At 43.3% G+C, this 72,089-nt stretch overlaps 2 protein-coding genes across 4 annotated transcripts; both read right to left on the bottom strand.

Annotated features, from left to right (window-relative positions):
• Positions 1–13,339: 13,339 nt before the first annotated feature.
• Positions 13,340–25,259, bottom strand: PTP1 (protein tyrosine phosphatase 1). 3 transcript variants are annotated; one of them, XM_087384758.1, is made up of 9 exons: positions 25,140–25,259; positions 24,654–24,975; positions 24,340–24,436; positions 24,160–24,242; positions 23,849–23,992; positions 23,465–23,602; positions 14,206–14,354; positions 13,789–13,930; positions 13,341–13,679 (listed from the first exon to the last, which is right to left on the bottom strand). In XM_087384758.1, the coding sequence occupies exons 1-9, from the start codon at positions 25,172–25,174 to the stop codon at positions 13,608–13,610; spliced, it is 1,182 nt and encodes a 393-aa protein (XP_087240884.1). In that variant the 5' UTR covers positions 25,175–25,259; the 3' UTR covers positions 13,341–13,607. The 3 variants fall into 3 exon arrangements, with proteins under 3 accessions (XP_087240883.1, XP_087240884.1, XP_087240882.1); XM_087384757.1 differs by lacking the exon at positions 25,140–25,259 and having other exon boundaries at positions 13,340–13,679; positions 14,206–14,359; positions 23,470–23,602; positions 24,654–25,121; XM_087384756.1 differs by lacking the exon at positions 25,140–25,259 and having other exon boundaries at positions 13,343–13,679; positions 24,654–25,121.
• Positions 25,260–36,501: 11,242 nt separating this feature from the next.
• On the bottom strand, positions 36,502–69,610 carry LOC147894410 (uncharacterized). The gene is made up of 3 exons (XM_087385145.1): positions 69,043–69,610; positions 68,724–68,841; positions 36,502–37,227 (listed from the first exon to the last, which is right to left on the bottom strand). The coding sequence occupies exons 1-3, from the start codon at positions 69,535–69,537 to the stop codon at positions 37,046–37,048; spliced, it is 795 nt and encodes a 264-aa protein (XP_087241271.1). The 5' UTR covers positions 69,538–69,610; the 3' UTR covers positions 36,502–37,045.
• Between the last annotated feature and the right edge of the window lie 2,479 nt (positions 69,611–72,089).

The raw sequence follows: 72,089 nt of genomic DNA, 5'->3' as shown, positions 1-72,089 counted from the left end.
AAGAATTTGAGGGCGCTCCAACAAGAAAAAACGCTCAAATTTTTATGCTCGTTACATCATGCACACATTTTTGGCACTAGTATCACACACTTTTGAGCCTCGATGACAAATCCACTTCTTGCATGCACATCAACCTCTACATCGATGCATCTGACCCAGCACCTAAAACAAACAAAGAAAATAAATTATTTTCTACTTTTTCATTGCTCGACAATTGGGTCTAGATCTAGTTCATAGTATATTAGATCATCCATAGCGGAGAGAACTCTAAAGTAGCCAATGAAAGCCATGCTCGAAAATTCCCAAGTAGTACCTACTCGAAGTCCGTCCCTTCACTCACATGTGGTTTCACATAATCACATTTCCTGAAACCCGACGTTCCACAATTCAGTGAGAAGACTTCCAAGTTTTCATAGGCATTGGCTGATTGATCAGAGGGCAGATTGCACATGATTAGATTTTACACATGCATGCCATCATTGTTAAGCCTATTCTAGCATTGTGCACATCATTTAAGCCTTGTAAAACCTCTCAGATATTCTCGGAATCATTTGCCACAAGCCTTGTAACAGATTGGATTATATATTATAGTTCTATCTTCACCGGCAGTTCATATTTCACTTGATACAGATAGTGTGTTGTAGTTGATTCAAACAGTGATTTCACAAGCACTTTGAGTACATTTTCTTGCACCATATCTACCACTAGCAACCTCAATTTGGAGGGATATACTAAGCTAGACAACTCCAATTATGGCACATTGAAATATTGAATGGAGACCATTCTTGTACTTTAAGAAAAATGGGAGTATCTTGATGAGTCTACATCTAGACCATTGGATGATCCAGCTAGCAGTAAGTCCACTTCCACTGTTGTCGCACTACCAGTAGCAGGATCTACAACAGCACCACCAGTGTCTGCACCTATTGTCTGCACCTATAGTAGATACTGCCATTGCCCGAGCACAGGCAGAATGGGACAAGAACAAAATGTGCATATCATTTGATCAAGTAGAATGTGCAAGATGTCATGCTAGGACAGCTCAACATAGTCAAGACATCAAAAGAAGCATGGGATAATGTTTGTAGAAAGAAGGACAAAGCAAACAAATGGGTTTACAAAGTAAAGTACAATCCAGATGGAATACAAAGCCAGACTAGTTGCAAAAGTCTTTGCACAATAGTACGGTCAGACTTATGCTCCAGTAGCAAAGATGGATTCCATACGATGCTTGATATCACTAACGATACTGAGAAGATGGAATGTGTACCAACTAGATGTCAAGAATGCTTTTCTCAATGGTTACCTAGACGAGGAAGTCTACATGCAACAACCAGCAGGTTATGTTGAAACATGGAAAGAGAATCAGGTTCGCCATCTTAAGAAAAGTCTCTACGGCTTAAAGCAAACACCCAGAAGTTGGTATTGCAAAATCGATAAATATTTTGCTAATCTAGGATACATGAAGTCCAATGCCGATCATACTCTCTAGTACAGAGTTCAAGGGGAAGACATTACTATTGCACTACATAGATGATCTGATTGTGATGACTAGAAGCAATGATAGCTTCATCAAAAAGTTGAAACAAGACTTATCTATAAAGTTTGACATGAAAGATCTTGGATTTATGCACTATTGTCTTGGAATTGAGTTCTGGAGAGACTGAGACACCACCTTCATGAGTCAGCTAAAATATGTTGATAGTTTCCTGAAGAAGTTTCATATCGCAGATTGCAAGATTACAGCCAATCCCATGGAATAGAGTTTGAAACTTACAAAAGATTTAGAAAAAGCCTACAATCAATGGCAGGTACTATCGACGGCTCATCAGATCTCTTATATATCTGACTATCACACGGCCAGATATTTGTTATGTTTGCAATTGTCGCATCCCCGTTACTTCACGGCCCTCCTCGTGCAGCATCAATTGTATGTTCTCTTTGAGTCTCTTTTCTTTTATACGCTTAAAGAAGAATTTTGTTGGCCTATCCCCAAGTTCATTAACTTTATCCCAGATTGAATTCGTGCAGCAGCAAGTTTCTTATGCTCTCCCTGTCGTAGGAAGAGGTTAAGAGCGCACAACAATGGTGGTAGATATTGGTCATAAGGAGAGCTTCCAGAATGTCTAAACGGGCCTGAGACGCCAAGCTTTTGGTAGTCCGCTTGAGTCGGGCCTTGATCTTGCCGTACACTTTTCCAATATTTGTGCCGTATACTTACCTGCGAACCGGGCAAGAGATGCTCTCTAGCACGCCTGTGTGATGGCCCCATCGAACTCAAGGTTGCCAAACGTTGCGGTGTTCATTATGTAAGGACGAGGCCATTTACTGGTCGCAGCCTGCTGTGCCAACCTAACGCGTGCCCTAATGGGTACTGATCTGCTCCCAGCTGATCTGAAGCCGATGAGCCCTGAAGCATCTCCCCAGACAATCTGGGATGAATCCACCATGCCTAGTCTGAAAATTCAAAAGTATATACGATCAAGTCTCGCAGCCCGCTATGAAGAGTCAGCATGTCGGTTATGCCACGTACACTTGCGTATCTCTTTTAGCTGATTAAATGTGCTCCAGTCTACCAACCTATTATAATCGCTCCCATGCTTGTCGTTCATTGATCGATAAATCTACGAAGTCGTGAGAGCGATCAGAAGCACTTACGGCCATGTTCCAGTCACCCATAAAAAATGTTTCTTCCCTGCAAAGTGTTGAGCAAGTCTGGCCCAAAAAACACCAGAACGATCTTGAGAGGAATCAGGAGCATAAACCGAAACAATGTGAATCACATAGTTGAGGAATTTGACCTCAATAGCTATGTAGTATCCTTTGTCGTCCAGCTCATACTGAGTCGGATTCAACTCTGTGCGCACTAGGATGGCTTTTCTGCGGGCCGGGCAATTATTCATAACTATATATCTAGGCATCTGCAATCCCTCTACACTATGAGGACCTGTTTTGAGTTCCTGTAATACACAAATATCTGGTTTATATTCTCGTATCATGAGCTTCTGAATGTTGCGGTGTTTCCAGTGGGAGCAGGAACGTCCTCGCACATTCCAGCTCATGCAATGGAATGTAAGCATAGCAGAATTAGATGCCTTTCGGCCGTACTTAGATACCGTCAGCGTTCAAACAGAGTTGTCCACTTGGTCCACGTAGCTTAGGTTGCGTAGTTTCTTATCTCAGCTTTTATCTAAGACTTCTTAGTGATGAGCTTATTGCAACTTTGCTGCTACAGACTTGAGCTAACCCTGTCAAGTTCTCGTCTACACCTTTCTGTGTCATTTTACTGTAATCTTGTTATTGAATGGAAGCTTGCAAGGCTTTCACAAGGGAGTTCTTGCAGTATGCTTGATGTTTTTCGAATCGTCCCTGCTGGATGAGTCTTTGAATATGGCAATACAGAAGGCTTGTGAACATGCCGTTTTTTATAAGCTTCATGCCATTTTCATCCAAGCACAACAAACTCAAGCAAAAATCAGACTCGCAATAGCACTGCAAGTGCACATCAGCTAGCTGCAGAAGCAGAAAATGTCGCTATTGATGGCAAGCGTAAGCCAACGCATTACAAGGAAACACAAGGTTCCCATTCGACTGTGAACGCTGTTGCTGAATGTATCTTTCTGCAAAGATTAGAATTTTCTGTTGCGAACTATCAGTGCTCGATTGTTGGCCGCTAATAATCTACTACGTGGCCACTGCTTGGTGAAACCACCACATGCGATAGAACCGGGTCTTCAGTTGGGATTACACATGGATATGAAGATACTCGAGTAGCCACAGTATAAACAAGATGAATGCTCATAAAGCATTCATAAGGCCGCAGAAAGGGGAGAGAGAGAGAGAGGGGAAAAAAATAGGAGAATTTTTAGGGAAGAGAGAGAGAGAGGGGGGGGGGGCAGGGACGGAGGAATTAGACAGAGGGGGGGGCGGGGACGGAGAGAGAGAGAGAGAGGAGAAAAAAAATAGGAGAATTTTTAGGGGGAGAGAGAGAGCGAGAGAGAGAGAGAGAGAGAGAGAGAGAGAGGAGAAAAAATAGGAGAATTTTTACGGAAAAGAGAGAAAGAGCGGGGGGGGGGGGCGGGGATGAAGGAATTATGTGGAAGTTAGACCCTAGTTGCACGTAGTTGCATTGCAATATATCCAAATATGGACTTTAGTAGTGAAGAAATAATTTTTGGAAATCAAAATTTGTCATTTCACTTCTGAAACTAGTTTCATCACTAAGGCTACCTTTCAAGTAGGTCAACAAAGCAACGAAGGAGATCGCCAAAGAGCTACAATGGCTCGAACCGGTTTGATCTCAAAGGAGAAGGCAGTTGTATAGAGATGATGGAGTGTCGTAGAAACAAAATGTCCTTTAGTGTATTTTGCTCTGGCTGAAATTGAGAACAAGTTGAATTTGCATTCAAATGGCCTACCCTAGAAAAGAACTCTGAGAATTCATGACATGACACAACCAAGCAAAAATTTCCGTTTTGACATGCAAAAAACAAGCCCCTCCAAACCAATAGCAAAAGAAATGAACGAATAGAGTGCAAATAATGTGCGCCTTACACCAAATTTTGGGTTTTGATATTTTGAGAGGAAACCTTTACTATAGCCTTCCCCACACAAGTCATTCCAAAAACTAACTAATATCAGCTGAGATTTTGAGATGGAAAAACCGGCATGACGTGCAGTTCTTAATTTGATTGGTTGGGAAAAAAAATTAGCTAGCACTGGAGACTTAGCCTCAACCTCAATAGAAGACGGCACGCAGAATCATCTGCACTAAAAACTATTCATTTGTAACCACATCTTTTGTCATTTACTTGCATCTTTTGAATGGTTTTTTTTTTTACAAACAAGAAATATTATATTAAAAAGAAAATATACAAAGCTGCGCTCAATGAGCATTATGCAATGCCTTTTAAATTCTGGAGCATTCTACAAACCTAGGATCAAAATAAGCTAATACATCTAAAACACCCTCTTGTATTTGATCATCAAGCTCACCCAGATGTGCCCATTCTTAGATACGGGCCAGATTTCTAACCTCCATAGCTGCTAGGTAACCACAGCTTGCACCAAAGTCCATACTTTGAGCTGAAGATTGTTAAGGGATGTTTATCCCAAGAAGGGCCACTTTCCAAGAAGGCACTATATGAACATGATCTCTAGTCATCCACCACCATATCATTTGTCAAATAGCTCGGGAGGCATTACAATTCCAAAAACTATAGTAATGTGTTTCTAAATCAGCGTTAGACAAAGAACATGCTGGAGAAATGTCCCTCCACTTGCAAATCCAACAATCCTTGGTTAAATACTTACCCACTATCATCCACCATAATCAAAAATCGATGCGATTGGAAGGAGTAGACAATGATATGCTTTGAAGTGGCCAATCCCAAATGCTAATTCGGGTAAAATTCCTTTGAAGCAGTTCTTGATTTGCTACTAGTAGCATTTAACCACATTTCAATGTCACATTTGTATGCAAACACACAAAGGAGAGAGTAGTACTCCAATATGACCTGTGCAAAACAATATGACATTAAACACCTCATCTAGTAAAATGTTGATGAAGGAAGAGATGAAAACAAGAACGACAACATGAAAATGGTAAATCACATAAAATGTACAAAGCATTATCATATGCCAACCTAAAGCTCAAGTGCATGAGATGACCATATTACACAACATGGCATCCATACTAAATGATCAAAGGTACATAATGGAATTAAAGAAACATACAAAGGACAGATGAAAAGAGTGCATCCAATGAGTAAAGAGGCCAAGAGCCAAGACAAGGACATAAACAAGGGAGAAAGAAAGCAAAATAAAAAGCATAAAGCTAGCACCAAGGAGTCTCCATCGACCAAAGAGAAAACTCTAGCAACTCACTTTTCTTGAGCAAAGCAGTAATTGACAAACCTTACCACCTTAGCATATTTTTTTGAAACACATGAGTAACCACCCATCTTATCTAAAATCTAAAATGAAATAGCTCATATGATGTAGCTAGGAGCATCAATAGGGGATGCTAAAATAGTTGATGCATAGGCATATCTTGAGTGCTTAATAGATGAGTGGAAGGGTGGTAATATGAGAGAATTAGTTTATTGGATGAGAGTGATATAATTGGATGAGCAAGATGGAGATTGGAACATAATTTTTTGATACAATGGACAATGTACTTATGTCTATATATTCTAATCAAAAAATCATCTCTTGCTTACATTGCTTTCCTCCTCACCCGAAATTAACACTTTGTGAGGGTTCAAGGATATTTCATAACTCATGCAAAAAATCAAGTACTTTCCTAAGGCAAGCTAGCTATTCTAGTTTGTAGGGCCTTTCCTAAAGCATGCCATTTATTATTTCCATGAGGAATGGACACATAAATCCTTCATGATGCCCTTGAAAACTTGCATAGATAGTCCTTGAAAGTTGTGCACATCAACCTTTACAATGTCTCAAGAGTATTGCATAGTCTAAAAGGCACAAATTGATAAGTTGGTCACAAATGCAACCTTATGTTGGTCGAAAAGTCCTATGATTACTTGGTTGTAGACACTGAATCCATCGAAGACTTTGTAGGATTCCTTTCCTACAAATCTCTTGAGCAAACACTAAGACTCTCCTAAGTAGACACTCGATAAAGGGCAAGGAGTAATCTCGGAGTAATGGTCTTTAATAGTGGTATCATTGACCTTTTGAGTTGAATACACCTTGTTGGTCTTCTTGTTAGGAATTATTATGATAGGGGATACTCATTATGTATGCCCTATTTCATAAATGAAGTAAAATGGCTTGAGTCATTGTATTTCTTCCTTCACCATCTCAACATTTTGGGCTTCATTGTCCTAGGTCTTTGTCTCACAACTCTTACTTCATCCCTAATGGGAAAGGTATGTTTGACTACTAAGGTGACGATTTTAATTTTCATTTCCATGTAGTTCTATATAAATCAATCCTTGAAGTTATTGGGAAATGTTATGAGCTCCTCCATTATTGCACTTATTGTTTCTACCGCTTCTTGCACTTCTTGACAATTTGATTAGTCATATGACTCTCGGAATAGACTCTTCTAGCATGGATTAAACCATGTTGATGGGTTTGCAACTTGTCTTAGCTCTCATTTCCAAACTCTTGAGAAGTCTACGTGAGTCTCTAAGGCCTTGACATGTCAAAGTTGCCCATTCTCATTTGATCCAAGGTAGAATGCATTAGGAAAAAATGGAGCTCATTTTGGGGCCCTATAAGAAATTCATGATTTTCTTAATTTCTTGGCTCAAAATTAAAAATTCATGGAGTGATAAGCACAACTTGATATGGTTGAGCATTCAATCGGAGGTATAAATCACGAAACAAATAAACTGACATTTTGAAGTTCCCGCTTGAGCATTTTAAAGAGTGTCCTAAATGCTACATCCAAACACACAAAGATTTCTACTATTTTGATGTGGAAATTTGGTGGTTTTGGCATCACCATTATGTCCATAGTAGGTGAAAACTACCAAAACAACTTTTGAATCACTAAATTTGACCTCTCGCAGGGGTCAAAATGACCAAAACAAGTGCTTGACAAGCAAGTGCTTAAGTAAGTGATTTTGTTTTCACCTAGGCTAAGAGCCCCAATCACTTTCTTAAGCACTTTCCTATCAAGCACCTGTTTTGGTCATTTTGACCCCGCCGAGAGGCCAAATTTCGTGATTTAAAAGTCGCTTCGGGGATTTTTGCTTGCTTCGGACACAACGATGATGCCAAAACCACCAAATTCCACATCACAATAATAGAAATCCATTTGGGTCCTTGGAAGTAACGTTTGTGACACTATTACCACAAAGGATATGCAATTCATTGTATGGCTTAGGAGAAGCAAGAATAGTTATGTTTATTTTTTGTACTATACCTTGGGCGATGGTTAAACACTAAAAAATGCTCAAATGAGAACTTCAAAATGTTAGTTTATTTATTTTTCCATTTGGCGTAGATTTATAACACACTAAAAGGCAAGAGCGAAAACTTCAAAATGTCAGTGTGTCTAGCATCTCTAGAGAGAGAAAATCTATTTTCTTGGGGGGGGGAAGGCATTTTCAAAGTAACGTTGCCCTCTCTCTCATTGGAGGATCCCTATTTTTGTCTAACCTAAAAGGACCCCAAAATGAGGTCCGTCTTTTCCTAATGTGAATTCTTCATCATCGTAGGGATTGATAGAGTATGTCATAAGTTTTTTACATTTTGCATTTTTTAAACGGTAAAGGCTTTCACGAAAGGTCAATTTTGACATATACAAAGTGAAATATTTGGAAGGAAACATCTTTTTTCCTAGGACTCTAATTGTGGACCTACTTTAATTTAATTAAAAGTAGACCGTGAGTTCCCTCTATAATGTACATTATTCATATTATGGAATTGATGCAATACCTAAGTACATTTATCATATACAAGATGACATAATGGTAAAATTTAAAGCAAGAACATTTTCATCTTTGACAAAAATAGGTTCACATACACATTGCAAAATACATCTCTCATCCATAAGATGATGCAATGGAATAATTCAAAGCACTAACATTTTGGTCTTTGACAGAAACAATTCCATTATCTATGAAAAGATTGGCCTTTTGTTAATGGACATATTCTTACATTAACTAGAAATATAACCTTATCATTATATGCTAAAGAAGGTATTTGTTTTCGTGTGATGAGATGTGGATGATGCTAAATTCCATTCATGAGAAAAAGGACACTAATCATGCACCTAAATCTCAAGACACAATTGGCAAACTTGAAGAAGTGGCATGGAGATGCCATGATGGAACATCTAAATAAAGGATGAAGTTCTTAAAGGATAGACTAGTGGAGTATATATTTTACGTGGAAGACTTGAAGTTTGAAGAATCTCTAGAGTTTACCTGCAATCCTTAAAGGCTTTCACATCGTAATGATTACCAGAGGCTTAGCTATCAAATTTGATGAGTTGATTAACATATTGATCTAATAAGAGAATTAATTGAAAAGGTGCATGGGATGATTCTATTGAAGTTGCATTACTTGCCAATATGCATAATAAGTAATTTAAAGGCAGGAAGCCTCAAAGAAATACACGACATGATAATTTTATGTCTAACCTAGGATAAAACAAAGAGAATCAAAGCTAGGCACATCAACGCAACATCCAAGATCAAACTAATGGAATCAAAGCAGAAACACCAATGGTCTAATGCCAAGTAGAAGGAACTTGCCAAAGAAGGTAAAATGGTACAATTGTGGCAAGCTAGGCCACATTGTCAAGCAACAAGCACCTACCAAAAGTAAAGCAAAATAGTATAATTGTGGCAATTTGATCCACATTGCGAAGTATTCCCAAAAAAAGCTTGAGGGTGGGCAAGTTAGAGAAACAAAATAATTACAAGCAGATGTAGCACCAGAAAGATATGCTTCATGTCCATAAGGACCCTATGAGAGCCTTCTCGCCCATTTATTGTTTTACTATCCTTGCACATAGATTTAATGCCAGGAGCATAGGTTTGATGCAAGGAACATCTCTACATAGATTTTAAGAAATTTGCTTCTTACAACATGCCCCCCAAGCTGGCCCCCCAGCCTGATGAAGAAGTTGTAAGAGGTTTATCCACCTATCAAAATTGAGAATATTTCACTTGTAATGATTGGCTCACATTCGCTACCAACAGTAGTGGCCAAGTGTTAATAATTGGGATCATCATACATGTAATTGCCAGAAGCAATGATCATTTCCCAATTTTTAGACAAAATCCTCCATAAGTCACCACCTACTAGATCATTGTTGTTGTACCACATGATACCACGTGGTACGAGAGACACTGTTAGGTCATATGATCTCTAATCATGTTGTGCACATATCCGTCATTGAATTCACCGAAGCCCCTACCAAGCCAATTATGGATGTGATATCCACTTGTTGAAGGCAAAGGCTACATGCCAACAAAGATCTCTCTCTCTCTCTCTCTCTCTCTCTCTCTCTCTCTCTCTCTCTCTCTCTCTCTCTCTTTTTATTTTTAAAAAAAAGCTTTGAGGATGCTAAGAGAGAGGGCTTGCTATTCTGTATATCCCAATCAATCAATTTATATTATGCATGTGAAATTGACCCATTGGGTTTTCACAACTTGTGACCCTATGAAGAAGATCTTAGCCCTCCCCTTAGTATGTTATTATGTGTGCACATAGTATTTGACTCGATGCACATGCCTATACAAGTTTAAGGCATATGTTCAACAACAAAAAATACATTTTTATTAAATTAACCTTGAGAACCTGTCCCTCTTTGTTAGATTGAAGGAGGATTCAATCTTCTTGCTTGAGTCACCAATGCATGCATGCTTTTCCTCAGGTTCTCATTTTCCTTTTTTCTTCACTTTAGTAAAGACCGCCTTGTAGTGTCAATAATGCATGACTTTTTTATTTGTATTCATGATTGGAGTAGGCAATCAATGCCTTGAAAGGAGCTTTAGTTGTTGAGTGACAAGCATTATTGCATGCAAACCCTAACATAAAGAATCTTTGGCTTTGAGATGTTGAGACAACTGGAAGGCTCCATTGTCTAGCATTATTTCTTTGTACAGTATTTTTATAGGTGACACATGGTTTCCATGGGGAAATGAGCATATGATAGAGAACACACAAAAATGCATTAGGCCTCCATTTCAAGAAGGAAATTCAATAAGAAATTAATTAAAGTGTGTTGTGTGTAGCATTACTTTTTCTGCATTACATTGAGAACTTTTATTTCTTGCAAGCTTGAAAAAGACAATATAACAATAAACAATCCTCCATTTCACCATTTCTTTCTTGAGCTTCAAGGTAAGTGAGGGGTTGAAATTTTGAATAATGAGCAATAAGGTTCAATATACAAGCATTCTTATTTACATAGTTGAGGGTCCTAACATTTGAGTGCAGTGATGGACTGCTTAGGTGAATTTTACTTCGTGTAAAAGGTGTCATTACATGTGCATTTGGAATTTGTGCTATTTAAATCATTTCACACAATCAATTGACTTCAAAGGACCCATTTTGAACTCTTAATATTGAAGATCCAAGGAGGCAACATTATCCTTTTCGTACTTCCATTCAAATGTTTGTTCTATTATACATTCCTTGCATTTTGGTCACCTCCACTTCTAATGCAAGAATTCTACCCAAATTACATCAATTTCTTGACTTCAACTTTCAAACCTTCCACACTTACGGTTTGAAGCCTACTCCCACGTTCTCATCCAATCATGAACATAGCTTTTCACTCCATTCTTACTTCATTTACAATGACAACAAGCCTTTTGCAAGCTTTCAACTTCTTGTCTACTTATGTGCTCAATCTGGGTTTATCAATCAAGGATAATTGTGGGAGTTGTGTTTTATGTTTTTTTTTTGTGTGAAAAAGACAATTGTATTACCAAAGGACAGAAAGTACAAAAGAAAAAATGGCCTTTAACTCAAAAAGGCAAGTACCTACATTCACTTTTCCAAAATTTGAACATCAAACTAAATAGTTGATGTTTCTCTCCTTAAAACTTAGACTCAACTTCAAATCCGTTAACACTTCATTGTTGGAAAATTCGATTGCGCTCTCATGGGGAGGTGGTGTTAGGGACTCAGTTTCATGGTGTTGTGGTTGCTAGTTCGTCGAGTGATGACTTGTCTACGTGGAGGTTCATGGTGACACTTGGCTAGGTATTGTCACGAGATTGGCCCATGCAAACAAAAGGCATGTGATTAATTGAAGTGCACGTCTTCAACATGGTGAAGAGGTGGTGACGTGTGGCTTCTACAAAGCTCTGGAGTATGTTGTAATCGGTGTCCTTTTGTCCATTCCAACCTATGCAAACTCATATTAGTCAAATGAGCCGGCGAGAGTCGATCTCTATAGCTATTGGTGCTCATGTAGGAGTTGTAATGTCTGTATGAAGTGGAAAAAAGCCCCGTAGGGATTAGCCAAAGTTCAAGGTTTGATGTGTCTTTGGTTTGAAAGTAGAAAGTTGCTTTTCTCTTATCATAGTGTCGCTCTAGCTCAATTTATTGAACAATGTTAAAAGGTGAAATTACATGTTCTAGAATTTGTCATTTTATGTGAGAAATCATCATTTTATGTTGCAAGTTCATTGCCCTGCTTACACCTCTAAGAAAACACCTTGACACCATGATGAGAGGAATGACCAAGGGCAAATTGGTATCAAAGCATATTTTCAATCCTGCTTATGGATTTGTTACTGAAATTCTTCGTGCTCATGAGGTATCTTCGAGCAAAATATCCGTAGACATCCGCAATTCTTATCTGATTGTCAAGTCCGAGTGATAGCATGGACACTCAAGAAACATAAGGACGAGGCCATTGTCCTCAACTTTAATGGTCATGAATTTGCTACTTGGCGACTATATAGCTCATGCAAATGATTCTACTGAGCATGAAAGCCTACATGAACAGTCCCAATCCTTCTGGCTTGCCCATATGCAAAGTTGTACAACTCTTGAGCTTCATTCTGACTTCAAATATGGCTTCCAAAATTACATCGAGGTGATGGAAGTTATCCTCTCCAAGAGCACGCCCTAGCATGCCAATATCTCTCTCCTTGTCCCAAGCTAGCTTTTTTGCATCTCCATTCGATGGCCTCTCATTCATCTTGGTTTGAAGATTGAAGAGGAGGACCAAAACGCAATTCTATTGAAGAGTCCACCTCCCAGGTATGATGAGATTGTCATGATTCTTTGACTCGATGATGATGCAGGTTTTTTGGACTGCGTAGCCTCGTTGCTGAGTGAAGAAGAGTCTTTAAAACCACCAGGTGAACTAGCACATGCTGCTAAGAGAAACGGAAAGCTATGAAGGAACCAAGGGAAGATATACATATGTCGATGCATGATCACAATACATAATCTCTCCTTTTCAACACTCAAGCCGTCTCTAATCATAAGCCATGGGCAAATTTCTTATGAGCTAGAGAGGAGGAGGTCTCTCTCTTCTAGTACTTTCCATCTACCAATCAACTCCTATTCATTGAAGTGGCCATTCCCAAGTCATGTTTAATCTACCAAGTTTGTATTCTAGATTAGATTATGCATACCTTAAAGTTGACCAAAAATTTTATCTTTTCCCATAAGGAATCTACCATAAATCTAAGTTCCCCATAAAGCATACAAGGCCAAATAAAGATAGATTACTAAAAGATGTGATTTTTTAACAATGCTTGAAAACCAGACCTAAAATATCATTTTCGTTGTCTTTCAGTGGATACACGTGCGAACTTGGACGACCAACATTTCAAAAGCCAAACAAAACAACTGATGTTAAAAGTAAGCGTCTTGAACCTTCTATATTTCAAATCTGGGAAATTTTCCCTTTCAAGGCAATATTCGAATACGATCCCCATAGCCATATTAATTTATTTAGAGGACATGCTTTACTGACACCAAATACAATGGAAGAGATAAGCGGATAGTGTATTGTCTTTAAAAAATGTACAGACGACAATATAGGAAGAAAACAGGAATTGACCAATTGTGTTGCAACTTAAGAGAACATTCCTGCAAGAAATCTGAAAATTGGAACTTTGTTCACTAAGCTCAACAGTTGATTACAACACAGGCTACACTGCTTGTTTGGCAATAAGATATTGAAGCTCCTCAAAAACGGCTGTATAGCAAAACATGTATTGTTCCTGTTCAGATCAATTCATTATAAACAGGTTCAGAGAAAAAACTTGTGCATGAATAAGAAGCACAGGTCACTATGAAAAAACACTGCCCAAAGAATCTCAGTCTACTTACTCTGGTTTGAACCATCCCAAAACGTTGCTGCCTAAAATTGCGGACTGTGTTTTCTATGTTGACTGCTGACAAATCACCAAGAAGAATCCGGCGTAATGTATGATCTATGGTACAGTACGTCCCTGTCCTTCCAATTCCAGCGCTATATCATAAACCCAGCTTATCAGAAGAAATGGGCTCATACTTCACGTGCCAGGTCAACACACACAACTTGATAGCATCTAGAACATGAACATCATGTACAGAAGGCATTGCATCCCTATTCATCAAGTAAAATTATTTGATGGCTACAATTCAACATTAGCAGGAAACTTTCATATTGCTAGACCGACATAAATTACATGTTAATGTGTATCTACCAATCCAGATATATAGTACTTCATTAAGTGCATTGAGGGAAAGGATGTAAAGAGAGACCTGCAATGTACAACAAAAGGGCCGAAGTTCGAGGGTATGCTGTACAATGTTTTGAACATTTCACGAACAGGGAGAGTCGATGCTGGAATCCCATAGTCAGGCCAGTCTAATTGCAAATGCAATACAGGTACTGGGGTAGGGTCCTCTACCTGCAGTAATAAAAGACTCGGGAAAGGGCGGAACCAAAAAAGCTTAACATATTAGATTTTTCAACACAACTTTTTCCTACAACTCAAGCCATGTGACCACACAGAATAGTCATGCTCCAGTGCTGAACATGCAAAAATACACTAGTAAGTTCTAGGTTGAGATGGAAATTTCTGTCTTGAGCAAAATGCAACTCACAAAACATCTTACAGACCAGACAGATGAAATCAAAGTAGAACATAAAATGAAGCTACAGTATAAACTCAGTCAGATAGGATGCACTATCCAGGGTCTAGACCAATTCTAGTACAACCTAGACGGGAAACATTCATGATGCCTTGCCAGAGCTACGCCGCTGTTGAGAGCTGATTGTTTTTCTCGAAATTGGTTAAATCGTAGCCGCTGTTGAGAGCTGATTGTTTTTCTCGAAATTGGTTAAATGCACCATGTCATGGCAGGGGCAGTGAAGGACAGGTAAGTGCCAGGTAGTGACCTGAGGTCCTTAGCCGGGCATGTGAACAGGAAATATGCTAATCACATGTACAGTGCTACATCGAGTTTGCAATGTTAAAGCAGTCCTTTTTTTTCTCTGGATGAGGGGCAATTGTGGAAAAGTGCTTGTAGAAAAGAGCAGTCCTCAGATTCTATAGAAGCAAATTTCCATCTGCAGATTACCCACATCACATAAGCCTCACGCATGGGATGCTTTCAAAGGCCCCATGAATCTCACGAAGAGAGGAAAATCAAAGCCATACATCCACGAGTTGAGGCCCTATATTGCTTCACATGTGAGATGTGACGACGACATGATTTTATTTGTGAATAACGTAATTGGATTTACACGTGAATACCTTGGACCTTGGTGGTACGGGAATTGCGGGAGTCTTGGTATGTGTCAGGCTCGGGGAATTAATTCCTAGAGACCCCATGCACTTGGTGGTGTATTAATTGTGCCTACAGAAGAGTGGTAGAAATCCATTTACTATTTTGGGATTAAAATCTGCCAATTGTGTCCACAAACCGCTAGTTCAGGTGCTTGGAGGCCAAGACAGGTCTGTTGGAAGCAAGCCAGGCGTCCAATAGAGAGAATCGCCCAATTTCGTGAGTACAAGAGGCTGCCAAGAGGAGAGGCAAGCTGATTTTCGCTCCCTTCAGGCTGAGTCTGGGCTGCTGGAGCTAGGCAACTGGGTTTCTAGCTGCAGGCAAGCTGATTCTTGATAGTTCTAGGCTCTAGCCAAAGCGATTTTGTTTCTGAAGATCTGCTGGCTGTTCTGGAGTGATATATGCTGGCCGATTTGTCCTGGAGCTGATTCCTGTTGATTCCGGGACCAGAGGAGCAGGGTGATTTGTCCTAGAACTGATTCCTGCTAATTTCCGGGCCATAGGAGTAGGGTGATTTGATCCTGGGGCTGCGCAGGCTGTTCCAAGGTGTACCAGGGTAGAGGCGATCTCATTCGTGGCTGTTTTGTGCTGTTCTAGGACTCCTACAAGACAGACAAACTGGTTATGGCTTCTGGGCTATGGTTTTGCTGGCTAACATTTCTATTGCTGATTTCTAACAAAGACCAGGCTGTGGATGCTGTGGTTGGTCTGTTGCTGTCGTGATTTTGGGCTGATTCCAGGCAAGAAAAATCTGGACAACCTCGTTTGTGGGGTTTTCCAGGCTCGGGCTGCTAGCGAGATAATTATGCGGTTAGATCTCTTGCAATCGGACAGCTATTGTGCTGTGCCTTGTTGTGCATTGCAATTTACAAGTTGTCAGTCGAGGGGCACCGTAACAGCCAGGGGCTGAGTGTTGCCCTTGCGTGCCATAGGATCGATGCCGTAATTGCTTGGTGAGGCTGAGATTGTTGGATGATTTCTATTGTGGGAGCTAGAGGCAGTTTGCCAAATAGGTTATGCCTTGGAATTGGATGTTTGCGAAGCCATGATTGGCTTGGATTGCTGAGATGCCTATAGGAAGGGTTCAGTCTTTGTTGTAATTTGTTTTCAATTGAATAAATAATAAAGAAATACCGCAAGGGGCGCCAACTGATTTGGGGCCAATTAGTTGCTGTGGATATTATGCCAGTGGAGTAGTACTTGCTAAATTGTGAATTTACGGCCCTTATATTAGAGGCCGGTTGTATGGTTCCGTTGCCGGGACATCACCAACTTTCCTAAGAGGTGAGCTGGTGGTCGTGTTGGAGAGTAATTATTGCTGGCTGAACCACAAATTACAGCAAGGTAATTTTCAAAAATCATGTCACAGTGATACTCAAGTAGGAGGATGATGACCCAGAACATGGTGATGAGGTCTCTGGTGAAGAGCACTCTATGCATGGTGAAACTGCTGCAGGTGAGCAATATGCGGATGAGCAGCCGGAAGTGGAATCAACCTGGCTCTCGTATGTCGCTATCAAAGGTGTCCAAGCAAGAAGGTGATGAGGGAGATTCGGATGTTTTGCTTCGGGAGTAGATGGTTACGGTGATGGGAACCCTGACTCAACTCAAGCAGAATCCACGATTTGCTGAATTGATGCAAGGCCTGTCAAAGGTAAAGGGGCGGAAGGCTTCTTCAAAGAAAAGGGATCCAAGGGTAATCCACAAGTATTTTCTGGGCCCATGCCACAATAGGGGCAGCAGGCTGGTGAGCAGATGGCACACTTGGTCTCCGCACAGCAGGCTATGACAGGTTTTGGAGTTGTATGCAAGGCCCAAATCAGATTTTTCAGTTGGGGCAGCAAGCTTTTCCTTATGCGGGTGCTCACACAGAATATTTTACGGGAGGATCTGTGTTTCAGGCTATGGCTGGTCAAGCAAGGGGAGGCGCTGGTTTGTATGGCAATTTATGCAACGGGTTTCCAGCCAGCTATGCAAGGCATGTTAGGGGGTGTGCAGCCCAATATGATGTACAGCAATGTTGGCATGCAGCCAGGGATGCAGGCAGGTATGCAAGAGATGATGGGAAATCCTACCGATGTGCCCAATATGCTAAGATCTGGGGCTGACATGCCCAACGCAGCAGTGGGCAGTGATAAAGCCAGCCAGAATGTCAGTAATCCTCCTCTAAGCCTTTGTTGAAACCCCCTATGTATGATAATCTAACTCCGAAGGGAAAAGCTAAAGATTTCAAAGAGGGAGACTCTGCTATCAAATTCGAAACCTTTAATGGTCTGCAGGACAGACTGAAAGCTTTATCTTTCTTGCAACAATTTGATGCAGCCTCTCCAAGGGGAAATTTTACTGAGTCATCCCAGATCAGAAAGGCTGCTACTTTCTTAAAAGGGAATGCATTGCAGTGGTGGATGAATCTTCTGTTGCAGAACAATGCACCTACTACTTGGGTGGAGTTCAAACAGGGGTTTTCAGCTTCATGGTTGACTACCACCTTCGAGGTTGATGTTATGACAGCCTGGCATAATTTAAACACAGCCAACCACCATAATCTTGAAGAGTATAATAAGAAGTTTTGGCAAGCACTGTTACCCTGTTAGTTCATAACGACATGTGCCACTGACTGAACTGATTGAGAAGTATTGTTGTCGACGACCTAAATAGATTCGTGATTATTACAAGGAGACACGGATCACAAATATGTCACAATTGATTGAAAATGCCACAACAGCTTATGCCTTATTGCAGGGGAAGTCTAGTGTTTGGAAGGGTTCTAAGAAAGAGGAATGCAGAAAGTTTGGAAAGATTGGAAAGCATGTTAAGGCTAATTTTGTTGCAAGTAAACAGACAAGCACGGGCAGTGGTCCGAAGATTAAGTGGATGAGTCTGGAAGAGAGACACGCTCTCAGAGATGCTAACAAGTGCTTTCAAGACATGTGGCTCGTGATTGCCCTAACCGTAAACAAAAAGAACCTATTGATAACAAAGCTGACAAGGGTGATAAGAATGATAGGGGCAAAAATCGAAGCCCTTTGTGGGTCTATTGCCAGATGTAATAAGTGAGAAACCACAGGGAGAGGATACAGAATTATGCCGTATCTGGGCAAGTGAAAGATCAAACAGTGTTGACCTTCTTTGACCCAGGGGACAAAGCTAATTTCATCTCCCCTGAACTTGCAAGTAAGCTTGGTATTCGTGCGGAGGAAATGGGACCCATGTGTGTGTCATGAGACAAGAGAAATCACTAATCCGTGATTAGTAGACATTAAAACATTATAATATATTATACGCCAATGGTATAACATGTATTTGTATTTATGATGGACATCTGAGTAGATATGACTAGTCGAGCTGGAGCCACTGCTTCAAATGGCATTGAATTTGGACATGTGATACTTATTCTATTAATAAAAATGTGCACACACGTGTCTAGGTCCTAGGGGCAATAGGAAGGGAAGGGTGCATTTAGGTGCATTGAATGGTAGATGCATGGGTCATAGGCTAAGGGTAGGTGTAAATGGGAAGATGGAACTTGAGTGATCTCAAGGGACATTAATGAAAGGGTATCACCCTTTCATTGTAAATCTTACGTAGCATTCTTCATTCACCTTGCATTCGTCCGCCATCTCTCCCACCGTGATTAGTAGACATTAAAACATTATAATATATTATACGCCAATGGTATAACCTGTATTTGTATTTATGATGGACATCTGAGTAGATATGACTAGTCGAGCTGGAGCCACTGCTTCAAATGGCATTGAATTTGGACATGTGATACTTATTCTATTAATAAAAATGTGCACACACGTGTCTAGGTCCTAGGGGCAATAGGAAGGGAAGGGTGCATTTAGGTGCATTGAATGGTAGATGCATGGGTCATAGGCTAAGGGTAGGTGTAAATGGGAAGATGGAGCTTGAGTGATCTCAAGGGACATTAATGAAAGGGTATCACCCTTTCATTGTAAATCTTACGTAGCATTCTTCATTCACCTTGCATTCGTCCGCCATCTCTCCCACCTTGCATGTAGGTCAAAACAGAAACAAGTACTCTCACGAGGGCGCTCTTCCCCATTGAAGGGCCAATCAGCATCCGAATTCTGCATGCATTGCACACATTTGCATTCTTGAGAAGGCTGGTTCTTCACAGTGTGAAGCCGGAATGACTAATCTCAAACTCACTGCAACGGTAACTCCAATTATTAGGAAGCTGTGTTTGCACATATAGAGCCTTATGTTGCACATATAGAGCCTTATGAACAGCGAAGAGTTTTATATCATGCCATTACCTGACTGTGATGTTTTGTTGGGCATACATAAAATGGATGTTGTGATAGAAGCCTGTAAGAGAAAAATTACAATTACACACAAGGAGAAGAGTCATGTTATTGATGCCAAACTAAAGGGATTTAGCTCCCATTGTACAACTTCTGCCATTTCTACAGTAATGAAAAATCATCTGTCTGCGTACATGGTTTTGCTCAAGAGCCTAATCCTATTGATGAAAAGTCTACTCTCTCTAAGTTGGATAAAGAGCGGGCACGGTTTCTAAATCAATTTGCTGATTGCTTTTTGGATGCTTTGCCTGGTGAACTTATGCCCGAGAGGCAAAAGAATCTTGGTAAAGATATAGTGACAAGCCGTAGCCCGCCTAGTTAGCCACCATACACCGGTACCGCTTGTTTAGAAGAAAGATGGTTCTTGGCATATGTGTATTGATTACCGCACCTTGAACAAGATCACTATTAAGAATCGCTTTCCAATTCCCAAGATAGGATAGGTTTGAGGGATCGCGGTATTCAATCGCATAGATTTGAAAAGTGGATATCATGAAATTCGGATACGTCCTAAAGCTGTATACAAGACAACATTCAGGACTACTTTTGGATTATATGAGAATCTCGTGATGCCCTTTGGGCTTACAAATGCTCCGGCCACGTTTAATCGTATGATGCATAGGATTTTTCGGAATCAAAGATCTTTAGTTGGTACGTTCTTTGATGATATGATTGTATTCTCGAAAATTGAGGCAGAGCATAAGAAGCACTTGGCTATTGTATTCGCCGAGATCAGGAATAGAAGTTGTTGTCAATCCGAAGAAAAGTGAATTCTTCATGCAAGAGATACACTTTTTGAGACATTGTGTTTCCAAGGATGGGGTACGTATGGACCCGAGGCAATTAGGAGTTGGCCCCAACCCAAGAATTTGCATGAACTACGGAGCTTTCTCGGACTACGTTCATATTACCATCGCTTTAACCGTTACTTTGCCGAGATTGCCAATCCACTACATGCTTTGCAGACTTACGGAAAGGCTTTTCATGTTCAAGCTGCGCATTTTACAGCCTGCTGAAAAACATTTACAGATTTATGAGAAGGAAATGCTAGCTGTAATTCATGCCCTTTCTACTTTGAAGCATTATTTATTGGGCGCTGATTTTACAGTACAGACTGTCATCAATCTTTAGGATATTTCCTCACGCAGTCTAAGCTATCGGAAAAGCACGTGATGGGAAAATTTCTTGTCCATGTTCCATTTTCAGATTATTCATGTGGAGAGCAAGAAGAATGTGGTTGCATCCAGGAAGCCACATGTGTCTGCAGTCTCTATTGCTTATAACGATGCATTGGAATCCACGAAGGGCCAGTATGTTGAGGATGCAGATTTTTCTCAGATTTTTTATCAATTGTGATCACAGAAAGCCATGCATCACCATATGCAGGACACAAGGGCATTGATGCCACAGTCAGAGCGGTGGAGCATTACTTTTATTGGCCTAGTTTGTGGCGAGATGTGGAAGAGTATATCAGGACATGCTTGAAGTGCCAAAAGGTTACGTATGGATTTGTAAATTGGTGGTCATGGCTTTTAGATGTGCTTCTAGGCTCATGGGATTTCAGTGAGCTAGGTTTTGTTTGTCTTCAAGGAAAGCAGAAAAAGATGCTCTTGAGGGGCCTTCACATGATATTTAGAAATGTTATGAATTTGATAGCATGTGACGTCAATTGAATCTGGCCTCCAAGGAGCCAACTCTATTACCCACCAGTTTGTCCGGCCTGTACGAGTCCAGGAACAGCACAAAACAGCCATGAATCAGATCGCCTCTGCCTTGGCACACCCCAGAACAGCCTGTGCAGCTTGAGGATCAAATCGCCTTGCTCCTCTGGCCTGGAAATCAGCAGGGATCAGCTCTAGGACAAATCGCCCTGCTCCTCTGGTCCCGGAATCAGTTCCAAGACAAATCGCCCAATAGATACCACTCTGGAACAGCCAGCAGATCTCCAAAAACAAAATCGCCCTCGCCAGAACTGCCCAGAATCAGCTTGCCTGCAGCCAGAAATGTAGTCATCTGGCTCCAACAGCCCAGACTCGGCCTGAAGGCAGTGACAATCAGCTCGCCTCTCCTCCTAGCAGCCTCTCGTACTCACGAAATCGGGCGATTCTCTCCTGGACGCCTGGCTTGTTTGCAACCGACCTGCACTTGAACTACGTTTGTGGACACAATGGGCAGATTTTAATCCCAAAATAGTAAATGGATTTCTACAAGTCTTTTGTGGCCACTAGAAAACTACCCCAAGGCACAATTATACACCACCAAGTGCACAATTTTCTTGGGGTCTCTAGGAATTAACTCCTTGAGCCTGACACATATACCAAGATTCCTAGAATTCCCATGCCACCAAGGTCTAAGGTGTCCATGTGTAAATTTAATTACGTTAGAATTCACAAATAGAATCACGTCCTCGTGACATACCCACTCTCTTGACACAAGGCAAACGTCCTCGATTGTCATCCACTGATGAAGTGAATGAACAAAAGAATTCATATGTTCACATGCACCTCAAAACCAACATTGCATATATGATCCGTAGAGCCATGGATAACAAATCTTACATCAATGCAAACACATTCAAGTGACTAGCACAATGGTCATAGAAGTTCGACAGTAGATATACTATCAACTCAATACCTCGGGTGAAACATTTAGTGTCACCAAGCGACTTCTAGATATCTGGGCCTGTCCGCGACGAGGCAGATGTACTCCCCTCCTCTTGAGAGTATCAAGCAATAGGCCCTACTGAGCCTAAACGAGCCTCGGCCAAGGTCGGCTCGTTTAGGTTCAGTAGTGCACAGGTCCAGAGTATTTCCTGACACTCTAGACCAAATTGTCAAATAGCCCGAATCAATCCATCAGTAGGAAAAAAGAGCATCGTATCATACTAGTTCGGGGGTTCCTCAATTCTTACCATGAAAATGCCTGCATCAGGTAGTTCATCAAGTATACCTATTGGAGCTTCCCCTGATGTCAGCCTGCTCAAATAATCAGCAATGGCTTTTCAAGTCTATGTACAATGCTGTAGTCAAATTCTTGCAACAAGAGCATCCATCTGGCCAATCTACCTGTCAATTGCTGTTTGTTGACCAAGTAAATAAGTACCTAATGATCCACGTGGAAGTTGACCTTATTACCCAACAAATAATGTCTAAACTTGTGCAATGCATAGATCATAGCTAGGGCTTCTCTCTTTGTGACTGCATAGTTTTTCTCATGTTTTGTCAGAATTTTGCGGGCATAGTACACAGGTATGAACCATTTAGCTGTTTTTTGCTGCATAAGGACTGCACCCACAACTGTATCTGAAGCATCAACAAAAACTTCAAATGGGAGAGTCCAACTTGGAGAATGGAGGATAGGAGTAAGCATTAGGATCTTCTTCAATATGTTGAAGGCATACTCTTGTGGTTCACCCCAAATGTAGGGTTCCGTTTCTCTTGTCAGTTTTGTAAGTGGATAACATATATCAGGTAAATATTTGAGAAATTTGTAGTGCCACTTGATTTGACCAATAAATCTCTGAAGTTGCTTTATATTTTTGTGGCTTGGCTTTTTGGATAGCAGATCCCTTCTTTCACTGACAATAGATTGTGGCATCTCGTGGTACTTAAAAATTTGCTGCATAAACTTCTTCCTGATGGGAGTAAAATAAGCTTGCGTACTGAATCGGTCAATAATTGTCCAGATTCCATAATGTTCCATTTGCGTACGAGGAAGATTGAAAATAAAATCCATGGCGATACTTTCCCACAGTCTATCAGGGATCGACAGCAGCGGCTGTAATAAGACCGGTGCCTTCTATTGGTGGAGCTTGAAGTTGAAAATGAAGGAAATTTATTCACAGGACCGAGCATAACTGGTGGCCCCATTAACTGTGCTGTGCATCATCACAATCTTACCTGAGAAGGCTCGATCTCCAACAAGCGCTGTACGACTGCACTTTTGGAGACTTTGGTATCCTTGTTTGTGATTTTAAATTGCCCATGTACTTGAGACTCTTTCGTTTGAGTAGGAAAATAGCTGTTACACTTTACCATCTGAGAACACACATGGTACAGGAGATCAATGACAAAAAGTGCTTGAAAGACCAAAAGTATCCAGCACACTTAACCATCGGAGAACACGCATGTACAGGAGATCAACGAAAAAGAGTTCTCGAGAGACCAAAGGTATCCCAGTCGAATTGCTAGAAAATACCTGCACCTGTATAAAACCTGAAACAATATAATGAAGCTAGAAATGGCCAGCAAACAATTACCCTGAGAGAGAGAATTCAAAAGTACCTTGTTATGTTGATCTATCAAACCAGTGAGCATAACTACAACAGGGCACCTTTGTTGCACTACCATCTCCCAGAAGTCAACAATTGTATTCTGCAAAGGCCCTTGTGTTGCTATGAACCTTGGCAGATTATTATGGACAGTATCCTGCATGACACGATAGAGTGTCATTCCTCCTCAAACTTTGCAACCAATTTTTAATAGGAGCTCAAGCCTCAATATAAGCAATATAAGCAAGCATCAATGATATAAGCAAGCTAGAAAAGATATAACACGATCAAGCCTGCTATCATACCCAATCAAAGGCACCTTACCACAACATAGCTTGCATTGATGTAGGAAGACGCCGATCCAGCACCATTCAAAGGTGTCTCCAATAAAACCCTAGTGTGATCGTCTTTATAAATTGATCAAGGCCAACAAGAAAAGCGTCCTCAAGCTTGAAAAAGAGCCCACTCATTTGTTTCCAAAAGTGATATTAATGGCAAGGATACATGGCAAGACATCCAGATAACGATTTTTTGGCTGATTGATCTCCAACCTTCCAACTGTTGTCCTAGCCAGGAACTGGTTTGTTTGCATTCTGTCTGACTGCGATACCAATGTTAAACGGGATGTCAAGTAACTCGGAGAACTACTACTAGAAAACACAAAGGCTGGAACGATAAGCTAAGTTCTGAACCACGAGTACTGCTTTTCAACCTTCCAACTGTTATCCTAGCGCATCAAGAAGTCAAGAACTTCAGCCCTAATGTCTAATGCTGTGTACTGGTTTTAAAAGAGGTCACATGGTTCTTGAGAAACCCACAAGCAAAGAATCAAATTCCCTGTCGATCTGTCCTCGGCGTCCAGAGACGGCTAACTTCTTTCTGATCAATGCCAAAGCTTCACGGCAAAACCCAACTTGCGCCTCAGACAAAGGGATGGATTGCGCCAGGTGCTGCAAGAGCTCATTCCTATCATGTCTGCGGGGGAGCGGAACACCAGAGAACTTCTGATTTGCGGACGAGGAAGGGGGAGTGACGGGGGAATCCACACTGAGATTGCTAGAAGCCATGTGGGGTGGATTGGAAAGGGGAATGTGGTGCTGCCGGTTCTTGGGATTGTGGAGAGATGAGCCTGAACCCGAGCTACAACAGGAGGCAAACGTCAATCGAGAGACTTTCATAAGGAAGCTGAATTTTGCGAAAAGCACAGACAAATATATGTGAGCATTTAAATCCAGACAGACAAAGATACGTGAGCATTTAAATCCAGACAAGCTTTCGAAAATCGATTCGAGCTTTGTACGTACCACCCATCTTCACCTAAATTAGTTGCCCTTAGCATTCAAAAAATCATTATTTGGCTTGCTTTTAGATAGCCTTAGTGAAGGTTCAACTTTCACAAACCAAAAATAATTTCTAGCATTTTCCACGTGTTTTTTTTTGCAAATTCTTTGATTGGTTGGTGTGTTGACTTTAGAGGCATGTCTTTCAAATTTGGGTGTGCTTTTCTGAAAGTGCATTCATTCCCTCTTTCTTCTCCTTCTCTCTCTCTCTTCTCCTTCTTCTTCTCTCTCTTGGCAGGCCACACGAATGAAATTCATCTTGTTATTAATTAATTAGTTGGTTGAGCAAGAGAAGGAAGTGCAAGATATTTAAGCATCATAGGGGCCCACAAATAAAATTATTGATTAGTTCGACAAGGTGGCAGGATTAATGTGAGGTACGAGGGCTCAAATGAATCGAATCAACCCGATTTTGCTGGAAACTTCGCAAGGCCTTCATCTCTTCTTTATATAATATGCCTCCCTAGTTTGACTCTAATGTGCACGCGAGCGGAGGACAACGAAGTGCAGAGCCAGGGGTGAGGGAGGGATGAACGGACGGAAGAGTAGAGTGGAGAAGCCGAGGAGGGAGGAAGGGAAGAGAAGAGTGCAATGCAGAGTGAGGGGTGAGCAAGGAGTGAGCGAGGGGTGAGCGAGTAGAGGCAGAAGCCTGCAAATTGGGGAATTTAGGAAGGCTACGGATGGGGAGAGACGAGTGGCTAGCGGAGGTGGAGAGTAAGGTGTTCGAAGGTAAGTGGCCAACAGAAGTGGAGAGGAGGCTTAGGAGAGAGGAGGCAGAGTGAGCTCGCTGGGATGCAGCAGAAGGGGAAGGCCGGGGCGAATTAATTAGACAATCAAACATTAGGTTAATCGAGATCGATGAGGAGGAGATGGATTAATTAATTGAATTTTGGAGAGGAGGTGGCAATAATTAGTCTCACTTTGGGAAAGGAGAGAGCTTGAATTACATTAAAAAGACGGGGGAGGGGCATTAAAGAGGGAGGGACATGTGAGATTTACCACGTATCAAAGGCATTAAAGACGAAAGACATCCCAATGGGGGAAGGGATAGGGAGAATTTATTAGCACTGGCTCCAGTGCTTTAGGATTGAGTTGAGTGGGAGTTTTGTGATTATTCTTACTTTTTTAGGAATTTTTATTAGGAATTTCTAAATTCAGTGCTTTAGGATTGAGTTGAGTGGGAGTTTTGTGATAATTCTTAGTTTTTTAGGAATTTTTATTAGGAATTTCTAAAATTCTTAACCTCTACTTTTAGATGGTTGTTGGCTTTTCAACTTTTAGCTCGTGTGTGGCTGTTGTGTGTGCTTTTTACCCCCCTCCAACATGGCTATAAATCAATTCAGGGGCTCCACTCTCCTTCCATGCTTGAGCTTTCCCTAGAACAATTGCCTTGGCTTCCTCTAGCTACAAGTCTTCAAATCGCTTCAAGCTTTCTAGTCACTTATCCACATCTCACGTGTTCATTTGTGAGCAAGGCGCTAAAGCCAATTCACCTGTTAATTATTGAAGCCGTTGCTTGGAAAAAAAAATTGCTATCCAAAAGGCCATTTGCCAGAAAAACAAGTTCGCCTATTTTTTAAAATCATTTTTTATGTTGAAAGGGCTTTATGCCTATTGATGAAAAGATTGTCGTCTACTGGATCTGTTTAAAAAAATAAAGCCAAAAAAACCCCCAAAAGTTGGCATCAAAACTTTACAGGTATCATTTGTGAAACCTTCGAGGAAAAATAATGTCCATTTACCTTTCAGTTTCAAATCATAGTTTTTTAATAAAGAAGGCAATGGCTTTGCAGTTAGTGTAAGGGCATGCAAATAACTATAGAACCTTGGCAAAGCCTAATGGATCTTGCGAGTCCTCAAAGCATTTCTTTTTATTATTTCTTACTAAACAATCGACAATGTCTAAAGACCTGTAAAACCCACAAGTTGGAGCCAAGTGCTTTCGTGCATACATGCACCCTTGTTATACTATTATAAAGACAAAGGCCAAGCTATCCTTGATGTAGCTAGGAACCTGTGGGTAGTTTAGGCGAGTTGTCCATAGCATGGGCCTCGGGTTTTACCCTCGCTTGCTGAGGACCAATTTTTATAGGGCTGACCGACCCCCTTTTTTTAATTAATATATGACATCCTTTTTTTTTTAAAGACAGAGGCATAATACTATTACTTAATAGCCTAGTGGTAGGGTCACACTTGGGAAAAAGGAGGTTCTGGTTTGAATCTTGGTTTTGGGTTCTTGAATGTTTGGGGAAGCCCAAGCCATACAAAAACATAGGTTTTTTAAAGTAAAAATAAACGAAGCCATGGATAAACATAGCTTAATTAAGCCTCCATGCACCAAAACTAATTAATTAATTAAATTTGGTAGGAGAGGAATGCTATGCAAGTAGCATCATCAAGACAATGCTATGCAAGCAATAAAATAGCATGAATCAATACCATTTTGGGCTTTGGAGGGGGCTTTTTGGCCTACCCCAAGGGAGATAGGGTATAGTGACCCGTTTGTTTTGAGAAAGCTAAAAATTGAAAAAAAAAATCGTTGAGGTTTTTTTTGATTGGTTGTGGGGATGTGATCTCCACCTTTTCCTCCTTTTTTTCTTGTTTCTATTTCAAGGCACGCCACTTGAACATGGATTACTACAATCTTAGGCTTTGGAAGGAGCCTTTTTTTTCCCTAGAGAAAAGAGTCAAAGTTGTATTGATAGAAAAGAAAATTAAAAATGTGAAAATTACTGCCTCTTTAGTCAATATCTACTCAACTAGTAAGGCTAATGCTCGATACTCTCATGCTTCCTGCCATAATATAGTTGGACATCTAAACCATCAAGTGGAGCTTTTTGAAATACAACTTTGTTTCTATAAGTTCATATATACCACATAACCGAGCCTCTAATTAGTTTTTTTTTTTGGTAGAAAAGATGAAAGTATATTAACAGGAAAAAAACAAGGGGAAAACTCTGTAAAATTTACAAAAAGACAAGGTCTACCCCCAAACACAACTGGTAATAAAAGACTCATTTTCCTTCCCCCAAAAATGAAGAGTTCTCTTTATCTCCTCGAAGATAACCACTTCCAATACTGTCCTACTATGGGGTCTTTGAAAAATCACATTGTACAGAAATTCCAACTTTGCATTATCATGATCCCTCTCACCATAAACCATATCCGACAGTGAGCCTCTATCTCCCAAAAGAGCCATTTTCCATTCAACTTTTATCTGAATTTGGGATTTGTTTAGTCTTCTGATTAGATTGCTCCATATTTGGCGCGTGAATGAATAGTCCCATGGCAAATGTAGATGTGTCTCGCGACAAAAATTAAACAAGGGACAAGTTACAAGAACTCTTGAGTTCCATTTGGCTATCCTTGCCCTCACTAGGAGTTTTCCAATAAGTACCCTCCATAGCATTGGGTGGCTTTCCACACCTTCTTAATCCTATAAGCCCATATCACTATCTTGTCCCACGGAGCATGAAATTTCCGTTGCTCATAGTAGTTACCACTCCGTTATTTTGCTTGATGTCCCCCAACCGACCCTTGAGAGTGACTTGACATTCCTCCATACAAATCCTCTGTAGCCCTTCTCCTCATAAAATAGACAGCTTGTAGACCAATCGCTCTTTACCATTCAAATCCATGGACATAAAAGCTACCTTTGCATTACTATTACGAGAAAGTATTTCTCAAAGCTCTTGTTTGAAATTACTTAAAAGTATTTATAGGATCGTACCAGACGTGACAAGGGTTCTATTTAATACTTGGGTTTAGTCAGGGGCACCTAACTAAACGTGTGCCATTAATAAGTATCATGGGTGATGCCATTTAGAAATACTCACATTAATGGTGGATAGTCGTTTGTAGAGACCATTACTTAGCATGATTGGCTAATCATTGTATGTATATCATTGTGCTGGTTGATTGGTTTATTGAGTACAGGAAATGACATGGACGGATGGGAGTAAACATGCTTAAGGGAATAAAGGCTAAATGCCATGGTTTTGTGCTAGTGCTATGTATTGAAAATGGCCAAGGGTGATTACATTATTGGATAAGGAAGAGTGCTTAAAAGCCTTCCACTTTTGGCATGTAATTTTGGATGAGTACGTGAGAAAAGGAGTGACAAAGAGAAAAGTAAGGTAAAAGGATGCTCTAGAGAAAAGTATGGAAAAGGGAATATTCAAGGGATGAATATGTGACTTTGTACCAATGGCTCAAGTTCTTATTGAAATATTATAAATACTCTTGGTGTGCGATCACGAGCCACACACCTTGAGGGAGGAGATTGTACCCAATGATTGCCTCTTGTCTTTTCATGAGTTTCTATGCATATTCGATTTTTTATGCTATTATTATCAGAGGTCTTGCTACGCTCCACGAGGACCTAAGATTGAGAGGTACTTCTCCAAAGAATTGTTGGGAAGAGAGCTGAAGGATTTGTCGACTCAGATTTTGAAAAGGGAGCTCCAAATGTACTTGGGAGAGTGGTAAATGTAAGTCAAATTTTTTGAAACTTAAGTCTTTGATTAAAGTCTCTCTTTCCTCTCAAGAAAAAACAGAGAATTTCATCTCTGTTCGTGATGCCGTGCCGACGAGCCGCCCTTCTTCTCTTGCTTCGCCATTCCTCTCTATCTTTTGCTCTAGTGCATAGGCCCTACAAAGCTTCTTTCCAAGCCTCTCCAATCAACAAAGAAGGATTCAGATTTAAAAAATTATGTTGGTTACTCTTCCTGCAACTCATGGCCACACGAAGAAGAGAGAGATCATGGCTTAAAATTTTGGCGATGAATTGGCTTCCAGAGTCGGCTATAGGGTTTTCAGACCCTCTGAATGCATTCCGTTGGTCCGTTTGAGCTATGATGGAGCAGATGAGCAAGTTCAAAAATGCTTATCAAGGGAGAAAAGCTCACAAATTGTTGAAGAAGATAATAAGTGCAATTTCTTTGTGATAAGAGGATGAGAGCTTGTCTGATAAGCTATCAAAGCCCTTAAACAACTTATCAAGCCTCTAGCCCTCTTTTACCTCTCTTATTTCTGCACTATTTCCCTCATATCTTGAGCATATGGATAGCTTTCCCAAGCTGATTTTTGGAGGCTCTTCTACTCCAGCAACGTCATATTTGACAACATTCAGAAGCCGTGAAGCTCTATTGTTATTCTACATGATGATGGAAGTACACACGATTTCATTTCTAGACGTTTAGTAAAAGCAATGAATCTTAAAGTTTCACCAACACAATATAAGGTTAAAGCTGCTCTTACTAATTGTTTGAATGAAGTGAAAGATTTGGAACTCCCGATTGATCCATACAAAGAAAAGAGAAATTTCTTAGTGGCCCCTCTAAGTGGAAAAGATATAATTTTGCCGTGGCGATATCAATTTAATCCTGATGTTGACTATAACACTCACCAAATGTGGATCACACACAAGGATAAAAGAATTTGTTTAAAGAGACAAATAAAGAATGAAATGAATCCTTTGTTGAATCTCACACAAGCAAAAAGGGCTTTTATGAAAGGTGAAAAATCATTTTTAGTTTTGGTTAATTCGATTACCGCCATGCAAATTAAAACGAATGACGATTTTAAAGATTTATCTCACAATTTTTGGATTGTTTCTTGGATGAATTACCCCACGTTTACCCAAGTCTAGACCTAAAGATCATCGCATAGAGATTTTGCCTGGAAATTCACCTCCTTGTAGAGCTCCATATCGAGTAAACATCTTAGAACAAAAAGAGATTCAAAGACAAATAAAAGAATTGATGGAAAGAAAGTTGATTAGACCAAGTAGCTCCCCGTATGGTGCTCCAATCCTTTTGATGAAAAAGAAAAATGGCACATTTAGGATGTGTGTGGATTATAGAGCACTTAATAAACTCACTGTCAAGAATCGGTATCCAATTCCAAGAGTAGATGATTTACTTGAAAAGTTGAGAGGAGCTAGTCTTTAGCAAGATTGATCTTAAATCTGGTTATCATCAAGTAAAAATGAGACGGAAGAAGATGTTTACAAAACTGCTTTTAGAATGCAAACGGGTCATTATGAGATTTTGGTTATGCCATTTGGTTTGACCAACACTCCAGCTACTTTTAGTAGAATGATGAACCGAATCTTTCTAAAGCATCAAGATTGTGTAGGGGTATTCTTTAATGACATATTGATTTTTAGCAAGAATACTGAAGATCACAAGGAACATTTGAGATTGACTTTTTCTCTTTTAAAAGAAAATCAATTGTACATCAATTTTGAGAAGAGTCTATTCTTTCAAGATCGCATTGAATACTTGGGTCATATCGTTTCAAGTCAAGGTATTCAAGTAGACCCAAAGAAAGTGGAATGTATTGAAACATGGCCAAAGCCTAAAGATATACATGAGCTAAGATCATTTTTAGGCTTATGTAGCTACTAAAGGAAATTCGTTAGGAACTTCGCTTTCTTAGCAAATCCACTAACCTATCTCCTAAAGAAAACTACAAAGTTCATTTGGACTTCCACCGACCTTTCTTTGTTGTCGTATAACTGATGCAAGTGAAACTGGGATTAGAGCTATGCTTATGCAAGACAATCATCCAATAGCATTTGAAAGTAGAAATGTTAAGCTAGCAGAGTTCAATTATAGTACCTATGACAAAGAATTGATAGCAGTTGTACATGCCCTAAGGATTTGGAAGCATTATTTAATGGGCTCAGAATTCTTGATCATGACTGATCAACAAAGCATTAAGCATCTTTGACGCAACCATTGATTTTTTATAGACATATCAAATGGGCTTCTTTTAATCAAAGTTTTCAGCCAATGATTCAAATCATCCCGGTAAAGAAAATACGGTTGCAAATGCATAAAGTTGAAGACCAAAAATCAACATCTCAGTAATTGAAATGCACCATTCGAGGCAATGAAAATTTCTCATCACGATGACTCGGACTTCTCTGATATATGGACTAAGCTTGAACAAAACAATTGGAGAACTATATCTAGCTATTCAGGTAATGATGGATATCTCTTTTATGAGAAAAGGCTTTGCGTCACCAATCCATTTAGATTACAAGTAATGGAGGAAATGCATCAACCTCCTTATGTGGGACATCGAGGGGTGACTGCAACTTATCAAAGTATTGTAAAAGAATTTCATTGGCATTTGATGAAGAAAGATATTTCTAAGTATGTTGCTGAGTGTTTGATTTGTCAGAAGATCAAAAGCTTCAAGGGAAAAACACTAGGACTATTAATGCCTTTGCCTATTCCTTCACAGTCCTGGGAACAAATATCCATGGATTTTATTACTGGATTTCCCTTGACTTTTAATCATAATAACATGATCTGGACAATTATGGATCGCTTTAGCAAGCAAGCATATTTCTTGTCTTGCAAAAAGACATTTTCTACACCATAAGTGGCACACATGTATTTGAAGTATGTTTTCGCACATCATGGATCACCAAAGTTTATAGTATCAGATCGAGATTCCAAGTTTTGTAGTGCCTTTTGGAGTACTTTTTTTTGAAAATCTTGGCACTAAAGTGGATTTTACTTCAGCTTTCCATCCTGAGGCAAATGGACAAACGGAGGTAACCAATAATACTATCTTGGATATGCAGCAGATATATGTTGATTCTCAAGGTAGGAATTGGGATAAGTATTTGCATTTATTGCAATTTGCTTATAACAACATAATCTATTCTACTACAAGAAGAGCTCCATTCAAAATAATATACAGAAAGTTATTACCGATTCCAATAACAAGAATTAGTCAAAAGAGTGAAGCTGCTGATGATTTTACAAGAAATTATGATCAAATCATGAGAAGTGACTGAAGCCATCAAGAAAAGTATACTAAACAAGCAAACAAGAAAAGACAACATATGATGTATAAAGAAGGAGATTTTGTTCTTCTATGAATTGAAAAGAGGCGTTTAAAGAGTGTTGATAAATGCCCTGCAGTGAAATTAGCACCAAGGTTTTATGGACCTTTCAAGGTTATCTCGAAGGTAAATGATTTGACTTATCGTCTGAACTTGCCCAATCATTGGAAGATTCATAACGCCTTTCACATTCATCTCTTGAAACCTTTTAAAGGAAATTTACCAACGCACCATGTTTATGAAGAGCCACCTTTAATTGTGGATGAAGTTGAAGTTCTTGAGCCTGATTGTATTCTAGATGATCAGCAAAGAACAACGCGCAAAGGAAAGACTTATAACTCCTATTTATTGAAGTCTAAAAATCATCCAAAAGAAAATGCACAGTGGTTCCCTAAGTAGTTTTTCCGAGACCATCCTGATATCCTTAACTCATATAAACAAAATCACAACTGAGGTCAGTTGCACCTTAAGCAAGAGGGAATGTTACGAGAAAGTATTTCTCAAAGCTCTTGTTCGAAATGATATAAAAGTATTTATAGGATTGCACCAGACGTGGTGGGGGTTCTATTTAATACTTGGGTTTAGTCAAGGACGCCTAACTAAACGTGTGCCATTAATAACTATCATGGGTGATGCCATTTAGAAACACTCACATTAATGGATAGTCGTTTGTAAAGACCGTTACTTAGCATGATTGGCTAATCATTTGATATATATCATTGCGCTACTTATTTGACTAAAGGTGGATTGGTTTATTGAGTATAGGAAATGACATGGACGGATGGGAGTAAACATGCTCAAGGGAATAATAGCTAAATGCCATGGTTTTGTGCTAGTGCTATGTAATGTATTAAATGGCCAAGGGTCATTACATTTTTGGATAAGGGAGAGTGCTTCAAAGCCTTCCACTTTTGGCATGTAATTTTGGATGAGTACGTGACAAAAGGAGTGACAAAGAGAAAAGTAAGGTAAAAGGATGCTCAAGAGAAAAGTATGAAAAAAGAAATGTTCAAGAGATGAATACATGACTTTGTATCAATGGCTCATGTTCTTATTGAAATATTATCAATACTCTTGGTGTGGGATCACGAGCCACACACCTCGAGGGAGGAGATTGTACCCAGTGATTGCCTCTTGTCTTTTCATGAGTTTTCGTGCATATTCGATTTTTGGTGCTATTATATGTGTTAGAGTTGTGATTCATGTTTCAATTACTCAAACCATACGTCCGTGTTAAGGTGTTGTGTACCAGTTTCTCCCACTTGGATCCCATACATGTGCAAAGGATCTAATTAGTTGCCATACTTCATGAATTACATCATTAAGGGATCCCTTATCTCCTAAGATCCATGTTACCTTCACATGAATCTAAAAACCGTCCAACCAAAGTATCACTCCACACCATACTTTTCACACTGCCAAGCAATCCCACATAATGTGCCTATGATCCGCATGAATTACTACAATTTTATGCTTTGCAAGGAGGTTTTTTATTGCTTTGTAATGAAAGCAATAGAAAAACATGAATTACCTTAACATTTGAACCAACCTTAACATCCTCTTTAAAATGTATTGTTTCAACATGACAAAAGTTATATAGCGTACGAATTTCCTTTACCTTCTCTGTCTTCCTACTAGAGGTTGGTCAATTTGAAGGTCAAATTGTTGTTACAAACAAACTTTGGATAAAGGAACAATTGGGCATTGTGGATACTTACTAAAGCAAGAGGGTGGCTCGCGAGAAAAGCAATGGCAAGAGAAGAGAGGAGATGCCAATGCTTGCTAAAGCAATGTTGCAACTTGCATGCAACCTTAATATATGCTTTGCCCTTAAGACAATGGTACTAGAAACTTTTGAGTTTGTTTAATGTGGCAAAGTTTCGAAAGTTACTATTGCTTGATTGCTTAACTTTCTAGAAAATTTATTTCCAACTTTACATGCATGTTCTTGCTTTGCTCACATCATGCTTCATTGCTTTTTTCCCCTAACCTTGTGCAAGCCTGTTTTCCAACTTTAATTCCACATATATGCTTTTATGACATCTTTAAGAGATTGAAGCTGGTTGTCTATTTAAATATTCTTGTCTCTTCGCCTTGGTGCTATGTGATGATGACATTTGGTGTGCTCTAATAACTTCCTGTTTTCACCAATGGATTGTAAAAGTGTACTCTCAAAGCTTGTTGGGTGTGTTGTATTGCTTGAAGTAGATATTTAATATGATCACCTAAGTATTCACCTAACAAATCCTTAAGAATGTGCTTTAAGAGCACAACAAATGTCATCAACAACACCTATGTACTCTAGGATCTTGTTGGGTGTGTTGTCTTTCTTGAAGTAGATATCTAATAGGACGTACTCACCTAACGAATCCTAAGGAATGTGCTTTAAGACCACAACTAATGCCAGCAACAAATAGGAAGCTAGTAAAGATCACAACACATGTCATCAACACACATTAGTACAAATTGAGAGGAATTTGAAAACCTCTATCAATGTCATTACCAAATACTTGGTCTGATAATCGTTGAGTAAATACATGAACTCACAAGCTATCTGCAATATCTTTCACTCAATGTAGCTTATCTTCTTCTTTTGTCAATTTGATATTTTGTTCCATAGATGTCATAAGGAATTTGCAATCCTGAGCATCGTAACATATTTAGGTTGCTTAATGAAGGTTGATTTTAAAACTCTACAAATTTGATAACAAAACAAAAATGAATACTTTCAACTTCATAATCTAATCCTCCATGTTGCTTGTCACTATGAGATCGATTACAAAGGTACAATACGATATGCTCAGTTTGTACTTTGTAGCAAAAAGTATAATCTACATAGCTCTCTATTTTCCCCAAATTCGCAAAATGCTCGTCTATCTTGTTGTCCCTACGCTTTGGTGCTTGTTTTAATCCATATAAGCTCTACTTCAATCTACAAACCCTCATCTTTGTCTTTTGTTTTCCTATGCCGATGCACATCAACCTCTTCATCAAGATTCTTATTGAGAAATTAAGTTTGAACATCAACTCGATAAAAGTTCTATTTGTTGATTATTACCAAAGGAACTGAAATCCTTATAGAATCCATTTTCGCAATCGAGGTTTCTTCATGATCTTGTCCATATTGCTGAGAAAAACTTATTGGTACTATGGTGGCCTTGTACCTTGCAATTTTTCCATGCTCGTCTTTGTTAACCCATTTAATTCATATCTTATTTGGAGCCAAGATCACACAATTCTTCATTATTGTTTCTATGTAAAGCATTCATTTCTTCATCCTTAGTTTTTTGCAAATCTGGTGTCTAAAATTACATTCTCCAAATAAATTCGTCCTTGTGTAAAAAAAGTTAATCCTTGAATTTGTTTGTTCCGCTTGGAAATCTTTTGGACTTTGATTATTATCAGCCCTGCTCTGTACTTTACAAAATACAGTTAAACAATGTAATTAGCATTTGAACCAAACCTATTCTAAGGTCCTTCATCAATATTGTCCAACTTCCAAAAAACTAAATGCAGAAAATTTTGGAGGCACAAGACTTATGCCAGATCTTTTTAAGATCCGAATGATCCAATGCAGAAAGACCTTGGGGACACAAGAAATATTGCCTCCCCAAAAGAAGCAACATCCAGCAGTATTCTCTTGTCCATATTTTCTCATCTCATTGCAGGAGACAGCAACACAGAGGAAGGTCGCATGAAAAGCAGAATGTGTATGGACATATGACAGTATAGAGTTCAATTACTAGGACCATTACTTCTCTGTATTGGGGAGACTGCAACAAGAGGTATGCTGGACCAGGACTCAAATCAGATCAGCTCTCAGCACAGAACAGACCACCTGTCTCTCTCACAAGCAGGAAAATTCAACAGTAATCTGTTTTCTCTAGTCTCCTCATCTCATTGCAGGAGATAGAAACACAGAGTGGCCCACAAAGCGAAGGAGAACACGAGATGGAACGACAAAACCCTGCTCTGCATGTATGGGCAAACAACAACATTTAAGTTATCACTCCACTTTACAAATGAGAGTCAAAGGATCTAATTTTGATGTTAGCTGCTCCAGGTCTAAATTAAGGTCCTCCATCAATACTTTGTCACCGATATCCAAATTCCTTACATCCACAACAATATCACGTGCATGAAGACACGAAAATGGAATATACGCCAGACCTCTTTTAATTCTACCTCCTGTAATAGCAGACAAATACCAGCAAATGAGTTCGAAAACATCTCTCTCTCTCTCTCTCTCTCTCTCTCTCTCTCTCTCTCTCTCTCTCTCTCTGTGCCCTGCTGTTCCTCCTCACCACGCCGCATCACACCCTGCTGCCCCGCCGCACCACGCTCCAGCTCCAGCTCCCCGCCATGCTCCAACTCTCCGCCATGCCTCAGCTCCCCGCCTCTCTAGCCCTGCTTGCCTCCAACCTGCTCGCCCAGCCAGCCTGCCTGCTCTCGCCCTCTTCCCCCCCCCCCCCCCCGTTTGCTCCTCTGCTGCTTGCACACCCCCCTCATGCTGTCGCGCTGCTCCCTTCCCCGCGCCGCTTACTAGCTCCCTCCCCGCTCCCGCTTGCTTGCTCCTCCTCGCCATTGCTACACTTCTTCCCCGTCTCACCATTGATGCTCCGTTGCCCGCCACGGCCCGCCATTGCCCGCCATGGAGGCCCATAGCAGCGTTGCTGCTTGCGAAGCAGCCTTGGGCTGCAAAACACCAAGGTTGAGCATGGTAGCCAGCCCCCCCCTCAGCCCTCGTAATCTAATCTATGCCAAGAAGACTATCTGAAGACTATCAGATCAAGAAGTGGTGACACTATGGGGACAAAGGAGAGCTCACCCGGCTAGAAAACAAGGGGTGACAAGGACCAGAAGTATAGCCTCATCTGGACGAAGGCGGAGAAAATAGAAGACCCGAGCGCCAAGGCTTGCATATCAACACTACAGGAAATATGCAAGATGTAGGGGACAGAAATTGAAGGCCTACGCAAGAAGCTGAGAGAGACTAGAGAAGATGAGATCTCAAACCTTCGAGCCCAAATGCAAGATGAAATGAAGAAATGGCAAGAGGAGATGCAAAACAAATGGACATGTGAGAAAGGTAAAATGATGCAGGACATTACTCGTGCTTTGGGTGAAAAAAACAGTAATTTGACCTAAAAATTTGAGACATTGGGAGCCCATGTTGATGCCCTCCAAAGTGAGAATGACAAACTGAAGGCAAGTGCCCATTGGGAAGAAGGGGAGTTTCAGCCACCTTTTAACGAGGAGCTGAACACCATTGAAGAGCAAATGCAGCAGCTCAAGAATGCGAAGGGGACATCACAGGAAGGGTACAAGATCATTGATATGCTGAAATCAAAGAATGAAGAACTCATGAAGGAAATGGCAGCTTTGCAAACAACGGTACAAGGGAAACACGCCGAGTTCACACAACAAATTACGAAAGGGAAGGCTGATATGCTTGCATGGAAAGATGTACTCAAGAGAGACACTACACCAAAAAAAAGGGAACTCATTTCTGAAACAATTGAGGAAGAGCAACGCAGGACAGCAAGAGTTTGAATGTGCTGGTCAGAGGCCTAACGGTAGGTGAGAGCCCCATGTCAGATGCCAAAATAATCTTTGACAAGATGGGAGTAAACCTCACTTGTGAATCAGCCTGGAGAGTGGGTAAAACAGATGCACCAACGAGACCTCTGGTTGTAAATCTGCGAACAGCCACAAATAGATCCACCTTTATGAGTAAACGGGCAGCACTAAAGGGGACTAAGATCTTTCTAGATGAAGATCTCACACTCCTACAGCAGGAACACAGAAGGGAAGGAATAGTGCGGGTGATGGCTGCAAGACAAGAGGGGAAATGGGCAGTTTACAGAGATGGTTGGGTGATCATTCGAGAGAGGGTAGAAAAAGAAGTACAAGATGCAGCAGAAGAAGGGGACTGTGTCTGAACAATGGGGCGAGTATGCAAAACAAATTGAGGATGGCAGCGTGGAATTGTAATGGCACCCTATGCTCCGACCCAAGGGGGTTCTTGGAGACAAACCATAGCAAAGATGTGATCTTCTACACTGAGACACATGAGAGCCCAAAGAGGGCTACCCACAGTGATAGGATACACATGGGAGTCTGCCCACAGGAAGGAATTGAGTAGGGATAGTGGGATACGAGGATCCGGAGGTGTGGCTGTTCTTTTCAGATCACATCTGCGGCCACTCCTTTCTATGATACGAAAGGAGGAGCATGCACGACACATGTGGATTGGGGTCCGGTTACCAGACACACAGCCGACTTTCATTGCAGTATGTTACTTTCCCCCAAACACATCATCCTATGCACGAGACGTAACCACTAATGGGCACAGCCCATATAAGACTACTCGTGATGATATCACGGAGTTCTCCAGACACGGGGACACTCTCCTCCTTGGTGGCTTCAATGCACATACTAGGAACAGACAAGTGGGCCTATTAGATTTCGATGAGGATTCCCTCATAGTACCGGAGATGGATGCAGCAGAGTTGGGGATCGTGAGGCAGTCAACAGATGCAGATGCACCAGTGAGCGTATGGGAGACATTTACTCGAGCTGGGGGCTATACATGACTTGATCATATATAGCGGTCTCCGAAGATGGCCATCATCTAGCGGACTCACCTGTTTCCCACATGGAGGGGGGAGTAGTACGGTAGACTACCTGCTCGGTCCACTGGAATTGGCCCCACTGATACATGACTTTATTGTGCCGCCCCCCCACTCGGAGCAGACCACTCATAAATTTCAAAAGGCATTTGAAACTGTCCCACGCTCTCGCTTGATCAAGAGGTTACAAGAGTTACGGCTCCCAGATATCATGATTTGGGGGTCACGAGTCTATATGAGTCTATCAAAGGGAGGATACGTGTCCCAGGAGGCTTATCAGACTGGATTGAGAGCACCATCGGAGTTAAGCAAGGCTGTCTCCTATCACCAACTCCCTTTGGGCTCTATATTGACGAGATAACTTCTTTTGTCGATCGACTAGGCGGAGAGGGTTCACTCTTGGCTGACCTGATGGTGCAGATATTGTTGCATGCCGATGACACAGTCCTCATATCATCCTCAACAGGAGGGCTGCAGAAACATCTAGAGGATCTGGAGGTGTTCTGCAGGGAGAGAGACTTGACAGTTAGCCTTGGGAAGACCAAGGTTATGGTCTTCAACACCTTGCAAGCAGCGTCCTGTCATCATAGTTTCACATACCGTGGCGAGGCTTGGAGATAGTGCAGTCCTACACATATTTGGGGATAGTGTTCACTGGACAAGGTTTCACCATGTAGGTACAGCACGACTCACACGAGGACGGGGTGCTCTAGCCTGACTAGAGAGGCAATACTTCCAGGCACACTTCCAAGACCCCCCAACGAAGGGCTGGCTCTTTGACACGCTGGTGAGACCGCCTACCATGTACGCAGCACCTTTTTGGGAGAGTGATATTTCAACGACGGAGTGGAAGAGATTTGAGAGATTGCAGGTGACTATGGGATCCAGGATGATTCAGAGTACACCCTCAATCCCCCATCAGATTATACAGGCAGAGTTCGCCATGACCCCTCTCCAAGTTGATGTCATCTTTCAGACAGTGGCATTCCTCCACAAAGTTTGGACCTTACCCCAGGGGAGACTACCGAGGTTAGCACTTGAGTCCTCCAGGCGACTAACAGAGAGTGGTGTTGATACGGCATGGTACGCACGGATATCCACATGGTTTGGTAGTCATGGCATTCAGATGGACAAACTTCCCCCCTTTTAGTACAGCCTGGACGCACCACCCAAGATGATCCCTGGAGATGAGATCAACTGTATCATATGGTTGGACCTCCTCCAGCTCCATACACCTAGGGCTTGGGGAGGAGAGGATCTCTCCACCAAGCTCTAGTTCTACCATGATCACTTCTTGAGGGTCTCAGAGCACGGTCTTGTCATCAAACCTCAGTATCTTGAGGATAGGAGAGTTTCACATGCACTAAGGATCGCCATTGGTCAGGTAAGAGTCTCATCACATCAGCTGCGGATTGAGACAAGGAGAGCTGCAGGGCATACCCAGAGAGCAGAGGACTTGCAATCTATGCCAGATGGGGAAGATCGAGACAAAGGAACATTTTCTATGTGTCTATCCGGTCTACTATGAGATCCGAGGACGATATCACTGCCTCTTTCAGGAGGGGCATGGCTTTGGTCCACTCACACGGCTGATACATTTCCATGATCAGGTCTGTGTTAGGCTCTACCTGCTTGAGATGCGCCGACAGAGAGACACACTGATGCGACAGGCCAGAGAGCAGCATGGACTGATGCCACAGGTCACCATCAACAGATCACAGACTTATATGCATTGGAGTCAATTGCCAATGTAGCTAAGGGAGAGGAGCTTGATGAGATGAGAGCATCATGGATCAGTAGCAAGACTGTCCACCAGGATGCGGACAAACGAGTAACACACACTCCACATACGACACGGAGAGAGCCCAAAGTACGCACGATAGAGTCCGGCCTATCTCATCCCTTCTCAAAGGCAACCGCCAGAGACGAGGCATCACCCTTGATGTAGCCCATCGGATCCAGAGATCGAGGAGACCACGCCCTCCCCCACGTCGCGAGACAGCTCGACAGACAGATACGAGAGCTTCTCACATCTCATCAGAGTGCCACCAGTTTACCTGGATATATGGAACCTAAGCACGTACTAGGAGTGCTAGCCCTGAGCACCTGACACTCTTCTATTACTTTGCTACTCTAGTGTTTTGCTTTGCTCACTAGCTGAGCATGTTAGCATGTTAGCTTTTGCTTTCAGTTTTTCAGTTTTTCAGTTTTTCAGTTTTCGGTTCTCAATTCTCAGTTCTCGGCAAGGGTCTTAATGAACCCTTTGCTTCAGCCCTCAGTGGCTTGTATGAGGTACTTCTTGGGTTTGCACTGTCTCATAGGCCCGCAAGGCCTCTAGCAAACGTTAATCTCTCTCTCTCTCTCTTTCTCTCTCTCTCTCTCTCTCTCTCTCTCTCTCTCTCTCTCCTTTTTGACTCTTTAGTCCGACCTGTAGGCATGTACGGTAGCACTTGTTGAGGAGCAGACCTCTCCGATTAGGCCAAAAAACAGCCGACCCACCCAAGTCTGCCGACCGCTGGGGACACATCTCTTCAGGGTTTGCAGGCCTTGTCTGGCCATGTCGCAGGCTGCCACTGGCCCAGGCAGTCCTGCCCTAAAACTGACCTGAATCTGGCCTTTTTTCAGGGCCATAGCCTCTCCAAAACAGTTGCCACTTCTGCCTTCCTGTTCCACCTGCAATCAGCCTCTGCTGTAGCCATTGCCAGGCCCTGGTTGCATCCACAGCTTCATACTGCTGCTAACGACCTCCGTACAACTGCTGATGTCACCTGCCAGGTCATGACCCCATTTCTGGCTGGATTCCTTGCACAATCAAGCTCCCTCCAATCGTTGGCAGACACGTGGCGATTCCGTGCCAGATCTGCCCTCCAAGAGAGCCTCCATCTACCAGGGACGACTCCTTGTGCTGCCCACGTGGCAGCCCATGTGGCAGCCCCATGTGCATTCCTTTCGCTATGTGTATGCTGCCTGCATGGCAGCCAAGGTGCTGCCCATGTGGTAGCCACATCACACTTTGGTTACCCCCCCCCCATGCTCTCCTCATATGGGGGCTTACAGATGGGGAGGTGACCACACCATTTCCAACACCCCCTCTCACCGACACATCGTGGTCCAATTCCAACCCACCAACGAAGATACTCCAGTAGCTCCCGTGTCGAAGCCCTTCGGAACACTTTGGTGTCGATGTCACTTCCTGGCTTTTCATCCAGTGGCTCCTGCTCCACCAGGTCTGGTCCCATCCAAGTAAACCAGCACCTAATGGCACCACCAGCTGCAGTCACGTACCCCCCTTTGAACTCGAGCACTCCAAGCACCAACAATCTCCAACTGTCCCCCCTCACGATGGGTGAGCAGCCCGGAGTCTTCCAAGCACCATGCTCTCAAGGTCTGTTTCAACCCGTCCTCCATCTAGCAAGGCTGCAACCAAGTAACATACTCGAGAAATCAAATCCCAAGCATTACTCCATATTACCTAGACCATCAGCTTCCGTGTGTATTCTTGTGATGTCCCCCTCTAAGTCACTAACTCTGAGTCCACAAGTCCTATTAAAGAAGCCTCCTCTGTGTCAGTAATACTAGCAGAGCACCTAGATGGCTCCAAGCACTCATCATTGTCCTTCACCTTCACAAAGGTTTCTGACTCCTCAAATCCCAAGCATTACTCCATATTACCTGGACCATCAGCTTCTGTGTGTATTCTTGTGATGTCCCCCTCACTGACTCTAAGTCCACGGGTCCTATTAAAGAAGCCTTCTTTGTGTTAGTAATACGAGCTGAGCACCTAGATGGCTCCAAGCACTCATCATTGTCATGCACCGTCACAAAGGTTTCTGACTCCTCATCTGAGCATCTCTCAATGTCAGACATCCTCAACGTAACACCGGGGTCTGCATACTTGACCTCAGCAACACAAGTAATGTCACCAAGAAAAGCTCTTCTATGACCACCACATGAGCTGTACTCTTTGACTCCTCTGACTCTGAGCTGGCCCCTTCTTTTCAATTTCTTCTTTCTACAATCCTTCGCAAAATGTCCCGGCTCATCACAAGAGAAGCACTTATTTCTTTCTTGTCTTCTTCTTAATTTCTTCATCCGAAGAGTCCACTCCATCATTAGACTTGGCTTGGCTTACCCTTACCCTTGCCTTTGCTCCTGTCCTCAGCTATAACTTTATCCTTGGCTCCATCGTATTTCTTCTCCCGAGCTTTCTTGCTGCAAAAGCAATGGCACCACCTCCACGAACGTCACTGACACCACTCTCTGCCCTGCAATCGTCGTAGTCACAAAACACTGTAGCTCCTAGGAAGCACGCCAAGCAATAGCCTAGCCATCCTGGTCGAACTTGTCCTGTAACCAAATGTCGCCAACTAATCCCTCACCACCTTCATCTTGGTACTATTATCTTATACAGAATCCCCCTCCTCATGCTCATGCCGTAAGGTCCAAAATCCTCACTTCGTTGCTGAGCTCGTACATGTCCTTGAAAGTGGTCCAGGCCTCGAAGGAAGTGGGCATCATCTATATGGGAGGAAGCACTACATCTACCGCGGTGCCTACAACGATAGCCAAGGCCTCTGCATCACGAGTCTGCCACGCTCTCACAAACACCAGGTCTGCTGGTGCAATCACCAATGCTACAATTGCTATGGCTGGAGTCACGGTGGGTTGAGGCATCAACTCTCTACCCATCGCAATCTCCCGTGCCTCCCTCAACACTAAAATGGCTCTTGACCTTCATCTTTCACAGTGGGTAATTGCTCCCATCCAACTTGTCTGTCTCCCCAAAACTAGGAATAGCATATCTCTGGGCCATGACAATGAGCTAAAAGGAGAAAGAGTAAGAGTGTCGTGCGTCTGTTTGAACCTCAGCCTCCCTCCTTCTCGCAAGGGCACAAGCCCTTAGATGTCGAAGGACCCCTGAGCTCTGAATCAAGGTAGTCCTTAGGTAAGGTCCTTGCCTTCAAATTCCTCTTCCCGTGAATCCTACGATCAAGGCTCTGATACATGTTAGAAATGAGCCAACCATAGGGTCTCCTGCAATAGAAGACTGATAGAGCATCTCAGGAATTCACACATAAGTGTTTAACTACGGAATCCAAAACTTCTTGACTTGTGTGCACTCAACAAACATGCGTATATGTGCAAGCCAGTAAGTAGACAATGCTCCACAAGAGATATAGAGCCAACCAAAATATATTTCCGTCCAAAAGGACACAATACAAAAGAACTCCAGAGTCCCACCAAATCGTGGTCCTCTGTCCTTTCGCCAGAAGGTGTTGTCCTATGCCTCCGTGGCACTTCTAGATCCCTGAGCATGTGTGCTCCTCGTCGAGCTTTTGTAGACTTGGTCTCTATGCCCTTGCTGCCCTGGAGTCAGCCTAGTGCAGCCCTAACTCAGATTTGTCTGTAACTCTTCCACCTCCTATAGACCTCCTCAATGTAGGCCCTTTAGGTGCTGACCTGCTGCTCCAGTCTGCTGAGGAACTGCTGCTCCAGACAATATGCTTGTTAGAAATCAACCAACAGAGGGTACGCACAGCAGAAGACTGATAGAATAGCCCAAGAGCTCACAGAATGTGTGTGGTGAGTGGAATCACAAACTTCTTAAACTTATGTGTTTCAAATAAATGTGCAGATTCATCAATAGACAATGGTCCAGCCAGATGCAGAAGCTACCAAAAGAATATATATTTCCGTCCAAAGCTACGGACACAATACTCCACCTTGAGTGTATGTAGACTCTTCGTCCGTGATCCTTGCACCTTGCTGTCCAAGATGACAGCCAAGGGTGAAGCCTCTTCCAAGCTCTTTGTCTGCAGGTCCTAGACACCTTCCTGGGGCTTGTGAAAGCATGTCTGGCTGGCCTCCTCCTGCTGCAATCTGCTGCTAAATGCCTCTTTCAATAGGGGCAAAGACCCCTTTCAAACTGACGGACCAGCCAGCCCTAAATGGGACGACTGGCCTGGTTGGTTGCAGCCCTAACCAACGGACCAGATGGTCGGCTGGTTGGCTGCCTTCCCAGCCCTATATAAGGGCCAATGCCCGGCCCTTAATCCTCCTGCTGTACTCCCACCATCAGTGCGCCATTTCTTACGGATGTTGCCGGCCATGTGCCTGCCCACAAAGCCTCGCCAAACAGCTCGCCTCATGTGCACCTGTACCCTAGGATACCCCGCCATCTTGTGCTGCTCTAGATCTACCTCTTCCAGGCCAGGTCCATGCCACGTATGCATCTGCCATGGTTTTGACATGTGTTGCAGCAACTTTGATGCGTCCAAGTACTTTCCTTTTTCTTTTCTGGGCAGATCTTGCCCTAGGTCTCCCTCCCCCATGCTCTTTGGGGGCTTACAGATGGGGAGGTGACCTTTCCAACAATGTTATGAGACCCCAAGGGCCTCCTTTTATAGGGGCCCGATGCCCTCCAAAATGGCCAACCAATAGACCTAAAAGTAGCCGACCCACCCAGTCTGTAACAACCGACTGGTGAGGAAAACATCTCTTGAGGGTTTGCAGGCCTGTCTGGCCACATGGCAGGGGTTGCCACTGGCTCAGGGAGTCCTGCCCTAAAACCGACCTGCATCTGGCCCTTTTCCAGGCCCATATCCTCTCCAAAACAGTCGCCACTTTTTCCTTCCTGTTTTGCCTGCAATCAGCCTCTACTATGGCCATTGCCAGGCCTTGGATGATATCCACACAGCTTTGTACTGCTGCTGACGACCTCCGTATAGCTGCTGACATCACTTGCCAGGTCATCGCCCTGTTTCTGGCTGGATTCCCTGCACAAACAAGCTCCCTCCAACCGTTGGCAGACACGTGGCGATTTTGTGCCAGATCTGCCCTCCAGAAGAAACATAGCAATATCTGCCCTCCAGGAGAGCCTTCATCTGCCAGGTACTCCTCTCTTTGTACTTCCCGAATGGCAGCCCATGTGCTGCCCACGTGGCAGCCCCATGTGCATTCCTTGTGTGTATACTGCCCACGTGGCAGCCAAGGTGCTTCGCATGTGGCAGCCACATCAGACTCTGGTTCAAACCCCCTCTGCTCTCCTCATATGGGGCCTTACAGATGGGAGGTGACCCCACTATTTCCAACACTTTTGCGGAAAGATGAGCTTCCATAGTGCTACAAATGAGATTACAGCAACCAAACTACATGACAATCTTGCTAGCACCTTGCTTCATACATTGAGATGCTTGAGCCCAAAAAGGCTCACAGTAGTACAAGATTACACATGGAAACCGACATACAAAAAGAGTTCAGAGATACCACGAAAAGACTAGTTAAGTAATTTAAAGCAAAGATTTTGTTGCTTAACTTTTTCATAATCTTCTTTTTTCAAAAGTGGATAAATTTGAGTAATTGTATTTTAGACCTCTCACAAAACCCCTATCCTTCGAAACTCATCAATGCCTTTAATCGTAAGTACTGCTTCTTTATAATTACTAATATATTGGACTAAACCCAGAGTGCAACTATCTCAAGTTTTCCATGCCCCCTTAAGCTCAATTTTAGTAACAAATTCTTTAGAAATGCTTGCCCAAACTCAAACAAATACTTTGGAATCTTGACAATCTCCCTAAGGCTCATCCAATATTTATATGCTATATTACCCATGGAAAGACTCACTTCCACAACTAGATTTTCGGTCCATGAAAATGAAGCTATTTTTGTTATGTATTAATAGTGTCCTTATTTCTCTCTTTTTCTTCCTCATTATAGATTGATGGTTTAAGGTCCTTCAAGACATCAGAGGTTTCTCCAAGTCAAGAGGTAGACACTTCAAATTGACATGGACCTCTAGGAGTCACCGATTGAAACCTAATAACTCTGAAACCGCTTCAATTAAAGTTTTAATGTATCATTAATTGAATCTATTAGAAATGAACCAAACAGGGTATAGCGCAACGGAAGACTGAATAAATAGCCCACGAACTCACACAGACCTGTTTGACTGCGGATCCAAAACTTCTTTACTTATGTGTACTCAACATGCATGTGTAGGTTGCCATGTGTGCACTCGTTTATGTCCAGGGCCAGATCACTGCAGTTCAAGCTGCTCCTCCAATGGGGCAAGTCGGTGTGGATCTACTCAGGAGTTCCAAGACATCATGCTTCAGGATGATCTGCCACCCTAGCTACCTCCAAACAGACCGGAAGACCATCGCATCAATTTGATTCCAGATTCCACACTTCCTTACCGACTTTCCAAGTCTATGGAAGGGGAATTAGAGCAAAAGTTGTCTCAGTTACTACGTGCAGGATTTATCAAACTATCATCTTCACCATTGTAGGTATGAAACGAAGAAGGAGAGAGTGCAGGTACGTAACGAGTCGATAGATAGGTAGTCACGTCAAAACTTAGATGGAAGATAACACACAAGTACAAAGTACTTGTACCTAGACCTAGGACTAAGTGTCCTAGGTGTCACATAGGACTAAGTGTCCTATGTGGCCTAAAAGGCACTAACACTATAAGTGCCTACACTTATGCCTACAAGGCACATACCATGGCCTATAGGGCATCACTAGAACCACCAGAAGATGGCCCCCTCCATGGGATGGGCTGAAGTACTCTGGAAACGTCTCAGAATACCTGGTAGTTTCTGGTCATGGTGGCACATGTTCATCCAAAAGGATATAGCCACCTATGAATGTACAAGGAATGTCAGATCATGTAACAAAGGGAACCAAGTGTAAAGCCTATCGGAAGACTTCGAGCTTGGGACGAGGAAGTGCCTTTGTAAACATATCTGCGATGTCCTCCTCTGTGGGAAGATAGGACAACTCTATGTCTCCTGCTGACAACCGCTCCCGAACATAATGATAATGAACTTCAATATGCTTGGTACGCGCATGAAACGCTGGGTTACGCGCAATGGCCAAAGCACACTGGCTGTCAGTGTAGACAATAGTGGAGGATGTTTGGCAAATACCAAGATCTGTAAGTAACTGTCGAATCCAAACACACTCTACTGTAGCGGTGAAAGCCACCATGTACTCAGCCTCACAGCTAGATGTGGCAACTGTCGGTTGCTTCTTGCTGAGCCAAGAAATACATGAATTGCCAAGCAAAAAACAATTGCCAGTATGTGACACTCTGGTGTCGGAACAAGCAAACCCTGATCACCATAGAAGAGGGCTAAATCCTGAGTGCCTCTGAGATATCTGAAGACTCTCTTCACTGCCTCCCAATGCTGTGAACTGGGCATGTGCATGAATCTGCTGAGCTGAGATACTGCATACTGCAAGTCATGTCTGGTGTGACATAAATAAATAAGGCATCCAACAGCCTGCTGATAAAGAGTGATATCACATGGTGGGCTCCCATCATGAGCTGAGAATTTGAAGCCAGGGTCCGCTGGAGTAGAGATTGGCTTGCAATCCTCAAACTGAAAACGATCAAGGAGCTGTCCAATATACTTGGACTAAGACATCATGATACCCCCCTCAACATGAGCGAACTGAATGCCCAAATAACAATGGAGCCGTCCCATGTCTGACATGTCAAAATCTGCTGCAAATCAGCCTTGAAAGCTGCAATTTGCTGAGTATCTGGGCCCGTGATAAACATATCATCCACATATAAAATCAGCACTAAAAGTTCAGATCCACTCCCACGGACATAAAGAGTGGGTTCTGTGGGACTATTCTGAAAACCAAGGGATAGTAAGTGTGCATGAATTTTGGCATACCATGCCCTGGGTGCCTGCTTCAAACCATAAAGGGCTTTTCTAAGCCGGCATACCTTATTTTCAGAATTGACAACCTCAAAGCCAGGAGGTTGTGTGACATAGACTTCTTCCTGTGGATCCCCATGAAGAAAAGCGGTCTTGATGTCAAGTTGGTGCACTTGCCAATGATGATGGGCTGCAATGGCAATGACACATCGAATGGTAGTAATCCTGGATGTGGGAGCAAATGTCTCCTCAAAGTCAATGCCTTGTTGTTAAGCATACCCTTTTGCAACAAGACGGGCTTTGTATCGATCTATGCTGCCATCAGATTTCCTTTTTAATTTGTAGACCCACCGCATTCCAATGGCATGCTTGCCAGGTGGGAGATCTACTAATTCCCATGTGTCATTTTTGGCAATAGATTGTAACTCAGCTTTCATTGCATCCATCCACTCTTTGCTGTCAAAAGCATCTTTATGGCACAAAGGCTCTTCATTGCAAGCTGTAGCAAGGAGTGCAAACTCAAGAAAGTGACCATGCTGTCTATTCCCTGATCTTGTCCGGGCAGCAAAAGGCTGATCTTGTTTGCTGTCCCTCAATGTATCAAGAAGCCATCTGGGAACTTGCCTTTGCTGTCTATTGACAGCTCTTTCTTCAATGACTGCATCATGAGTAGTGGGATCATTTTGTGCCGGAAGAAAAACCTGCAAATCAGCATGAGGTTGTGGCTGATTATTGCTTAGTGGAGGACCTGCAGGAGGCTCATGTTGCTGGTCAATATCCTCTTCTGATGATGGCAGAGGTAACCAAGATTCAAAGGCATCAAACATGTCAACATCTGGCTTTGCTTTGCAGTCCACAAGAGGAGAAGCTGAATGTTCAGCAAAGATCACATCTCTACTGACAATAATCTTCCCAGTATTTGGTTGATATAACCTATACCCTCTGCTCTCCTGGTTGTAACCAATGAATATGCATTTGATTGCCTTGTCATTAAGCTTATGTCTCGACTGAGATGGTACATGAACATATGCAAGAGACCCAAAAACTTTCATATGTGAAAGTGAAGGCTTCCTGCTTTTCCATGCTTCATAAGGTGTAATAGTCTTCAATGCCCATGTAGGTGATCTATTCAGCACATAGTTGGCACACATTACTGCATCAAGCCAAAATTTATTGGGCAAAGACTTGGCCTTAAGCATGCATCTGGCCATCTCCATTGTGGACCTGTTTTTCCTTTCAGAAACAGGATTCTGCTGAGTGTAAGGAGTAGTGCATGAGTGAATAATGCCCCGTGAGGATAGAAATGCATCAAACTCCTTTGACATATACTCACCCCCCCTATCTGTGTTGAGGGTGACAAGCTTGTTTCCTGATTCATTCTCAACCATATTCAGCCATCTCTGAAAGCATAAGAAAACTTCAGATTTGGCCTTCAAAGGATATACCCAGCAATATCTTGTGAAATAATCAATGAGAGTCATGAAATACTTATACCCCCCAATGGCATTTGTCCTCATTGGGCCACAGACATTACTGTGTACTAGCTGCAATTTCCTTTGTGAGAGTTTTGGACAATTCTTTTGAAAAGGAAATCGATGCATCTTACCCAAAAGACAACCCTCACACACATGTTTGGAAACTGTGTGAGTCTGAGGTACATCATTTGCCATCTGCTGTGAATGTCGCTTTGCAAGAGCTCTATAATTGAGATGGCCCATTCTCTCATGCCAAAGATGAGTTTCAGCAAGCTGTGAATCTGAAATAGCCAATGCTTCAATAGAAAGTGCAGCTAGATGATGATCAAGGTGATAAAGCCCTTTTTGCAAAGTGCCAGTGAGAACTATGGCATTGTCATCACGAAGATCATATACTAGGCATCTGTAGCCATCAAAAATTACTCTGAAACCTGAAGTAGCAATTGCTGAAATTGAAATCAAGTTGACTTCAATGTCAGGCACAAAAAGAACATTTGTCAGAGTGACAGGATGGCTGGAAATGGATGTGAGCTGCACATCTCCAACTCCTTTTACAGCATATGAAGCATTATTAGCACATGTAACAGTCCCCCCTCGAGGTGCATCAGCTAGAGAATGAAACAACTGTCTGCAAGATGTGACATGCTTGGAAGCACCACTATCAAAGTACCAGGACTGAGCATCATTAGCAGTAAAGAGTGCATCAGCTTTGGAGGGATCAAATGAGCAATGGACAGCCCATGCCCAATCATCCTGAAGAGCATGTGCATGTGAAGCATCTGCTGGCTCATGGGATTCAATAGCATGTGAGGCATTAACTGTCAATCCTGCTTTCTTTTTCTCCGAAGCAATGCGCTTCCTGCATTCTGAAATGTCATGTCCAGGCTTGCGACAATAGTTGCATCTTTTCTTCTTTCCCTTATTTGCTGTATTTTTAGATGCATGGGAGGAATTGCAGCTGCTATGCGTAGATTTTGGCTTGCCCATAGGCTTTAAAGCCTTGCCTCTTCCTGTCTGCTGTGAAGTAAATGCATGATCAGGAATAATGGCTTGTCTGTTAGCTCTACTTTGCTCTTCCTGCAAAAGCAAAGTAACAAGCTGGTCAAAAGAATAGTGGTCTGGATTTACCCATGGCCACTAATCGAAGGGTTGTAGCAAACCCTTGATATGTATCTGGTAGTCCATTCAATGTGGTACTGACAAGCTGTGAATTTGGCACCACCTCATCAATCTTGGCAAGCTGTTCCATGAGGTCCTTGACCTTTGTCAAATATGCATCCATTGACTCACCTTCATTCATATTCACTTCCTGTAATTGCCTTCTCAAATATGCAACACGAGCTTCATTGTGAATCTGATAGAGAGAAGCCAATTTGTGTGGAATAATGATTCTCTTGCATGATAAAGCAATGCATGAATGTGCATTTGCATCTCTTGCATCCCATCTTGACTGTTCTTGAGTTGGAAGAGCAGCAGCAGGAGTGCTAGAGGAAGAGGCATCAGGAGGAGTACCCCCTGCAGAAGGACTAGCAGTAGAAACAACCACTGTAGCATTGGCTGGCCTCAGATCAGCCCCAGAAACAATATTCCACAAATGCTTTGCAACAAGAATATGTTTCATGAGATAAGACCACATCGGATAGTTGGTGCCATCCAACTTATCATCTTCACAAAGAACTCCAAATAAATCTTGATTGTTCCCAGCCATAGCAACTGTGATAACCTGAAAAAGACCTGAAAACCCAAAAGCCTCAAGGCTATCACTGCAAAAAGCTGGCTGTCCCAAAAATGACAGCAAATATCTGCAAATTTCAGACCCAAATCAAAGGGCAAATGCAGATCTGACCCAAATGTGACTATGACAGGCAATGTTCACTGCAAAAACAGCAAATTTGGCAAAAGCCCCAAATTTATTGAGGGCAAATAGGCCAAAAAGAGGGCAAATGCAGAAAAGCCCCAAATTTTGCTGAAATTTTGCAAATGTGACCCAATGTATGATAATCTGACCCAATGTCCTTCAAATCTGACTCAATATCCTGCAAAAATGACTCAATGTCCTGCAATCAAAAAGAAATTCCAGACCAAATCCCGAATCTCTCATGAAGGTATTGAAAGCCCCAAATTTATGCCAAAGTCCTGCAAGAGACTTCACACTTGCAATAGTTGTACTGCAGTCTCGAGGGAAGTACCAGCTGTACGAACAGCTCAAGTACAGTGTACAGCTGTACAGTCAGCTTAAGTACATCTGTACGATGTACGACGATGCGCAGATACAGCGTTGCAGATGTACGACGGCGACGCGCAGGTGTACGGCGACGTGCAGTACGGCGATGCAACGTGCAAGTACGACGACGTGAATGTAGTACGATGACGTGGATGCGGTACGGCGACGTGGATGCAGTACGGCGATGTACGTATTCACGTACAGGTTGTACGGCTCAGGTACTCGAAAAAAACTGCAGGTGCTGAAGATATGTCGACCAGTAGAGCAGCAGACTCCCAAAGAGCAATGGAGGACTCCGGGGCTGAGTAGAGCTCGAAGACAAGAGCAAAACCTGCTCTGATACCACTGTAGGTACGAAACGAAGAAGGAGAGAGTGCAGGTACGTAACGAGTCGATAGATAGGTAGTCACGTCAAAACTTAGATGGAAGATAACACACAAGTACAAAGTACTTGTACCTAGACCTAGGACTAAGTGTCCTAGGTGTCACATAGGACTAAGTGTCCTATGTGGCCTAAAAGGCACTAACACTATAAGTGCCTACACTTATGCCTACAAGGCACATACCATGGCCTATAGGGCATCACTAGAACCACCAAAAGATGGCCTACAACCATTTGCTGCACCAATTCTATTTGTGGCAAAGAAGAATAAGTCCTCACAATTATGTGTAGACTACAGAGCACTCAACAAGCTTACAGTCAGTAACAAGTTTCCTATGCCCCGCATTGACTATATCTTGGAAAGACTCAATGGCGCAAATTTTTTCTCAAAAATCGACCTCAAGAGGGGCTACCTCCAAGTCCGTATTTTTTAAGCTGACATCCCAAAGATGGCTTTTCGGACAGAGCAAGCTCATTACAAGTTCGTCGTCATGCCATTTGGTCTGAAGACCATAGTTACTATCAAACGTTTGAAGGTTCCAAACGTTTGGAGTTTCCAAACGTTAGATAAGTTGGAAAAAATTAGGCGGAGTTTCAAAACGTGGGTTTTTTAATATGTCATAATTTCAATAAAAAATATGCTATATTGCATATTTTGACATACTATAGTCTATCATTACAAGTAATAGCACTACAAACAAGCTTCAAATTTCATGAAAATTTAGACTTTTAAACCCAAAACTAGTTACTAGTTAGTAGTTACAACTTACATGTTACCAGTGACCACAATCCACTACTGAATCAATCACAATTCTCATTTTTTACTTTCAAATAGTTGAAACTTGAACCATAAATTGAAACAAAATTACAAAACATTTTTTCTCAAAAAACAGCTTACAAGTTAGAACTTAAGTTGCAAAATATGAAACTTGAAATTGATTATGTCCCTACTCATCAATGTCAAGGCTAGTAACCACTAGCTAGTTACTAAATAGCTACTAGGTAGAATCTAAAAACTTTAAACAATGAAATCTAGGGCCTATCATGGCATTGAGCCTTTAGGACTGCACTGTCAACTATCTACAGTGCAGTAGCTAGTACAAGGCTTGAGCCTTGTACTATGTAGGGCCTTGAGGCTTGGAGAGCAGCAAAGAATAGGTACACCGTAGTACGTACAGCTTGAGGACAAGTCGAGGAGCATAGGTGTGCGGGGGTACAAGCACAGGTACGGCGTCCAAAACGGCGAAAGTACGGGCGCACCAAAAAAAACACAAAAATCGATGCAATTTTTGACTTTAGGGCTTTTTCAAACATCCAAAATTTCAAACGTTTTTCAAACGTGGGCTTGCAAAGCAAGGTTTGTTTGGAGTTTCCAAACGCCCCTTTTTCAAACGTTTGCTAACCCAACCAAACGCGTTTGATAGTAACTATGGTCAAGACAGATCACCAAGCCCTTAAATGGCTTCAGACAATACCTAGTTCACAATGGAGTGATCGGTAGCGACGGTGGATCCAAATATTCCAGTAGTTTGGGGGAATGATCGAGTACGTCCCCGACAAAAACAACCCCGTTGCCGATGCTCTCAGTCAAAAAGATTCAATGCAGAACATTGATAAGGCCACTAGTTTCAAAATCGAAGGAAAGGATCTTGCTAGTATGAAGGCGCAGTACGCGAAGTTAGCACAGTTTGGCACCCAGTTCCAGTTAGCCACGACACTTGCTGCACGCCATTACTCATTAGAGGATAGTTGTCTTTTCTATAAATAAAGATTATGTATACTCAAAGACAAACGGCAGTGACTTCTTCATGATGCCCATGACGCCCTCACAGGTGGCCACCAAGGTATCAATGGTACTTTGGAGAAGTTAGAGCGCTATTTCTATTGGCCAAAGATGCGGAAGGATGTATACGACCATGTTCAGCATTGTTGGATATGCCAAAAGGTCAAGGCTTCCCACAAGAAAGTGGTTGGCTTACTTATACCATTGCCAATGCCCAACGGTCCTTTCCAGGACATAGGTATGGACTTCGTGGGACCACTTCCAACATCCACAATACACATAACACTCAATGTCTTACTATTGTTTGTCGCTTTAGTAAAAATTGTATGCTTATTCCCTGCAAACAAACGGCCAACGTTGAAGATGTAGGTCGTTTGTTCATAAAGCATAGTGGAGATGGGCAGACCAGGGGAGCTGTACCCTGCAAAGTTTGGGGCCTCACAGCAGCCCAAAAGGGCCTAGCAGAGGCCCTTATATAGAGCTTGGAAAGGAGCCAACCTGGTTGGCTTTTTACAGCAGTCTGGTAAGCCAGGCTGGTCGGTTCTATCAGCAGCCCTTGGGGGCTATAAAAGGAGGGCCTCCAGGCCCTCATTACTCATCACTTGAAGGAGCACTTCAGGGAGCAGAAGGAGCAGCAGACCAGCAGCCTATAAGCCTACATCCAAGAGGACAGAGAGTTGCAGACCTAGCTCAGCAAAGGTGCTGCCCACCTAGGCTGGTTTGCAAACAGCAAGGTGGAAGAGATCTGGACAGAAAGTCTACAGACGCTCAAGGTGGAGCACGCGGGCTCGAGTCTAGAGATAGCCGGAAGATAGGAGAAGGACCTTGTGGTAAGATCAGAGGACCACACCATTGGTGGGACTCTGGATCTATCTCTTTTGTATTGTGTCCATAGCTTTGGATGGAAATATATTATTTTGGTGGTTTCTCTATCTAGTTGGTTCATTGTCTATTGATGAGTCTGCACACCTATGCTATGCACATAAGTTTCAGAAGTTTGTGATTCCACATCCCACACCACATTGTGTGAGCTCCTGGGCTATTCTATAAGTCTACCGCTGTGCGTACCCTCTGTTGGGTCATTTCTAACATGGTATCAAAGCCTAAGTAGGAGGCTCACAGGTGTGGGGGCCTAAAGGCTAGGACCTTGCTGAAGGACGACCCTGATTTAGAAGCTCTTGGGAATCGACTTCCACGACTAGAGGACAGTGCCCTCGCAAGGAGGGTGAATCAAGTTCAGTCAGCTGCGTTTAGAGTTCTAGTCTATTGAAGATTGAGTTTGATCGACTTTGCTGTGTGGTTTAGCAGCAGAAATGTCGACCTCTTTAGCCCCTGCTCTCCCTTCCTCATCCCCCAGATTTCTTTCTTTCACTATTCCTAACTTTGGAGAGTTTGGGAAATTGGACGGGACGAAGTACCTGATTTGGAAGGTGAAGATCCGGAGTCATTTAGTGGCTCGGAAGCTGTGGAAACTAACAACGGGAGTGGAGGCGAAGCCGGAGGACATGGTGGACAAACAAGGGAATATACTCATGGCAGTAGACGGAGGAGCTTGAAGCCTGGGAAGACAGAGATACCCATGCCTTGGCATCGATCATTGGGACTACAACGGACTCTGTGCTTCCTCACATCCAGATGGCCGATACGTCAATAGAGGCGTGGGTCACTCTGAAGGATCTGAGGAGACAGACAACACATCTTGGATCTTGCTTCTTTAGCATCAGCTCTACAACCTTGATATGGAAGAGGGAGATTCGGTACATGACCACTTGACGAAGGTCAAGGTGCTGAGGGATCAAATGGCATCAATTGGTCAGAAGGTGGACTCGTGCCATGGGGCCTTAATGGTACTGAGGAGGCTACCTCGGAGTTTCAAAAGCTTTGTTACGACTGTGACAGCAAGACAGAGGACCAAACCTCTGACTTTTGAGGAGTTGGGTCCATTACTGCTACAGGAAGAAGCTAGGGAGAAGCTCTACAACAACGACAAAGACGACAAGGCGTTGCTGGCGATGGATTTCACTGGCAGAGGAATGGGCAAGCCTAACGGTGGCAAGTCCAAGAAAGACGACTTTGATGACGAGGATACTTTCAAGAGGAAGCAGAAGAAGAAGTGCTTCTATTGTGACACGCCAAGACATTTTGCGAAGGACTGCAAAAAGAAGGCGAACCAAACCTCTGACTTTTGAGGAGTTGGGTCCATTATTGCTACAGGAAGAAGCTAGGGAGAAGCTCTACAACAACGACAAAGACGACAAGGCATTGCTGGCGATAGATTTCACTGGCAAAGGAAAGGGTAAGCCTAACGGTGGCAAGTCCAAGAAAGGTGACGCACAGCATGCAGTGCTTGGTATCTTCAAGTGCGTAACCAGAGATGGACCTATGTACCAAGATGGTGTGCGGAAGCGGAACCAGACTTGGTGGAGCAAGAGCCACTGGGTGAAAAGCCGGGAAAAGATTTCGACATCGAAGTGTTCCAGAGGACTACGACTAGGGAGTTGCTGGAGCATCGTCATCGACGTGTTGCCATTGGGCTGAGATGTGTCGGTGAGAGGGGGTGTTGGAAAGGTCACCTCCCCATCTGTAAGCCCCCATATGAGGAGAGCATGGGGGGGGGGGGGAACCTAGTGTTGGAAAGGTCACCTCCCCATCTGTAAGCCCCCAAATGAGGAGAGCGTGGGGGAGGGAGACCTAGGGCAAGATGTGCCCAAAGAGAGATTACCTGGATGTGTGGATCTAGGACAGATCTGGAGCATTCATGGTTGGTGGGGTATCCCAAGGATGAATGGCTGCATCAGGAGCAGCTCATGTGCAAGAAGATGGCGGGGACATAGTGTCTTGGATCAGGCCTGGCATGAGGCACTCAGTGGACTGCAACAGGACCCTATGAAAGGCACGCTGACATCAGTATGTGTACGGAGCAGGGTACAAAGCTGTACGGATCTGTACGGGCTGCTGCAGGGCAGTGTACGGAAGAGGTACGGCAGGACAAGGCGCCGGCAAAGGGCTGCAGCAAGGTGCAGTATAGTGGGGGTCTATGGGCAGGTCCATGGCTTGCAAGCAGGGCTGGCAGGTGGCAGGACAGCAGCAAAGGAGCTGGACCCTGCATGGAACAAAGGGCCAGCAAAGGGCCCTTATATAGGGCTGGTTGGGCTGAGCCAACCAGGTCGCTTGGGCCAGCCAACCTGGTCTGTCCAGTCGGCCCAGTCAGGGCAGACTGGTCGGTATTTTTGCTAGGCCTCAGGGCCTATAAAAGGAGAGGCTCTTGCCTCATTTCAGCATCCAGCAGCCAGCAATCCAGGAGGCAGAAAGGAGCAGCAGGAAGCCACACTCTAGGCCTATATCCAGGGGGTGAGAGGGTACTTGAAGGGCTGCAGACTTAGCCAGGAAGGGCTGGACCTTGGCTGTCTTCTAGGGCAGCAAGGTGCTGAGATCATCATACCTTCTAGAGCCGCCATTCACAAGCAGGTTGGAGCAGTGGAACAGGGACCTGTGTGCTGCAGACAAAGCTTGGCAAGGGCTGCCCACCTAGGCTGATTCACAGGCAGTAAGGTGGAGAAGAACACACCGGACGGAAAGTCTACACAAGGTCCAGGTGGAGCACGCGGACTTGAGTCTAGAGATAGCCAGCAGATAGGAGAAGGACCTTGTGGTAAGATCAGAAGACCACACCATTGGTGGGACTCTGGATCTGTCTCTGTTGTATTGTGTCCATAGTTTTGGATGGAAATATATATATTTTGGTGGTTTCTCTATCTGGCCGGTTCATTGTCTATTGATGAGTCTGCACATCTATTGAATGCACATAAGTAAAGAAGTTTGTGATTCCACACCCACACCGCACACTGTGTGAGCTCCTGGGCATTACTATAAGTCTTCCGCTGCGTGTACCCTCTGTTGGGTATTTTCTAACATGGTATCAGAGCCCAAGTAGGAGGCTCACAAGTGTGGGAGCCTGTAGGCAGGGACCTTGCTGAAGGACGACCCTGATTCAGAAGCTCTAGGGAATCGACTTCCACGACTGGAGGATTGTGCCCTTGCGAGAAGGAGGGTGACTCAGGTTCAGTCAAGTGCGTTTAAAGTTCGCAGTCCAGGTGATCTGGAGATGTACTTTTGTTGCAGACCTTGCCAAAAGAAGGACGCGTTGAAACAAACCCTCAGAGCATGGTGCCTGGAAGACTCCAGGTTGTTCACTCATTATGAGGAGGACAAACTGGAAGATCGTGACGGCTGGATTGCTCGAGTTCGAAGGCAAGATAGAGAAACCACCAAATAATATATTTCCGTCCACAACTATGGACACAATACAAAAGAGACAGATCCAGAGTCCCACCAATGGTGTGGTCCTCTGATCTTACCAATGGTATGGTTGCTCAAGTTCAGAGGTAGGAATGTGACTGAAGGAGGTGGTACCAGGAGGTGCTACCAGAGATGGACCTGTGTACCAGGATGGTGTGCAGAAGCAGAACCGGACCTGGTGGAGCAGGAGCCACTGGATGAAAAGCCAGGAAAAGATTTCGACACCGAAAGGTTCCAGAGGACTATGACCAGGGAGTTACTGGAGCATCTTCATCGACATGTTGGCATTGGGCTGAGATGTGTCGGTGAGAGGGGGTGTTGGAGAGGTCACCGCCCCATCTGTAAGCCCCCATATGAGGAGAGCATGGGGGGGGTGAACCTAAGCACAAAAGCATGGCACCCAGGTGCTAGTGAAGGGACTGACAGAGGCAGCTCAAGGCGTCTTCATGGCAGGATGCAGTCACGGAAGAAGCGATCTGGATGGCAAGGGTTGCAGGCAGGATCCCGACCTGCAGCAAGCCCTGAACAAGGCGCATTAACAGCAGCAGGAATAGCAGTACTTTGGGGCCTGGATACAAACCTGGCAGGCCAGCACAGCAGGCTGGAACAGGCCTCACATGGAGGCAGACAGTGGCGCAGGATCACGCAGCAAAGAGGGGGATCAGAGGCTGGACTGGACCCTATATTTATAGGGCATCTGCCCTTGAAAGATGGGCCAAGGGCCCTTGTTATGTGTGCCCCAAAAGGGCAGCCCACAGTCCCATAAATGGGGAACTGTGGGGTCGGTTTTTTATACAGACTCAGTCAGTTTTTGTACAGACTGAGTCGGTTGGCTGGCCAGGCCCTTGAGGGCTATATAAGGAGACCATTCAGGCCTCATTTCAACATCATCTGGAGCAGCAATTCCACCAGCAGAAGGAGCAGCAGCAGGGCTACCTTTGGGCCTACAGTCAGGAGGAGAAAGAAGTACCTTGTGCTGCAGATCTAGCTTGCAGGAGGCTGCCCACCTAGACTGGTTTCCAGACAGCAAGGTGGAGAAGATCATTCTAGACGGAAAGTCTACTCACGCTCGAGGTGGAGCACGCGGACTCTAGTCTAGAGATAGCCAGCAGATAGGAGGACTTTTGTGGTAAGATCAGAGGACCACACCATTGGTGGGACTCTGGATCTGTCTCTTTTGTATTGTGTCCATAGTTGTGGACGGAAATATATTATTTGGTGGTTTCTCTATCTGGTTTGGTTCATTGTCTATTGATGAGTTTGCACACCTATTGAATGCACATAAGTAAAGAAGTCTGTGATTCCACACCCACACCGCACACTGTGTGAGCTCAAGTAGGAGGCTCACACAGGTGTGGGAGCTATCAAAGATGGACCTGTGTACCAAGATGGTGTGCAGAAGCGGAACCAGACCTAGTGGAGCAGGAGCCACTGGATGAAAAGCCAAGAAAAGATTTCGACATCGAAAAGTTCCAGAGGACTACGACCAAGGAGTTACTGGAGCATCTTCATCGACGTGTTGGCATTGGGCCTGGATGTGTCGGTGAGAGGGGGTGTTGGAAAGGTCACCTCCCCATCTGTAAGCCCCCAAATGAGGAGAGCGTGGGGGAGGGAGACCTAGGGCAAGACGTGCCCAAAGAGAGATTACCTGGATGTGTGGATCTGGGACAGATCTGGAGCATTCATGATTGGTGGGGTATCCCAAGGATGAATGGCTGCATCAGGAGCAGCTCATGTGCAGGAAGATGGCGGGGACACAGTGTCTTGGATCAGGCCTGGCATGAGGCACTCAGTGGACTGCAGCAGGACCCTATGAAAGGCGCGCTGACATCAGTATGTGTACGGAGCAGGGTACAAAGCTGTACGGATCTGTACGGGCTGCTGCAAGGCATGTACGGAAGGGGTACGGCCAGGACAAGGCGCCGGCAAAGGGCTGCAGCTAGGTGCAGTATAGTGGGGGTCTATGGGCAGGTCTATGGCTTGCAAGCAGGGCTGGCAGGTGGCAGGACAGCAGCAAAGGAGCTGGACCCTGCATGGAACAAAGGGCCAGCAAAGGGCCCTTATATAGGGCTGGTTGGGCTGAGCCAACCAGTTCGAGTTGGGCCAGCCAACCTGGTCTGTCCAGTCGGCCCAGTCAGGGCAGAATGGTCGGTATTTTTGCCAGGCCTCAGGGCCTATAAAAGGAGAGGCTCTTGCCTCATTTCACCATCCAGCAGCCAGCAATCCAGGAGGCAGAAAGGAGCAGCAGGAAGCCACACTCTGGGCCTATATCCAGAAGGTGAGAGGGTGCTTGAAGGGCTGCAGACTTAGCCAGGAAGGGCTGGACCTTGGCTATCTTCTAGGGCAGCAAGGTGCTGAGATCATCATACCTTCTGGAGCCGCCATTCACAAGCAGGTTGGAGCAGTGGAACAGTGACCTGTGTGCTGCAGACAAAGCTTGGCAGGGGCTGCCCACCTAGGCTGATTCACAGGCAGTAAGGTGGAGAAGAACACACTGGACGGAAAGTCTACACAAGCTCCAGGTGGAGCACGCGGACTCGAGTCTAGAGATAGCCAGCAGATAGGAGAAGGACCTTGTGGTAAGATCAGAGGACCACACCATTGGTGGGACTCTGGATTTGTCTCTGTTGTATTGTGTCCATAGTTTTGGACAGAAATATATATTTTTTGGTGGTTTCTCTATCTGGCCGGTTCATTGTCTATTGATGAGTCTGCACATCTATTGAATGCACATAAGTAAAGAAGTTTGTGATTCCACACCCACACCACTGTGTGAGCTCCTGGGCATTACTATAAGTCTTCCGCTGCGTGTACCCTCTGTTGGGTATTTTCTAACACCTAGGGATTGAGAGACTGACACATGAGCAGCAGCATTGCTCCATGTGCGCAGGAATCAAAGAATAAAGAAAAGTGAGGTACCTAGAAGAGCCATGGTAGCTGCAACAGATGGAGCTCATGGACAGAATAATGGCTGTAGATGTTTAGCATGGATCTGGCCTGGAAGAGGCAGATCTGGAGCAGCACCAGATGGCGGAGTATACCCAGAAGAAAGGCGAGCCACGTGGCAAAAGCTGTGGGCAAGATCTCGACCTGCAACAGACCTGGAAAGTGGCGCAGCAAAAAGGGGGAACAGCAGGCTTGGTTCAGGCCATTGGCTGAGGCTGGTTGGAACCAGCCAACCAGGCCTAGAGATGGGCGAACCAGGGGAGCTGTACCCTGCAAAGTTTGGGGCCTCACAGCAGCTCAAAAGGGCCTGGCAGAGGCCCTTATATAGAGCTTGGAAAGGAGACAAGCTGGTCGGTTTTTAACATCTGATCAGCCAGACTGGTCGGTTCTATCAGCAGCCCTTAGGGGCTATAAAAGGAGGGCCTCCAGGCCCTCATTACTCATCACTTGAAGCAGCACTTCAGAGAGCAGAAGGAGCAGCAGACCCCAGCAGCCTATGAGCCTACATCCAGGAGGACATAGAGGCTGGAGAGTTGCAGACCTAGCTCAGCAAAGGTGCTGCCCACCTAGGCTGGTTTGCAGACAGCAAGGTGGAAGAGATCTCGACAAAAAGTCTACAGACGCTCGAGGTGGAGCACGCGGGCTCGAGTCTAGAGATAGCCGGCAGATAGGAGGACCTTGTGGTAAGATCAGAGGACCACACCATTGGTAAGACTCTGGATCTATCTCTTTTGTAATTGTGTCCATAGCATTAGCATTGGAATTATTTTGGTGGTTTGTCTATCTGGTTGGTTCATTGTCTATTGATGAGTCTGCACACCTATGCTATGCACATAAGTTTAAGAAGTTTGTGATTCCACACCCCACACCACACTGTGTGAGCTCCTAGGCTATTCTATCAGTCTTCTGCTGTGCGTACCCTCTGTTGCATCATTTCTAGCAATAGGAAGGGAAGGGTGCATTAAGGTGCATTGAATGGTAGATGCATGGTTCATAGGCTAAGGGTAGGTGTAAATGGGAAGATGGAACTTGAGTGATCTCAAAGGACATTAATGAAAGGGTATCGCCCTTTCATTGTGAATCTCACGCAGCATTCTTCATTCACCTTGCATTCATCCGCCATCTCTCTCCCTCCTTGCATGTAGGTCGAAATAGAAACAAGTACTCTCACGAGGGCGCTCTCGCCATTGGAGGGCGAATCGGCATTAAAATTCTGCATGCATTGCACACATTAGCATTCTTGAAAAATCAGTTCTTTACATTTGGTATCAGAGCAGCGACAATCCACGACCGGGACGGGAAGAGAAATAGAAGTAATGAGCACGAGAGAGGCGCAAGCACGTAGGACAGCAGCATTTCATTCAAATCACAAAACTTGGCCCAAATGGACTTGAGATTCTTGTGGATGACTGATTTAGGGCTAATGAAAATATATCAATTTTCACATAGTTTCTAGCCTATGACATGCTTCAATACTTGTGATGGTTGGGGAAGCAAAATCTAAGTATGTGATCCCCCTTCACTAGTCAAAATAATCTCCAAGCTCATACTTAGTCAAAAGTCAAGAAAAACTCAACTTCCATACATACTAGGTGGTTTACTGTATGTTTCTCCTTCTTGTTTTCCATAAACTCTGCACAATCTGGCACTACCTTGCCAAAGTTTGAATCGACCAATTTGAGAACTAGACCATTCATGTTTAGAATGAGTACTCTTCTTTCTTGCCTAATTGATGCTGGTGGTGATAGGGCTCTTGGTCATGGTCGTCCAAAAATTTTATTCCAAAAACATTTGGGAGGAGTGCCATGGTAATCCATTTTAGATTTGACGGTTGGGAGATTTCTAGTTCCTGGACCAAGTATACTTCCCTAGAATCTTGAAAATTTCCCTTGCTAGAGTTTAAAATAGAAACATACAAAAAAATTAATGATACAACAAAGATTTTCTTCAAACCTAAACTTGTGCAACATGTAGACAGTTCCTGAAAAGGATAGAATGAAATGTAGCAGAGCACACGGGAAGGAGCTGTACGAGAAGAGGGCCGTACGAAAAGGACGCACACAGGCAGGTATGAAGGGGCGTTGCACAATCTCGGACGAGGAAGGACGTGGAGGCCTGCAGATCTATGTGCGAAGCAGCCTTTTGGCCGGCCCTTCAACAAAAGACCGAGGTTTGCTAAAGACCCTGAAGGGAAACAGGATTGGAGGAAAGCTTTGTAGGATCCTTGTGGATGCAGGAATTTGGAGGCACGAATGTTGGAAAGCCTGAAATTTGGAACCCCTGGGGTAAGGGCTTTCTCTGATTTTTTTGGGACTTTGGACGGGGAACGGGGTGTCCTAACGGGGTGACTCCCGCCCTACCCCCCCCCCCCCCCCCCGGCGAATAGACCTTTAAAACTCTTAAACTATGAGGAAAAGAGAACCCCCCCCCCCCTTCCCGTTCTCCCCAACGAAAAGTCGGATTGGAACAAGATTTTAAGAGGGTGATCAACCCACCAAGTACCCCCTATAAGGGTACCTAGAGCTCCATTCCACTCAAAACAAGTAGCCCGAACGGAGTGCACCAATTTACAGCCAGAAGAAAGTAGGGAGAGAACACCATCACCTCCTCCTAAAGAGGATAATGTAGACGAGAGTTACACACATATTGAGTATGATAACCCACGTATAGAATTGCCTTCATCTCTCCTTCAAGAATCTCTTGATAGGGAGTTTTCCTTTAGAAATTAAGGGAGAAACAAGTGCATCCAAGACCAAGGCGCTAAGTTTACCATACGCCTTTAACTCAAAATCCCATACACATGGATTATAATCCAAGTGCAAGAGCGAGAGAGGAGTCCCCCATTGATAAGCTGGCTTCTCAACTTAGCCATATGATTGAGCAGTCCATTATGACAAAATTAGGGACCAAGAGAGTGCTGAATTTTGGGGATGATGATTTAAGTACCCCCTCGAAGAGAGCCAAATTCCAACCTCGAGAGAGAATAGAATTCCCAAAGTATGATGGAGCAAAAGAGGCACTTAAAATCCTCAATTGGATTCACCATTTTGAGCTATATTTTGCCCATCAAGATAAGACCGATCACGAGAAACTTGCTCTTGCCACACTGCATCTACAGAAGGATGCTTTGATGTGGTGGTCCTTATCACAAACGGGAGAAGAGCCTATTCTTCAATGGTCAAAATTTGTAGAGCAGCTTAAGGCCACTTTCATGCATCCGAGACATGAAGAAGAATTGACCTTCCGCTAGGAAAGGTTCAAGCAATTCGATAACGAGAGTACCGCTGAATTTACAGCTAGGTTCCGAAAACTCTCTTTAGAGTTACCTGAGAAGAGCGAGGATGATAGAAGGAAGAAGTATTTAGCAGCCCTAGCCCTGAAAGTGAGATATGAAGTTGAAATGTTCAACCCAACCACATTAAAAGTCCTCACTAAATTGGCCGAGATTGCTGAGAGAAAACTGAATCCTCGTAAACCCTTCAAAGGAAATAAAAAAGCTATTGTACAAAATGTTAATAGCAATCACGTCCTGGATGGATACCATTTCCTTCCATGACTGACGATGAGAAGAAAAAGCTAATTAAGGAGGGTTAATGTTTCATATGTAAGAAACATAAGCCACAGCATCCATGGGCTCTACGGTGGACATAGAACCAAGAGTAACTGCTATCCATTCAGCCAACACTGGTGTATGGATGTGTGAACTGAATAGAGAGTAGGCATATTCATTGTAGAGTATGGACAAAGAATAAAGAATCTTCTCCTCCATGTAGAGCGTCTTATAGGATGAATAGGGTTGAAATAGAAGAGTTGGAAAAAGGAATTGATGATCTATAGTTTCTATAGATTAAGAAGCTCTTCATCACAAAATCATCTATAGCCAAGGTCCACCTCATTCAATGAAACAATTGGGTGGGAGAATCGTTTTATTACTGACCCGTTTGTTGAGAATATGTTTCAGCTTATTGAGTAGGTTACTATAAAGATATTTCAGCAGCTTCGTATTCAGAAGAGGATTCTGAGCATGAAGAGATATTGAAGAGGCACTGCAGTGGTACTTCTGCATTTTAAATATTCAGCATCAAGAGGAACCAGAACTTGAAGATGAGATTTATGTTCTGATTCAGACGAGATCGCATACTACCAAGAGAAGACTATTTGAAGATTATGAAGAGGAGATGCAAATGCAAAAGTAAAAGAGAAAAGCATATGCAAGAGAAAGAGACAATAGAAGATCCAGAAGAGGACTTCTGCCCATTCAAGCAGGAGGGAGTGTCATGATAAGAGAACTCACTAATCCGTGATTAGTAGACATTTAAACATTATTATTTATTATACACCAATGGTGTAACATGTATTTGTATTTATGATGGACACCGACCGATTTGTTACGGCAGTAGATCATCTCAGTAGATAGGACTAGTTGAACTGGAGCCGCTGCTTCAGACGGCATCAAATTTGGACATGTGACAATTATTCTATTAATAAAATGTGCACACGTGTCTAGGTCCTAGGGGCAATAGTAAGGAAAGGGTGCATTAAGGTGCATCGAATGGTAGATGCATGGGTCATAGGCTAAGGGTAGGTGTAAATGGGAAGATGGAACTTGAGTGATCTCAAGGGACATTACTGAAAGGGTATCACCCTTTCATTGTGAATCTCACGTAGCATTCTTCATTCACCTTTCATTCATCTGCCATCTCTCTCCCTCCTTGTATGTATGTTGAAATAGAAACCAGTTGTCACGAGGACGTGAAATTATGGGACTTTTGATTTGCGACTCCCGTAATTTGCGTGTGACTGCCTTGAGCCTCTGGGGCGCAAGGGTCCGGCCATGGGGCAAGACTTGGGGAATTAAAATTCCTAGTGGGCCCTTGGAAATAGTGAATGTGTGCCCAGTTACTAGGCAATTAATTCCTAGGACCAAAGTGTACAACAGGGGAGCCAAAAGAGTGGTGCACTTAAAAATTGTTATTTTTAGCACAAGACTACAAAAAGGGCCTAGAGCTCTTATTTTAGGTTGAGTTCGCCAAATCAGTTCCAGAAGGAGCCATATCATCAGTTGTGAGCTGCCAGAGCCTGCCAGGTGCTACTACAACAAAATCACATATTACCAGGAGCTTCTGGAGCTTGCCAGAGGAAATCCCCCATGGTGGTCAAGAGCTCTTCTTAATGGTCAAGCTCAACAACAGGGATCCTGGCGCTTCCGATCTCGGAGCTACACTGGCTCGTGGAACCTTGCTACCTCAACGTGGCTTCACTGATTTCCTCCTAGCAGGGGTTCTTGATCGTGGTTGGCACCTTGGTCATGGTCGGCCTCAATTGCTGGATGTTGACTCAGAGGAGTCATATCAGTTGATGGTTCACTGTCTCGAAGACTTTCTACCCACAGGGCGGCGGCTCTTGGCTCCATCCGCAAGGCTACTGGACTTGATCCCTTCTCTTGGGGCTCTACTCTTTCTTGTCGTACCAGGAGGCACCCCAACTAGGTTGAGGCCTACAGATGCGTGGAGCGGGCTACTGGAGTGCGGACTCGCCCCCTGTCAGGCGGTGGTTGCTCATGCAGGCGGGTCTTTTCCTGTTGGTGCCCTCGGGCGGGCTCAATGGTGGACGGGAGCTCAGTGGAGGAGGGATCCATACTTTCTTGGATCACGAGTACCTCCAGGATTCACTTCATCAAGGATCCGTAGCTTTTTTGGTTTCGCGGTTTAGTGGTTTTCAAAAGACCCATACTAGGGCTTCTTGTTTTGACAGCATTTTGCAACAGTTTGATGCTTAGCCCTGTGTGGCTTGTAGTTTCGCGGGTGGGAGTTATCCCTGTGCTCCAGCATTGCTGTTGAGTCTCTTGTAATCCTTGTTTCGAAAGTAATATAATTAGCCCTCCTTTTTGCGGAAAATAAACTGATGTATGGCTGTTTACTCTTCCAGAATATCATGTGGGTACTCTAAATAATTGGGTTGCTTTATGCACTCCTTGGGAGCTGCCATGTGCCCTCCCTAAAGCAGATGTACTAGAGGGTTTCTTGCTGTCCCATAGACCTTTTGATCTCCAGTGGACGTTAATAGACTTTCTTTCTTTCAGCTTCTGTGGAGGAGAGACCTTCTTGCTGACCCATGAAATGCTCCCACTGCTAATTGTTGGCTGAAAAAAGAGTCACTAGTAGGGATTATTTTTCCTACAATGCTGTAGGTCGCTGTTGTGGCACTCTAGGATTCTCTCTCTCTCTCTCTTATCACAAGTTTTGTGCTTCAGGCATAAGGGTCACCTTTTTTAAGACCTTTGCACTCCTGCTCTCCAGAAAATATGATGGGGCAACGCTTCCCCCATCGTATGGGATTCACAAATGTGATATTGATGATTTCGTCCTCTCGTTTTAGGTTTACCTGCAAAACCCATGTGCAGTTCTCAGATGAGAAGTATTGAAAAAAAAAATTTAATACAGCCGCTCAAAAGCGAGCACCACCTTACCCATGAAAAGTGGATGGATCATGTAGAAGATGATCATGCGGTCTTATATTTACAAAAAAAACTAGTTCACTATTCTGACTCTGTTCAATAACGAAGGGTTACAGCCGATAACTTACCTGCTGAGGATAGACCTCAACCCTACAGATTAATCTTGTCTGCGGTGTATCAAAATCCCAGGTGGAATCATAAATGTCCAACGAGAACTTCGTGCACATGAATCTTGGATAACCCATCTTCCACCAGCATTGGTGTACTTGCAACCTATCCAGGTAAATTAGAAAGCTGCCCTCTTTAACAAACGGCGGCAACCCTTCCACAGTCCTGTCAATGCATGCTGGAATCCGCCATTGTTTCATGGAGCCACGGAGATGTTTCTTATTCTTACTTGATATTCGTTTGATTGCCCACAGCAACTCTCGCTTAAGAGACGTAGGACAGATCTCTTCTGTACTCTGATGAGGGACTGGAGCCTCCTGGACGTCCGTGCACGCTGGCAAATCTTCAGCAGACGGACAAACGGTCTGCGAGCACTTGCGGAAGAGACCGGGAGGAGAAAAGAGGGAGGTCCTCCAACTGCGGATGAGGCCATTATTGCTGAGGAAGCCTGGCATTGAATTCACGAGAAATGTCACGCGCGAAGATGGCGAATGAGGCAAGGCGAGGAGGTGAAGTGCATTGTAGATGATCAGCTCAAGCACAAGAAGAATGCGAGAGAGTTGGTTTGAGAGCAAAGGTTTATGGATGAGCTCAGCTCTCAAGATACAAATGTGAGAAGCTATATATCCATGTGACCAACCACGTAAAAGTTTTAAGATGCCCAGGTGGGGGGAGGAGGGGGGGGGAGGAGCTAGCCACCCTGTCTTCTCCCAGCTAGCCACCGTGTCTTCTCCCGGCAATGGTTGAACACCTGCCTCTGAGTGTTGCGCAACTTGTGTGCCTGCTCGAGCGTCCCACGGCATCATTTTTGCCGCTCTTAGTGTCGTTACGGGAGTGGCTCTTGTTGTCAGGTGTCTTGAGTTCCATCCCTGAATTCGACGTCTAATGAACCCTGCCTTGTGGCCTACCGTTTTTAAAAAAGCCTTCTTCTTCTTCTTCTTCTTCTTCTTCTTCTTCTTCCTCTTCTTCCCCTGAATAGGACCATCACCAAGCCCCAGGATCGACGTCTAATGACCCCATGAGAGCCCTGTCTTGTGGCCCGCCATTTTTATTTAAAAAAATTTCTTCTTCTGCCCCCAAATTGGACTAGGTGAGGGATGAGTGATGGTGAGGTTATTTCTTTAAAAGAAGAGATGCCAATAGCCTTTACACCAAGGGGCTAAAACGTGTGGGTGTGTATGTGTCGTGCAAGCCCCAGGGGCAACTCAGAATTTTATGTTGGTCACCCCGTATAGAGGCGTTGTTGGCACTTTCAATTTCAATACAATACAAAAAAAAACTGGATTTGTGACAGGCAGCCTTTCCATCGTGAAGCATGTAACTCTACTAACTGAAAATTGAAGCTGAATTCTACTATTTTATCAATTTTTTAAGGAAAAAAGCAAATGACTAAAATAGTGGACATGAGACGCAACATAGGTCCGTTAGGACCCAATTCTCCTTGCAAATGTTAAGGGTGGTGATTTATTATTGATTTTGTGATGGCCATATTTTGTAGGCTGAATCCAACAAATACATGAATAAGGTGATACAATAACTGATCCTCATTGCAGTTTATATAATATTGTCACATGGACTACAAGCATATGAATAAAGGAGAGGAATGTCGTAAGAATTCAAATAGGAATTTTGAATGGACGAGTTATTGAAAATATTTATATTATAATATATAATATATATTTATTATAACCACACATATTGTGCTTCCATCCCCAAAGAGTTATAATCCGAAGAAACGAGCCCTTCCTTAGGTGCCAAGATAACGTCAAGAATATAAATGCCGAGAATATTAGCGCCGAGGATAAGTCTCCCGAATGGATAAGAAATCGGCATATTACTTGAATGTCAATAGTCATAATTGTAGTCGAACATCGAGAGACAATATCCCCCAAACTTGCCAATGTGAGCCTGAAAGGATCTGTGTGTGTCCTTGAGCAGGATGATTCCAACATTCTCAAATCGTTCAATAGACTCTAGACAGCACAAAAAGACAAGTATCATTAGAGAAAGTCAGAAGTAGAGCACGTAACATTCTCACTCTCCACTTAGCTAGCGTTACATGCCTCTCCAACCTCTGGAAAATGGGAGCTTAAACATTGTAGTACATCAAGCTTTTAGTCTTGTGAGAGTAGAGCATAAGGTCATTGTGAGGCTCTCCCAAGCTTCACATGCCAAGGCTATGCCATGTTGGGATTCATCTCTTCAAGGCCCTTGCTACACTTATGTGCTAGCACCTGCTTAAACACAAATCCATGTTGGTTGCTTGCTGTTGCTTAACACAAAATCCTAGAGGCTGGCTTCCAACAACCTCACCGTAGTGTCTCCACTGTAGATAACGTGACAAGCGGAGTGATAGACAGATCCATAGATTGAGCAGCATCATTCCCATAGAGCTCTAATCATTCAATTGTCTCGAAACCTCAAATCTATAAACAAAAAATACCAAACGCACATCGACTGGGAGAGAATGTTACCTCAGAATCTTGGTTGTAGACACTGCAAGGAACCAGACCTCTCCACTATTGCTTGAAGACATAAGCAATGTTGACAATCATGTGCTTGTTACGAATTATATAGATTTATGACAAAAGCACTTATATGCTTTTCTCCCATCCTTTTGATAAAAAGCTTAACTATGCTTTTGCATCTTGCTTTCACACCATTAGATTTGCTTGAAATCAATGCCCAAGATTGTGACAAGTGGCTCAATGAGAGCTCAAAAAACTCAAACTTCCCCCTAGGTTGCCTACCATAAAGAAAGTAAGCTTGAAGATGCAATGTGTATAAGCTACATTCATGACCACTCGGTCAGTTTTAACAGCAGTGTGCGAGAGCAAACTTGATGGTGCCTTTCAAATGGAAACAGAGTCTACTTGGGTTGCAAAATACTCATTTCGCCAAATCTTCTTTGGGAGACTAAAAGGGGAGTTCTAAATGTATTAGAGTACTATGGGGGTACAAATTGTATTGTCTCAAAACTAAGAGTATGATCCACACTCATGATGTT

Source organism: Dipteris shenzhenensis, chromosome 14 (assembly GCF_047967505.1).
Source record: "Dipteris shenzhenensis isolate YYH24624 ecotype China chromosome 14, Dip_SZ_1.0, whole genome shotgun sequence".
Classification (NCBI taxonomy): domain Eukaryota; kingdom Viridiplantae; phylum Streptophyta; class Polypodiopsida; order Gleicheniales; family Dipteridaceae; genus Dipteris; species Dipteris shenzhenensis.
Note: the sequence above shows the minus strand (reverse complement) of the source record. Positions and strands in the feature narration are given on the sequence as shown.

Coding starts and splice junctions, on each gene's coding strand:
- PTP1 (XM_087384757.1), bottom strand. CDS start 25,013: ATGAAAGTCTCTCGATTGACGTTTGCCTCCTGTTGTAGCTCGGGTTCA. Junction 13,931..14,205: donor CCTTTTGTTGTACATTGCAG/GTCTCTCTTTAC, acceptor TTTATGATATAG/CGCTGGAATTGGAAGGACAG. Junction 13,680..13,788: donor TTGGGATGGTTCAAACCAGA/GTAAGTAGACTG, acceptor TGATCTGAACAG/GAACAATACATGTTTTGCTA.
- LOC147894410 (XM_087385145.1), bottom strand. CDS start 69,537: ATGCCAGGCTTCCTCAGCAATAATGGCCTCATCCGCAGTTGGAGGACC. Junction 68,842..69,042: donor TTGAGGTCTATCCTCAGCAG/GTAAGTTATCGG, acceptor TGGGTTTTGCAG/GTAAACCTAAAACGAGAGGA. Junction 37,228..68,723: donor GTGCAAAGGTCTTAAAAAAG/GTGACCCTTATG, acceptor CTGCTATTACAG/GAGGTAGAATTAAAAGAGGT.